General features: G+C 41.0%; 1 protein-coding gene across 2 annotated transcripts; it reads left to right on the top strand.

Moving 5' to 3' along the window:
• Positions 1–20,852: 20,852 nt before the first annotated feature.
• On the top strand, positions 20,853–68,936 carry LOC149251738 (Ribosomal L18p/L5e family protein). 2 transcript variants are annotated; one of them, XM_089459554.1, is made up of 3 exons: positions 20,853–21,143; positions 22,720–22,876; positions 68,254–68,936. In XM_089459554.1, exons 2-3 carry the CDS (start codon positions 22,769–22,771, stop codon positions 68,704–68,706), a joined length of 561 nt encoding a protein of 186 aa, XP_089315680.1. In that variant the 5' UTR covers positions 20,853–21,143; positions 22,720–22,768; the 3' UTR covers positions 68,707–68,936. The 2 variants fall into 2 exon arrangements, with proteins under 2 accessions (XP_089315680.1, XP_089315679.1); XM_089459553.1 differs by having other exon boundaries at positions 22,690–22,876.
• The last annotated feature ends 3,153 nt before the right edge of the window (positions 68,937–72,089 follow it).

Below are 72,089 nucleotides of genomic sequence, written 5' to 3'. Positions count from 1 at the left end.
TAAATCACCGACAAAAATTGTTTCCTGATGTTCATACACCTTCCCCTATCCTTAAAGTACCTTATCAAACACTTCCCATCCCTTAGATACGCCAAATTCCTCATTTTTGCACAAACCCTAGTTTCTAGCTACAACTTGGCAATTTTCTAGGTTTGGCCTGTGTTTTGCCCTTTTGGACCCCTTCCCCTTGCTCAATCTCTAAGATTCCATTTTCCCCTGCTTCCTAACATCCCTCCCCACTCCCAAAAATTTCCTCAAGAATTTAGAAGCCCCCTATCCCCTTCATTTCGCTTCATTTCGACAGAATTCCTTGTTTCACACATCGGGACAAGTCGCACTCAAATGATGTTTCAGAGCAATAAAAGATGAATTTTGGGAAACTGAGAGAGGTTTTTGTCCAAAACATGCCAGGGAAGAAAAACCTCATTCACTGTTTGCACAGGTGTCATGATTTGAGAAAAATGTCAAGAATACCGTTGCCTCAGGAGAATCAAAGACACCTCTGAAAGTGACCTTGGGAAAATCAAGTTTTCTCCTAGCTTGGTTGGCCAAATGATTTGCTTGATAGGTAAAATGATAACTAGACACAAATATCTTTCCAATGAGCTATCATGAGCTCAATTTGGGGTTGATGAAGGCATTCAAAAGTTGACTGCAACAGCACTCTTCTTTCAGGCAGCCTCATTTGGCACTTTTTGACTAGTCTTGGGAGATTTGATTTTTGATAGGTCAAATCAACTCCAAATTGAAAAATTCCACTTGGGTTGGAAAGTAGACTCAAATACCTTTCCAACGAGCCATCCTGCGCCTGATTCCGATGCCGGGAAGGCCTCCAAAAGCCTCCTGCAAAAGCGCGACCCGTTGAGAGGGGCGCGACCCGTCAAGAGGCTGCCTGCAGTGTATTTTTTCAACGTGCGCGACCTGTTGGGAGGTGCGCGACCCGTTGAGCCAGTCTGCTGCAAACTTCAAAAAATTTCCCTAATATTCTTCCAAATCACCAAATTTGCTCGAGGTAGGTGCTCTAAACATGGATTCATTGCTGTTATGAATGGTGGATGTCATGGGCATGCGTTTATGATCAAAATTTTGCAAGTGGAACTCTTTATATGGCTGCTATGTTCATGACCAAACTGTGCTAGGGTTTGTGTTGTTTCAAGTTACTTTTCCCTTTGGTTGGCTTCCCTTCCTTTCCCTATCACTTACACTCATATGTTCATCTCTCTTCCCATATTATTTTATAAATGAAATGCAAATCTTTCCCCATCCCTAATGACTAAAAATGTAAACCCTACCCCTTTCCCATAACATTCAGAGGATGGTGCCCATGTTGCAGAGGAAGACCCCGGCCCAGCAGTACAGGAGCCTTTGCCATTATGGTTTGATTCAGCTAGTAGTATTGCATCAGTTGACACAGCAGGGCATCTCATGGGAGGAGTTCATCTCCCGTGAGTTTTTCACAGTGCCACCTCAGCCACATCAGGAGACCATTCATGAGGAGGGTGGACCATCTCAGCAGCCTGATGCTCCCGTCACCCGACATGTCAGCTCCACTCCTTTGGTCACCTATCAGAAATGCCCAAGGGCCTTATTTGCAGCAGCTAGGCGAGTACTATCTCCACAGCAGGTGGAAGGGGTCTCGCTTTCTTCACCAGCACAGGTACAACAGAGGGGCAAAGAGCCCATGATTCATGAGGATCCGGTGATTGATCTTGAGGCCAGCTCTCCTAGCCAAGAGGCAAAGGAGATCATTCAGCATCTCAGGGCCGAGAATGATGTTTTGCAGAGGAGACTTGAGGGTGCCCAATGGACCATCACCTACCTAGAGCAGCGGAACAAACAGCTAGAGGAGGAGAAAGTTCTTGATGAGCTATGGAGGATTCGTAGTGACCGAGTCCTAAACCGAAGGAGGCCCGGTGATCCTTTGCCTGCTGATCGTGAGTCTATGCTCATCCAGGTCAATGCCCACTTGGAGAGGCTGTTGGCTAAGGCCAACCAAGAGAAAAAGCTGCTGAGAAACATGAAAAATCACTATTGGGCAAGGATGCATGTTTGCAAAGCTAAAATGAAAGTTTTTCAAAGGAGGTTGACCGAGGCACTAAAACGGAGAAAAAGGCCGAATCCACTCCGTATCTTGGCTGAGGCATCCCTCAAGGATCATGGCACTCACTAGCATCATCTACAGCACAAATCCCAAAAATTTTGGAGAATTTTGGGTAATTTTGGTATTTTTGGGAAATTTACAGGTTTTGGCTTCTCAACGGGTCTCACCCCCGGTGAGACCCTTTGTCATCGTAGCTCTGTTTTGCAAAAACTAAACATTTTTGGATTTGTCATGCAAAGTTACACATGCCTATGGTTGGACTTGAGTTTTTATGGAGTTTTGGGCCTCCAAAAGGTCAAAATACAGCCAAATTTTGACTTTCTGCCCCTTTTTTGAGCTGCAGAAGTAGTCTTGGGAGAATTGACTTTTGACTAGGCAAATGACCTCCAAATCCAAAAATTCTGGTTGGGTTGGAAAGTAGACTCAGAGACCTTTCTAACGAGCTATCCTGCACCTCATTCTAACACCGGGAAGGCCTCCAAATAGGGATCCAAAGTGCGCGACCCGTTGAGGAAGATGTGCGCGACCTGTTGAGGGAACTTTGCCAGATTTGACCAGTTCAGCCCAGAAAACGCAGTTTAGCTCCAGTTTGACTTTCTGAGGTGGATGGTGATCCTCTTGACTGTACTTGTGGCACTTTTTGGATATTTTTACTCTTGTTTAACTCCTCTAGAAGATTCTTGCATGTAAAGGGTAAAAATTGAATGTATTAACTGGTTTCCAAGTTTATAGAGGCAAGTTGTTTTGACTGCCTATTTTGTAGTGCTTAGTTTAGAAGTGGTTCAAACAGCTCCTAGGATAGTGAGCTCGACCCATGGAGGTAGGGAAAGAGGTTAGATCATCTATATTATGTACTTTCTTGCTCATTTTCATGGTTGGACTCTTGAGGGAGAAGCTATCATTGTATTATCACTTGTATCTCTGCAATTTTTGGCTAAGGAAGACCAGGGTTTTGCAGTCATCTTTGGGATTCTTGTGGACTCAGGTGTTGATGGTGTGTTTCTTCATGTTATTGTAAGCTTTGTTATGTGATTCATTTCCTTTCTATACTGCTGCATATTAAACAAATGAAGTGATAAAGTCAGAATTCATGCTTGCCATGCTCTACTTTTAAATTTGTTTAGTTTCTATGTTTTCTGCTGTCTAAAGAGAATTCAAATCCATTGTTTGCTCTCTTTAGCCTTCTTATCTTTCTTCCTAATCATCTACTTCAGCTAAAGACATCAATACAGGCTCCTACCTTGCCCCAAAGACCCCCCTGCAGAAACTGTGTCCAATCCCCGCACCCTAAATTGCAGTTCCTCAAATTGCCACCAAAAACCCAAAAAACCCCCAAATCAACCTTCAAATCAGTTTACTAGCCTAATATCAGTGTTACCTTGATTGGTCATCTCTTCCTATTGAAAATTTACCGAGATTGACTGGAGAGATCCTTCTCCTGCCCCGTAGGGCTAGCTACGAGGCTGAATGGTTTGATGTAGCTTTGAGATTTGCCTTTTTAGCCTGAGGTGAAATTTCAAGCGCTAACACAATCCATTTATAGGCTGCACCAAGGGAACTCCATCAAGATCTACTAACTCGTAGGCCCCTTTTGCAAGGACTCGCTTGACAATGTATGGACCTAACCACATGGGTTGAAACTTCCCTGGACCTAATTACTAGACTCCTGGTCACATAATAGGATAAGGTCTCCTTATGAGAAGACACAAGGCTTGACACTCTTATCATACTGCGCCTTAATGCGTCTTTTATGAGCTTCGTTAGCTATAGTAGCACCGTGCCAGGTTTAAACTAAATGAGCCATATGTAAAAGATGCTCCTCCTTTATGGAAGTGGTAGGAAGAAGTTCAGTAGCTAGTTTCAATTATGGAATCTCACTTTCAATGGGGAGGATAACTTCCAGACCATATACCAACTGAAAGGGTGTGAATTTGGTAGCCGTCTTGACTGAGGTTTGGCATGCCCACAAAGCAACATAAATGGGCATATGCCAGTCCCATTTGTGGACCCCTACCATGCATTGAACCATCGTCTTAAAAATTTTGTTGATGTCCTCAACTTGTCCATTAGCATGAGGATAGTAGGGAGTGGAACTTTCATAGGAAAGTCCTAGCTTAGCAGTTAGTTCGGTCATCATATGATTCCGGAAATGTTTTCTGTGATCCGTAACTATTGCTTGTGGAACACCAAACCATGCGATGATGTGGTTGAAAAATAAGTATGCAAGCAGTTTACTGGTGTTGTTAAATGTAGGCATCATCTCGGCCCACTTAGTAAAGTAATCAACAATGACAATAATATAGCCATTCCCCATGGTCGAGTGAGGGTTACATGTCATGAAGTCAATACCCCATTTTACAAAGGGACCAATAGCGATAACGGGATACAACGAAGCGGGCGAAGCACGGGTCTTACGATCATATATCTAGCATGCATGACACTTCTGGACAGCGAGAATGTAATATCGAAAGATGGTAGGACAGAAGTGACCAACACGTAATTTTTTTTGGGCGATATCATAACCAGATAAATGTTCGTTGCATGCCTGGAGTGGCATTCATTTAAGACTTTATCAACCTCCTCAAGTGTGAGACACCTTCTTAATATCGTATCGATACTGTTAGCACTCTATAATTTTCTGAGGTTGCAGAAGAAAATCACAAAGGTAACCACAAACCACTTTGGAAGCTGGGATCTAGCCCTGTCAACTTTAGAGATGGCTCTTTCTGTGAGATTTAACTTTGTTGTATTGAGATATTAGGCTAGTTATGAGGGTTGGGAGTTTGATTTATGAATTGGTTTGATTGGAATAGCAAGAGAAGAGCCATTGGGCAATGGAATCTACAAACTTAACAAGGATCTGTCTCAAATTTTCAAAGGAGTTTCACACAGAAAGGTAGTTGAATTAATTGGATCCTTTATATTAAAATGAAATGAAGTGGAGGAAAAGATATAAGTTCAATTGAAGTTAAAGAGAAATAAATAATTCCTTAACATGATATCATAGGAAAACACTGAAATTATCTACAGCCAGAATTAGAGTGTATTTTTCAACAAATTATGTTCATCAACTTTCTGTGAGATAATTCAATTTTAAGAAAACATAAACATGGAAACAAAGGAGTAACACATAGACGATGAGAGGAGCACTTCACCAAATAGTCCAACACATGAATCCTGTGAAGAATGTCCTTTTTATTACTAATAAGTCCACTAAGGCTTGAAAAACATACATTAGCTTTCTTCTATATAAAAACCAACCACTATTACTTCAAATGATGAAGTATTTATAAGTTTATTACAAAATATGTTGATTTAAAATATTAAGATTTGTTACGAATATCTATACAAATATCTTGAAACAAAATTCAAGAATTTATTACAAAAAGTATAAAAATAGACTAAATTGTTTAAAAAATATCAGTCGCCTGAGTGTTGATGTTGTTTCTAGGAGTTCTGGTAGTGACTAGGCCTTTAAATGAGCAATGTTGTTTGTCTTGCTGGAATATGTGTCTCGTTGTCCCATTATTCCACTACGTTCAATTTGATGACTGTTGTGTTGAATATGCGATGTTGTTTATCTTGTTGTCCTTTGTTCTTTTGTTGTTGTCTTTTCTGCTAAAAACACGTGGAAAGCATCCTCGTTGTCCTTTGTCCTTTGCTGCCTTTGTTGTTTCAGTTTTAACAATTTGCCCTTTTTATTAAATTTAATTGTTGTTGTTTATTAAATAATCATGGTAATACGGGACTTAATTTTAATCGGGGAAGAGGCAATAATCTTCAGTAAATACATAAACGCAACAAAGGGGGTCGATTCTTTCGAATTGTGAATGGATGCATGTGGAGGGACCACGTGGCTGCTGAGGGCTGGAGGTAAACATATATACTCTCGGAATAGTGGACATCCATGGCTAGGTTAGCACATTGTGAATGGAGGTCTGGAGCTAACGTGGAGGTGGGGTTGGGATCAGGCGGGTGGAGGTACGTGGCAAACTAGCAGTGGAGAAGGAGGATCACGGACGTGGCGGGTGAACGTTGGCGCGGGAGTAGGTGGTCACTGGGACAAGGGTTGGTGGTTTTCGGAGGGGGGTAGGAACAGTTAACGGTATGCGGGGGTTGGGGGGGTGCAAAATGATAAGGGAAGGACACGTAGCGGTGAGAAACCACTTTTCGAACCCCCACCCCCCCCCCCCTCATCGTTAACGAGAAACATGGAAGGGGGGCCAAAAATGCCTTAGAGCCATCGTATATAAAGGTGATCGCGATCGGGGGGTTGCATTTGTGCGAGGTTTAACATGGGTGGACCCGACATACTTTTAATTACAATGTATAACATATCGCATCTGGCGGGGGCACACGGGAGTGGAACGATAGACCCAAACCCGAAATCCCTTTCAGATCCAATGCATAACTTATCGCATTTGCCTAACCTTTGCCTGATTGCAATCACATTATGGAGGGGACAAGCGGAGTTTGTTGACTTACCATGTGAAACATGCGATTACGATCGCTCGCTCACAATCAACGAAGGGAAGAGTTCTGGGGGCGCGACGGTATTGAAACTTGCGACATGGCGACACATGGCCTGCGGGCCCAGTTTATGCTTTGGAGGTGGTGGGTTATATATAATAAAAAGAATGGGGCATGGTTTGTGATATTAAAATATACAAAAGGGAACACGACTAGAGTTTGGTAATTAGAGTAAAGAAATGGAAATGTGGCTAGAGTTAATGGATTAAAATAAAGAAATGGGATGCGGCTATAATTTAGGATTCATTATAAATAGAGGGAAATGCGGCTATAATTTGGGACTCATTATAAATAGAGTTGTGAATGAATAGAGAAGAAATAGTCCCCTAGCCTTTATCTTCTTTTGAAGTGCAAGCTTCATTCTGGCCTATCTTTCAATCTAGGAGTCAGATTTGGGCGTAGGATATACCATTGGAAAGCTTCTTCTGAGAACTTTCTGATGAAAATACCTGTAGTCTGATTTGATCCAAACATTGTCATGCAAAAAATCTCCTCAAATCTTAGTACTTGGTGTCACTTTGGAAATAATTTGCAAGATGAAATATTATTTACAACATATCAAACATAATAATGATCAACTATAATCAAGCAATCCTATAAAAATTATAGGACCCTAATAGATACCACGATGGTAAAGGGTGTTTCTGATAATAATGTAATTTCAGGTTTGGTAACAAATACATTGTTTCTCTAAGCAAGAGGTATTAGACCGAAAAGTCTGGGTCAGGAGATAAGTCAAGAAGTCTCCATACCACAGGTTAGATGACGAGATCATAAACAACGACTTTTCGGGAACAGAATATTCAGATGTAGATTCTGAATCAGAGAAAGGGAGATCGCACATTAGTTCCACAAAAACTAGGGATTTCTTTGACTTGGATTTGATGAGCTCCAGGTTGAATTATTGTAAAATAAAAATCCATTTTGAGTACTTTCCCCCCAATAATTGACGTGAGAAAATTTATGTCATAGGGTTGCAATAAGAAACGACCGTAGTCATCTGAAGCAGGATGTAATGCCGAAATCTTTGGACGGCTTGAACGACCACCAAAGCCAACTTTTCTTTGTGGGAATATCAGATCTCAATATCATTGAGATTCTGACTCAGATAGTAAATGGGATGTTCAGTCCCTAAATCATCTTCTTAGACAAATACCATTGCTATAGTAGAAATGGCAGCAACAAGATACATAAAATAATCACGCTAATTGTCAGGGGGTATAGAAGAGATGCCCAAATCAGTACATCCTTCAGGGCATCAAACGATTTCTAAGTTGTGCCATCCCAATGGAAGGGAACCCCTTTTTCAATAAGCGAGTGAATCCTTTGGTCAATTTAGTGTAGTTAGGGATGAACCTTCGTAGGAAGTTTAGCTTTCCCTTGAAGTCGTTGAAGCTGAACTAATGAAGAAGGTGCAAGCAAATCAACAATTGTCTGTACTTTCAATAGATCTATACGAATTCCTTGTTTCAAAATAATGAAACCTAACACTCAACCAGAACTGACACAAAACACACATTTGTGTGGGTCAAGGAAAATATTATAATATCTACAATGAAGGAAAATAGTCGGAAGATGCATCGGGTGATCAGTTCGATGTTTTGAGTCAACAAGGAGGTCATCCAAATATGGTTGAAAAATGTGTTTAATATCATGAAAAGCATAATCCATGGCATGTTGAAACGTGGCCCCAAAATTCTTCAAACCAAACAAGAGTTTCCAATAAGAGAAAGTGCCCCAGAGACAAATAAAAGCAGTTTTAGGTTGGTCTGCCGAGAGAATGTTGATTTGATTATAACCCAAAAATCCATCCATAAATGAATAAATTTTGCAACCAGTGCAGTCATTAACAATCCAGTCAATAAATGGGGTGGGATAATTGTCATTCAGACATGCACAATTCACATCCTGGTAATTGACGCACACTTGAATGGTGCCTTGTTTCTCCATGACAGCGACTACATTTGACACCTAATCAGTTAAAGGAATGAGGTATATAAAACCAACTCAAAGAAGCTTTTCAACTTCAACCTTAATATTAGTAGCCTTCTTGGGATGGACTGGACAGAGGTGCTGCCATACTAGTTTGGCATCAAGATACATCTTAATTTCATGTACAATTATATTTGGGTCGATACCTGGTATCTCATCGTATGTCGAGGAAAAGATATCTCGAAACTCATGAAAAAGGGCTCGATATGTCTCAATCTTGGATGGGGAACAAGTTGCTCCAATGTGTAGATTTTCGACAACACATGGCTTGATGGAAATGTCAAGAGGTATTGTTTCTTCGATATTCGAAAGTTTCTTTTACGAATTGACCTCATGAATGGACACAAAATTCATAAAAAGTTCAACAAAATTGGGTGAGTATACATCACTGAGGTTATCCTCAATGGAATTAGGTAAGGAGGGACAATGATGATGTTCATCCCACGACGCATCATCTGACATCATGATTTCCATGATGCTTTCATCGATAGGGAATACACATGAGAAAGGATCGGAAGACGTACCATAATCTAGCGATTTGTCTACCCAATTAAGTGAATTAAAAGAGGAAACCACACAAGCCGAATAAATGGCTTCATAATCTAGCTCAATAGGGCTTAATGGCATTTAGTCGTGAAAAATTTGGATGTCAGTTTCGTCTGGTAGAATCCATGGATCAATCAGGATAGTAGAATATGATATCATGTTGATATAGGCTACCAAAGATGCGTTGTCGGGAAGGGGAGGAGGAGGGAGAAAAAAAGGTCCCTATAAGCGAAGAATCCTTCAACAATCCAATCCCTGACATGTTGATATGACTATAGGGTTTCCCCCATAAGAGGGAAACTTGCAGTAACATGTGAATCAGAGGCGAAAAAGGTGAGTTGGTATATGGCTACAATCTCACCTTTATGAGGAAAGGCGATCATGCAGAAGTAAGTCGAAATGAAAACAACCATGGCATAAACCCACCTACGTCCTAATAGAATATTGTAATCGAGAGGTCCACAATAACTTTGACTTCTATGGACATAGTTTTGCCCTCTAATTCAACTTGTCGGGAGTTCAAAATCCCACGAGGTTTATATGTTCTCCTGATAGCTGAAAGTAAAGCCCTCTTTTGGGCGGGGTAGTTTTTCCAACACCTCGAGAGTAAACATAGCTGATGGAGACTGAGCCAAGTCTTCAACGAAGTTATAATTTTGAGTGGATCTTGTACGAGGGTTGAAAGCTAACTTATGAATAACTCCTTTTGGAGGTTTAATAGTCAATTCGGTAGGAATCGACGACGGAGTGGTATCTAACGAGGATGGTGCCAAACTGGCAGGTTGATTAGTAGCCTGACCATTCAGTAGATTCACATTACCATAATCCTTGTTCCGAGTAGCTACCAAAACATCAGATATTGGCTTTGAAGAGGAAAGCATCAAAACCATGTTAGAGGAAGATGGGTCTTAAGCAACCATATGAGTCTCTTGATTAGGAAATGGGTCAGTCAACACTGCATGAGAAGTGGAGGACTTAAGAAATTGATTCACTTCAGCACGGTGAGGACAATCACGTGTAAAGTGCTCCTCGTTGCAAATCAAGCAAGGATATCGAGGCTTCCATTTCTCATCAAAAGATTGATTTGTTTGTTTATCCCGCGGAGAGGGATATTTCTTTTTATTACTATTTTCCTTTCTTCTTGCTTCCAAGTTGATGTTGAGACTTACCTTTATCAGATGAAACAACATTTATCCCAGAAGCAGAAGCCGCAGGAGGGTGGGATTAAGGGTTTTGAGCATATACAGGAAGAGAAATACTAGATGGTTTACTTGTCGTGTGCATGATGGTAGAACCAATAATGTCATAAGCAGCATGGGATTATTTACCCAGCAAAAGAGGAGGAACAATATTCGAAGGTCTCAGAGCATTTGGTATCTTATCGTAGAGCATGCTAGATTAGGTATAAACCAAGTCTAAATATTGCACACAAGCAATTACTTGCTATTCAGTCATGACTCCAACTTTGTCCACATCTTCTGTTATAGGTGCTAACAGAGATTTGGTGAACCATTCCTTAAGAAATTGATCGAGAACATAAGCTTTGACCAACCGGCGACAACGCCTCCATTCATGAATGTGATCTAAAATGTGAGTGGAATTTGGTTGTTTGAAGTTGGTTAACAATTATGTTCCAGTTTTGTATCTGATGGGCAAATGGAAATGTGTGAGGAAGGTTGTGGCTAAGGTACTGAAACCATGGAATGAAGCTGTGGGTAATTCGATATAACATTTAGCAGCCACACCTGTAAGCGTTATTTGGAAAAGACGAAGTCGAATATAATCATCATTAAGGGAGTTTGATGAACACCACAAATGATACGTCATGACATGCCTCGACGGGTCTTCTCCCAGATTCCCATTAAATTTGGGGATGTCAGAAGGCAATTTAGTAGGAATAATTGGCCATTAAGGTGAATGAGCGATGGGGTCATTAGTGAGCCAAGTCAAATCTGGCAACTTGAGAGTGACCACAAAAGGCAACTACTGATTAAAGTATGGTAGAGGATGTCCTAGATTTGAAGGAATAGTCTGGGCAACAAGTACTTGCATTCCTGAATAAGGAGGGTTCAGATAATAAGGAACCTAGTTACTAGAAAAAGGAGGGTCTTGATGGCCAAAATACAAATGATCTTGTTGACTAGCCCTAGGATAGCCACGAATTTGCTGGCCTTAAAAAGGCACCTAAGGAATACCCTTATAAGGTCTATACTGTTTCCTGATGAGAATTTGCATTGTACCATTATAAAGAGGATTCGATTGATGTTGTTCCATACTATACACAGTCTGCCCTACTAGAATTTGATGAATACCTTGTGCAAGCAATTGAGATTGTAAAGGAACTTGTAAAGGCTGAGTAAGTGGAACTTGAGAGGTACCAAATACGAAAGGAACAGGTTGAGATGCAATCGCATCCTATACAAGTTGAGTTACATGAATTTGAGCTTGTTGAGGTACAAATTGAGGAATACGAATTTGAGATGATGGTACAGGTTAAGAAACAAGCGATGAACCTAACATCAAACCAGGTTGAACGGGAAAATTAGGCTGCCAAACACTATCATCTATCCAATTTGAGGTATACCAACAACAGCCCCCTACCAAAAGAGGAGGGGATGATGGAGGCAAATGCCCTCCATGTGGAGGGGACCCAACATAAGGATAGTTATGTTGTTGGATAAAGTCGTACCCACTAACATACGGGCCAACCTGTTGTTCAATTATTAGTGTAGGAGGAGGAGAAGGAGCAGTCTGAGCAACACTCATAAGAGTAGCCCTGGATGGAATCCCTGAAGTGGATGACATGGGGGATGTCCATAAATTGGAAGATGCACCAGAGAAGGTACCAGATAAAGACTAATAACCATGCGGGACAGATGAGCCACCATACAGATGTTCCCCTCTAGTGATGTTTAAAGCACAGATGTGGAATCGACATTTGAAGTCTCAAACATAGTGGTAGATGCAAGCTGAGAAACCATATGGGTTCTAGTCATGGTTAATAATCCCAATGTGGATTGTCGCGTGAAATTTGCGAGTAATTAAAAAAAACCAAGTAAAGGAGTTTGTTCAAGAGGTGGAGGAGGAAGAAGAGGATGGGTTGGATAAAGAAAAAGTCCCTCCAAATGAGTAGAAGGACGAGGCTCTTCTTGTGGAATCTCCTCGATACTCATAATTCCAGGTGGAAGCGGATCACCGTCGGGGCCGCAATATAGAGTAGGTGGATTTGTTTGAGACAACGGAAAAGAATATGGAACACCTGAGTAATAGGCAACAATGAATGAGGCTCCTTAGGTTCAATGACCTCAGGAAATAAAGTTTCTGACTCAGGAAGGTCAGATTGTATAACCTCAGGGAACAAAGTCTCAGGTAATTTGGTATCAGTTGTGTTAGTTTCACCAACAAGAGTAGATGTAATCTCGGGTTTGGTACTCAAGGGGACAAATGATTCTGGCTTATCGGATTTAGGAGGAGGACCAGAAGTAGTTCTCGAGTTTCCCAATTTGGGAGTTTACGTTCTTTTATGCTTATAATGATGACCAGGAGTAACCTGTGGTGGAAGAGGAGGCTTATTGTGCATTCTATGCGAACGATAGAGTGGGGGATCTTATTGTTCCATGTTGGATAGTAAATTTTATTAACACAAAAATAAATAAATAAATAAAGGGTAATCTAGGCGTAAAGGATTACCAAGAAACCGTGAACTGCAATATACACCTTGGAAAACCAAGGACTTAACGTACGACATCCAATCTCTGTGAATGCTTTATTTGGTGTATCACGATTTACAAAGTGATAGACTTGGTTACCTATGGATGGATAACAACCTATTGGGAGCTCCCAAAATATACGTGACAATACGTGGGAGTGCAGTCCGTAGTAGTGTTATCCAATGCATAATCATTCGATGAGAGCGTTCCCATATACTTTACGTGCGTGGAGCGCCACCAATATACTCGAAGTTACTTGGTGTATGGTCCTATACACTCACATATGTGGAATGAGATTTCACCCCCAGGATGCAACACTGGCAAACAATGACAACTCCTACGTTTAATGATGCCGGAACACGTCTCTAGCCTAGACCTCTATGTGTTTGTGTTAATGTTACAAATGCTCCTTAGGTTGATTCAGTAAATTTTAAGTTGATCTTGAATTAAGTTTCAGTTTTATGGCTCACCACGAATTCACTTGAATTCCCTAAAATGCAAATCTAACATGAGGAAATGGAATCTTTCTCTTCAATGAAAATCTAGCTAGGGAAGGGAAGAAACAAACAATATGTAGCAAACAAGTTGCTCAATGCAATTCCCTTTTCATGCATCTGTTCCTAAATCAATATGGATGCAAAACCCTAAATTTTCACCACACTTAATTTTCAAAATGAAGAAAACTAAGATATAAATGTTTAATCACTGATTCAGATGCACTTTTCAGAATGAGGACTAGAACAACAATTCATCCAGGTGATCAATGATCAAACGAAACATGTTTGCAAGCGAACTAATGATAAGAACAAAGAAAAATCAAAACCAATTCTTACCAAGGCAGACAACCACACATGAAAACCAAATGGAGGCTCTAGAGAGACCACAAGACACTTAAGACCCAGGGAAGGTCAGTTGGAAGTAGGTTGATCAAATCAATACTGATCAAACAAGGTAAGTTTTGTGCAAGAACATGGGTTATCGCAAGTGCAGAGGAGGCACTAGTGCTCTACAACATAGGCATAGGGAGGGTCCAGGTGAGGTGCAACACAGGCACAGAGAAAGCCCAGGTGAGGTGCAATGCTCTGTCAACAGACCAGAGGGTGTGTTGATCCTGGGAAAGAGGATTTTGACACAACAATTGCAAACAAGACTTAATGCAATCACTTCCTAGGTCTGTTCTTGGCTGGTTAGGACAATAAAGGTATATGATAGAGGTAAATCAACACAATGGACAAAGAAACCACCAAGGGAATACATTGTTCCCCCAATGTAGTCACCAATTTGTTATACGAGATTTATGACTGCGGGCAGAAATATCTCCCCTAGGTTTGGTGGCTAACCTAGAACAACAAAATGACAAAGGACCCAATGTTTTCCTTAAAGTAAGTAGATGAGGGGAAGAAACCTGCTTGGAATCTAATATATGTTTCGCTCCTTCTTTGGCTTGAATGTTCCAATGCTAGCTCCAACTGTCAAAATTATAACCTGCACAACCAGACAACACAAGCTAAGAAACTACGAGATCTATGTAGCATCATTTATCTACTTCATTCAATAGATCGACATGGTATTGAAATATATGAAATAACGACATCACATCTAGGAAAACAAAAGAAATCTTTGTATTGATATAAATGGAGTGAGTTACAACCATAAATGGGTGTCAATATTGTAGAAGAGATCCTCCAAGTTGTTGAATTGTCCTTCATTTGTCATAAAGCATACCTCCAATCACCCTAAATACATGAAAGGAATAAATCTCTTCACAACAACATAAGAGTAGAATCACTCTCCAAAAGCCAACCTCTTGCATATGGAAGGTTGTAAATATATAAAGGAGTGAGGTAGGTTGGGAGTTCTTATCCTCTTACCAATCTTGGGATTGAGATCCACTCTTGATGGGAGGATGAGATCTAAGGATAAGGGATGGAAACTTCAAGGTAGGATAATACATGATTCGAGAGTTTTATCTAAGGTAAATGGTTACAATAGATCCTAGAAGCTCCTGGAAATGGAGGTTTCGAGATTCTCTCTCTTTTTCCTGAATTTCTAAAACCAACGCAAGTGCAAGGAAGGAAACATGTAGGTGATCAATGCAGGCCATAGTGGAGTAACCTGTAGGTGAACATTGTCCAACAAGAGGCGAGGGTGCGTTGGTCCTAAAATTGGCTCAGATGATGCAATTCAGGGCAAAAACTGTGGGGAATAAGTGAGTCATGCATAGGGCTATGCACAATGATGACGTAAAGGGGGAATAGGATGTGAATGATCCCATTAGGAGAATGATTGATCAGATGAGAAAAAATAGCCTATAACACCTACTTCAAAAGTCATCAGTTCCTTCTTTAAATCGATTATGGCATAGTTCTCAAAAGCCCAGTTTATCCCGAGCAACACTGTGTAGGGGTCCTTGTCCCCCATGATGTCTATCACTTCAAAGTCTGCATGGGTTTTCACCCTTACTATATCAACTTACACTTCTTCCAGTCATCCAATCGGGAGGATACAATACTGATTCACCATACGCAGTTGGATTGGTGAAAACGTCAACTACGGTTTTCCCAAGGCTTCGTATGTCTGTCTTAGCAAAATGTTGACATCTGAGCCTAGATCCAACATGATGTCCTTAATCAGGGACTCTACAATCTGAGTGTCAATCTAGAACTCTCTTCCCGTTCTCTTCTTATTCCTCCATACCCTCATATAGTGTATTTCAGATAGGTTAGCAGAGATGACTCCACCCTCAACCGCCCCATATGAGATAGCAACTTTCAAACTTTTTTTCAACTTCCCCAACATCTGGTCGTTGTTCACAATTTGCAGAAATAATCTGAACCATTCTTTAATGGGTTGGGGGTCGAACTGTGGTAGGTTTGGGCTCTTAACTTTAAGGGATCCTGGCTGCTCCTTTTGTGGCCCTCCACCTCCTGTCAAATTGTTGAAAACTTATGTGGCTTCCTTGTAATATTGCTTCTGTTGTTTATGGTCATATGAGCACTTTGGGGAGGCTAGTCTTATGATCTTGGGTTGTTTCGTGGCTCCTATGTCAGCTCTAATAATTTTGCCTCCATGTGTGACTATGTTGATATTTGAGAGGGGTCCCGCCTCTAGCAACCTTGGCTCCACGTTAATAAAATTTGCTCCCATTTGACGGTTGCGCTCTTCCCATCTTGCAATCAACTCTAAATAGTCTTCTGTTGCGTGCGTGTTGACCCTGAACTGAGAGCACCATGGTCTCCTTGGTAGTGTGAAATCTCAATCCACATGCCCTTCTTGATCACAATTGTAACAACAGACTGGGCCTTTGCCTCTTGTACTTCTTCCCGTTGTTCCTCCTCCTCCTCGCCCTTGAGGAGTCTTGTTGATTCAGAAGGTCGATCGGTCTAACTGATCAACTAGAGCATCCAGTGCCCTACACTGATCAATATGGTGAGTTTTTGAAGCACATAATTCACAGTAATTGTTATTTGGAACGTTGGAGTATTTTTGCAGTATCGAGCACAAACAAGGGGGATGCCCATATCCCCTGCATACCTCATAGTACTTTGGTTGCACTGAACTTTATTGATTTGGGAACACTTGAAATTGGTTGCACCCTGTGTATAACCCTTGCGACCATATTTGCGCAACTCCAGTTGCAGGTGTAGATATAGGTGGTCCTACTGGTGTAGATGTATTATTTGTGCCCCACAACCTTGGGCATTCTGTAGCAACATGACCTTCCACTTAGGAGGTTGTACACCATATGTTTGGTCGCGTCGGGCATGCTGGCTGCAGATCCTTCAACTTTTCTGTCATATTTGCAATTTGATGTTGTAGACCTAAAATGGACAAATCATGAGGTGTTTCTCTCTCCCGATACTCATGTGGGTATCCTGCCATAACTTCAATCCGAGTTGCTTGCTCCAGAGCATCCTGTAGCGTATTGATTTTTTGTTGCGTCAATGGCATACGAGTGAGAGGCAATAATGTTATGATAAACCAATCATGTTGATGATTCAGATCTATCGGGTTGCTTAGTTTACCAATTGCATCCTTAAATCTCTGCATTAGCTCCCATGCGGTCTCTCCTTCCCACTGTTTCATTTCCCATAGTTCTGACAACCCTTGTTGATTGGTTCGGGGAAGCTTAAATTCTTGCACAAATTCTCTTTTAACATCTAGTTCAATTCTGGTGTAACTATGACCACTTTATGAACTATCTCAAGGCCCTTTCTTTGAGGGTGGTTTGGAATTCAATTAACTTCACATCATCCGATGTCTGACGGGCCCTCCAGATGGCTTCACATAGATACTAATGTTGCTCGATATCGTCATTCCCTTTACCAAAGAACTCAGTATATCTAGTGGAATGATCCCACCATTTTTTACTAAGCCTGTGATAGAAGTACAAATCCCCGCAACCCAAGGTGTGATGATCTTTACAAACTCGTACCACTACTACTAGTTCCAGTACTACTCACACTAGCTTTGTAATTAGCATCCACACTATGAACTCTTACAGTTTTGATTAACTTAGATAGGAATTTGTTAGGATTATGATAGAGTACCAGGGGAAGGTTGGGGGAGACACTACCTGAGCTTTGGGGAGGCATATCGTCGATTCCTTTGGATGCATAATCTTCATAAAATAGTCTCCTTATAGCAAAGTGCATGTCATCATCCAGGCTTTCCTCTGAGCCTAGGTGGCCCATTCCATCCAACATTTCCATTTCTACTAGCGAGGGTGGGTCCCTGTCACCTTCAGGACCCACAACTGTTGTGGTTGTCTCTGCCCTTTCCACTGGAATTTCTTCTTCTCCTAGATCTCTTAACACCACTCTTGCTTGGTGCAAACTCTTATGTTGCCTTTTAATCACCTGTATAGCCCTTTCCCACCATTTCTCAACTATCCGCGCTCTCCTTTGCACTCTTCATCTGCATACATCCTTGTAACATTATCATAGTTCCCCGCTTAGTAACATCCCTCCCTTTAGGTCCTTCCCCTAGTAATAGGTGTTTAAGTTGCCATGCTTGGGTTTTGGAACACCAACAAGCCCTCTTCCACCATTAGAACCTTAATCCACAGAGTAACCTCCTTCAGTAACTTCCCTCCCAACCCCGATCTGAACACGAATTCAGCTTTCGAAAAAGACTGATGACTTTCTGCTGCAAACTCAACAATGTATCCCTCTAGTGTGGTCTGTACCCAGAAATCTGCAACTCTCATTAGATCAGTGTCAAGACAATGTAGCTCGATAAGGTCTGCTTGAGTCCAAGCACGATAAGATGGATTTTGTCCACTGGGCTTTCCTCTCATTTGCAATCTCCGCAACCAGTTGTAAAGTTCTTTTGGAAACTTGCACCAGAAGATCTCGTATTGATCACTAGCTGGTTCCGAGTATAGGATTTCTTCCTTCAACTTCCCGATACTTCATCGGCAGAGTTGAGCTTGCTACAAAAAAAACTAGTCCACTTGCTCATTCCACCATTTTTGTAGTTCTTTCTTAAAGATCCTCGATACCATATTCCATTTTTTTTGTTTGTTGAAATTTTAGGGTCCCGACAATGAAACCATTTGTTGGCACAAAAATAACAATAGGGTTGAGACGCCGGGTTTAGGAACAGGGGCCAAAAAAGCTCCGCTGTAGTCTAGCACAACGCCGCCATTTTCACCTTACCCAGAATGGGTAAGGAGTCTCACCCGAGGCTTGTCGTGACCTTAGTTAGATTGGGATTAGAATCTAGTATCGAGAAGAATCATATCAGAGAACCAAGAGGCAAAGAACACTGGGTCACTCTACACAGAAGTCTGATTGCAACAGATCGTACATGCTCATAAAAGAGATACTACTTAAATATATGCATACATAATTTTTTTGAAGAACCAGGTTAACATACAACTACCACACAATTGTCCCAATAGTTGTCTTCAGCATTAGTCTGAGTAGCAATATCATTACGTCATGCTCAAGGCCTCTTTTCCAAGATACATAAACTCTAGACAGAATAATACATAAGCATATGAAGTAACAGGTACAGAGCGACTCTCCTAGCCCCATAACAACAACCATTCAATGTTCTCCTTTATGCCTTTTCACTTGTTCTTCCTTCTCTTTGTGCACCAACCTAGATTACCAGTTCCTTTTCGGGATGTCCACCTTCTCCCTTGCTCAACTATTTCCATTCCTTGATTGTCTTTGTTCTTTCCTCGCTTGGCTGTGTCTGCTCCTTCCCGCTGTCCCTCCGCAACTGCCAGTCTTCCATGAGTTCCTTCCTTTTCCCGATTGTTACTCCTGCAACTCTCCAATGACAATTTTCACCACTTGTCGTCAGCCTTCTGACTCATTGCCAAAACTTCTTAATTTCTCCAACGAAGGCCCCAACAAGATGAGAATTGACTAATCCATTCTCAAACCAAACAACAAGAAAGAACAAGGCTTGGGGAGGGGGTGGAATGAATCGCACTAGACCATACTTCTCAAACTCAATCTCGCAGAGTCTTACAACCTCACATAACAAAAGATAAACATGCACAATAGACAACCCTAACTTATACCTCTGCAACATAAACACCTAGACCTAGACTATAAGACAATATCCAACAAAAAAATACCTTGATCCCAAAATGACTGATGGCCAACTATGAGCAGACACATGCACTGAGCCTCCAAACCTTCCCCCACCAGGCTTCAATAAAGGCCCCAAACTACCCAAGGGACTCAAAATCTTAGAGTTCCTCCCTAAGAGAGATCATGTCGAGTCTCATTTCCATCCTAAAGCATATCCCACGATATTTTATTTTCTTTGAGGTGACTTACCAAGCATAACTCCCTCCTGTAATCATCATCACATATCAGTTGCATTAACACCATAATCCAACCACCAATGAACTTGACATGACCTATGCAAATCCTAAAGAAGGGCTTTGGATTATCCAACCATAACTTTCCATCAATTCCCATCAAATCTAACCCATATTGTCCAATAAATTCTATATTATATCTCAAGCCTTCCCTAGAACTTCCCATGATCAAAGGCACTTGAATTTAATTCATCTTATGCTTGGATGATTGATCATATGGTCTTTCCATATGCGAGAAACATCTATTTATTAAAGAGCTCAAGTGGGACTTGTGGCTTCTCCCAGCCCCATGTTGGGAGAGCCACAACTCTAATGATGATTGGATCATGGATGGAAAGGTTAGGGCAATGGGGCATATCCCCTTGCCCCTCTCCAAAACAAATCTCCTTTGTTCAAATTAACACATACATTTGCCATATGATCAACTACCGAGTTATTTATTCTTAGAATATGGAAACATCACTTCACAAGAATTTTATTGTAAAGACCTTGAATTCTATAAAAGATGTTCCTCAATCTCCAATTCAAGGAGAAAGATCTAAAATAAAGATAATATATCAATGAAATAAAGTTCCTTAATATAAATAGTTCTTCAACTTTTAAATTTACTAGTTGAAATAATCCTTGGCATAAAGCATAAGCTTCTACAAAATTATTTGAGACAATGCCTAATCCTCAAACAAACTAATATTCCTATTTGTTCTCAAGGTGATAATCACCCGTACTTCCTAAACAAAAAAAATTATCTTTTAATAAAATATAATACAAATAATTATAATATAATAAAATATACTTAAAATTAACTTTTTTTTATATTTTTTTATAATAAACTACCCTGAAATATCAATTAATTAATACTCATCTATAACAAATAAAAATATATATATCACAACTTCAACTTCAAATGGTGAAACGAACATTGATCATTGTTTTCAATATTAATATGCATATTTGCATTCATCAACATTAAAGTTTAAAACAATAAACCTCCTAAAGTCCTTTAATAAACAGCAAAACTCCAAGTTGTCCATGAATGTTGATCATTGTTTTCAATATTAATATGCATATGTGCATTCATCAACATTAAAGTTTAAAACAATAAACCTCCTAAAGTCCTTTAATAAACAGCAAAACACCAAGTTGTCCATGAATGCCCAGTTCTTCACGATCCCTATCACAGAAACAGGTCTGGTTTATCTGCCAGATCAGATGACATGGAATTAAATAGAATATGAATGTGATTGAAAGAGAATATGTCAGTACGCCTGGTAGGCCGTTGCATGTAAGTTCAAATGGGAGAGCCTGCATGATCGAAACTTGCCAGTAATAAGCACTGCAATACAATCTTCTGCCCGAACAGGACCTTAATCTGTGATATTAACCTCAAAACTTATACGGACTCGAAGAAGTTGTTCACAAGGTGAGTTTACTATTTTTGGTTTATTTTGGTCCTTTCAAACTAAAGAAATCATGGTACCATCCTAAATATTTGAAACCTCTCAAACTACTCATGTATGCCCTAGAGTATGACGATATCTCCGTTGCGAATTCGTTCCGCTCAGAGGATATATTTTCTTGCATGAAATCTTTTACCTCAAGCTGGAAAATTGTTCTTTAGTTTGGGAACGAATTTTGTCTTACGTTTTATTTATAATAAAATTTAAATGTTAGGGTTTTTGCAGTCGAAGTCAGTTAGCTGCACTGCTGCATCACACCTCGGTGGTATTATGGGAACGTGATTTAACATATTACAGTTTCACATAAAATATGTGAAGATTTGCTTTGTTAGATGGGAAATAAGAGATACAGATATTTAAGTTACAAATGTTTTCGCAGTTTCTTGAGTTTGAATTGGTTTTGAGAATTTACCGCGTCAATAGTATTTGATTCGACGTTCCGTGGTGATATTTCCACCCATCTTTAGGGGAAAATAAAAAGTGCATTAGGGCCGTTTGGCACCACTAAACTCAACTAACCTGACTAGATTTTTACAGCCTGATAAACTGCATCTCAACATATGTCAACAATTTTGTCTTAAAATATTTTGGTACGATGTTTCACTTTCACTGACTTGTTAACGGTCCTTGCAAGTTGAACCTTACCGAGGGAGTTAGAATTTTAGCTCGATGCTTACAAACAAAGATAAACTAAACCGGTGAGACACATATTGAGAAATAATGATGTAACTACATCGGAATCTTGGCCACTTCTATTTGCACCTTTGATAAGTTGCATATGCAAGGCAGAAAAGTAGGGTACCGTTACATACAAACATCCAAACAGTTTAGCCGAGATTGTTGTTGTATCACCAAAGCAGCTTAGTTAAATGTCTGGTTGGTCAGTGGCAAACATAATTATCAGGAATCGGGATCAAATGTTTAATTCGTGCTTCACTGAGGTTGAATATCATCGGACATTTCACATCTTCATCAGACAGTTTTCTCCAGAAATCGCTTCTACACCTAAGCGATATTTTCAAGATTTCATCAAGTCAAACTTGGTTTCACTGAGTTTGACTTGGGTGCTGCCCTCCTTGTCCAACTTTTTGTTTCCGAGGGGTTCTTTTATTTATTTTCTGTGTCGTTTGTTTCATTAATATTATGATTTTAAGGGTAGAATCTTATGACTAATAAGTAGCTTATAACTCTTTGTTGACATTTCTTTATGTGCTTACCATCCATGAATTGCCTATATGTTTGGTAAGATTAGTTGTGATATAGTTTAACTGGTTTCCAGACTTTCTGATTGCTGCCCTCCCAGTCCAACCTTTTGTTTCGGATGTGTTCTTTTATTATGTTCTGAGTTGCTTGTTTCATTAATATTGCGATTTACGGGTATACGTTTATGACTAATAAGTCCCTTAGAATCACAACCATGCAGGTGGGTTTAGCAAAGTTATATCATTATATGCTTGTTACTTAGCATTGATTAGAAATCCTTGTGAACACTGATTAGCATGTTTTCAGGTGTGTCTACAATGATATGTTGAGGCTCAGAGCATAGGAGAAAAACGACTTTGCTGTCAACGTTTACCGGAGTGTAAAAATGTTCAAGCGGTTACTCAGAGATATATGGAATAAAGGGGAGCATAAATTAAGCAGAGATCATTTAGACGACTTTTCTGTCCTTGCAAGAGAGTTCCACAATGGAAAGGTTTGAATTTTTCTTGTGATTTGAAGTACATGTCCATGGTGCCAAAATTGGAACTAAGTTTTGATTTAACTATCTTTCGAAACTGTAAACTTCAAAGTGGTCAATGGAGATAGAAGTCCTATGAAATACATGAATGACCATATCACTTTTTTCTAGGTTTCTCTATACTACCATGCATTCTCGGTCAAGGAAAGAATAGTGATGTAGTTAGTCCAAATTGAAATCATGCATAAACAAAAAGAGGAATAGATATAAACCTTGAGCTGTTGTATGCTACTTGGTGTTAATTTTCCAGTGATCTATGCTTAACACAATCACTTATATCAGTTCTTCTTCGATTAGCAATCAATTTATCCAGTATAATTCAATCTTCCAGCAACAATAAGCAATTGTAGATAGAACAGTAAACCAACGCACAATAGAAGATAACCAAGAACAATAGAGACACAGTGTTGGTCAAAGATCAAGGAAAACCCCCACAAGTGGGAAAACCCTTTCAAAATTCTTCTTCTATTAGATTGTCATCAAATGTTCAGCAAAGAGATACAATGTTCAAGTACATCCACAATGAGTCAAAGGGTCAAGCACTTGACTAACCAAGTCAACTATCAATATCCAATTAAAGATGAGCCCAAAAAGTCAACTCTGGTCAACAAGTCAAATCTGCAAATTCTGTCAAAGTCAACAGCAGCAGTGGCAGCCCTAATCAGTCAATGGTCAAATCACCTCCAAAGCCCCTTGGTCAGCAGTCAGAAAATGCAGCCTCCTTTGGTAGTCAAAGTCAACCAAAAACAGTCCCAAAATAATGCCTGCAAATATGGTCAAAGTCAAACTTTGACCTGTGAAAACCCTAGCCTTGAAATCTGAAGTCATCGCAGGTCAAAATGCCCAGATAAACTCGGTTAAATCAGCAGTCAACTCAGCCTCCCAAATAATTCAAAATTCAGTCAACCCAAGTCAAATCTCCAAGTCAATCCAAGTTAAAGGCTGGACAAACAGATCCCAAACAGAAGTCAACACTGGTCAACAGATTCCCTTCTCTCTCCTTAGCACATGTGGCCTTAGACCTGCAATTTCATAGCTATATGAACCAATCGTATCAAGAGATGTGATGTGTGTTGATGTCCTCCAAGTGTTGTGATATGATTATATTTATATGTGGTTGATAAGGTGGCTTTTCCTTGCCCAGGTCGACTTGTAATTTTGTGCACATGTGGGTTTTATATTAAAAATAATATTTTCCTTGACCAAATTAAATTCTTCCAGGGGCTACTAGGGGCTTCTCTGGATGAGGAAGGCTTCCCAATGGAGGAAATTTCTCCATGAGCTGCCAAATTTCAACACTCCCTCTCAGCTAGGGAGGAATTACCAATTGCATCATGAATCTCATCTCAAATATTCTGTCATCATCATCACTGTATCATGTCATATCTTGTCTCTGCTCATCCCTGCTCATCCAATGAACACTCTCGAATCTAAAGAAGAAGAATCTTTATAAGGGAGATAAATCTGCCACCCTATATCTCAGGACAATAGGAGAGATATGGCTTATCATTAGTGGTAAGGATCACGCACACCTATCCCCTGACAATAAGAGAGATACAACTTACTGCAAAGGGTAAGGATCACAAACACCTATTGTCCATTGATCTTCCCACCTTGACCCTTGAGAATCAAATGGTAGAACACCTGCATCCCATCACTTGAGAGAGATACCACTTGCCATAAAAGGTAAGGATCACCCACACTAAAGTCACCTCACCCGTTGGCCAGATGGGTGGCAATCCCTACAAGCCCAACTTGAGGGTAGGAAGCATACTAGGGTATCCTTTGCTCATCCTTGCTCATCCACTGAACACTCTCAAATCTAAAGAAGAAGAATCATCATAAGGGAGATAAATTTGCCACCCTATATCCAAGGACAATAGGAGAGATATGGCTTACCATTAGCATTAAGGATCACGCACACCTATTGCCTGACAATAAGAGAGATAGAACTTACCGCAAAGGGTAAGGATACAAACACCTATTGTCCATTGATCTTCCCACCTTGACCCTCGAGAATCAAATGGTAGAACACTTGCATCCCATCACTTGAGAGAGATACCACTTGCCATAAAAGGTAAGGATCACCCACACCAAAGTCACCTCATCCACTGGCCAGATGGGTGGCAATCCCTACAATTCCAACTTGAGGGTAGGATGCATATTGGGGTATACTCTGTCATATCCAAACACTGATAGGGGGAGATACAACTTATCATAAATGATAAAGCTCACACACACCCTATAGTGACAATAGGAGAGATACAACTTACAACAGGGGGTAAGGATCACACACACCTATTGTCCAGAGGTCCCTCAACCCCAGGAGCTCTACGACTCAATTCCTCTCTGTGTGAGCTCAAACAGGGGGGAAGAGCATAGCTAAGTGTCCTCGATCAACAGTGACCCTTACTCGGGAGGGTCACATCCATTAGTCCAAGCTAATCTTTGAAGACCAAGAACTTCCCTTTCAACAAAGCCTTGGTGGGAATATCTGCTATCTACTCATCAGTCGAAATGTGATGGAGTCTTATGACTCCTCTTTGTGCCATATCTCGGATGTAATGGTATCCAATCTCAATGTGCTTGTACTTGTCATGGAACACGAGATTCTTTGCTAGTTTGATCCCACTCTTGTTGTCGCAATATATTACTGTTGTATCCGGAACCTGCTAAAATAACTCTCCAAAGAGCTTTCTCAACCATACTGCCTTATAGCTAGCCATGCTAGCAACAATATACTCAACCTTAGTTGTGCTAAGGGCAATTGACTTCTGCTTCTTTCTCATCCAAGATATCATATCAAATCCAAGGCTAAAACAACACCCTAATGTGCTCTTCCTATCAATAACATTTCCGACCCAGTCAACATCAGTGTAACCATGAAGTCTCACATCTCTGACAGTATAACTTAGCCCAAGATTAATCGTCCCATGTAAATATCTCAGCACATGCTTAGCAGTGACCCAGTGTGCATGTAGAGGCTCGGTCATAATTGACTCAGAGTGTTAACTGCAAAACATATGCCCTGTCAAGTGTTCAGAAGGAACTTTAATGCCCCAATCAATTGTCGATACTCAAAAGGATTTGCGAAGTCAGGTCCTGCAGCTTCTACACATAGCTTCTTGAAGTTCATCTCCATTGGTGTGGCCATGCACTTGCATTCTACCATTCCAAATATTTCAACAGTTTCACTACATATTTCCCTTGTGAAAGCAAAATCTCACTAAGCCTTTGCCACACCTCTAAACGCAGGAAGTAGTGCATCAATCCGAGATCTTTCATTTCAAATTCAGAGGCCAACTCCCTCTTACATTTGAGAATCAGAGGTTCACCACCTTTCAAGAATAAGTCATCAACATATAATACCAAAATAAGGGGCATACCTTGGACAATTTTGAAGTAGAGGTTTGGGTCGGCATTGCTTCTTCAACCTGCACACGAGTCTTCCTGTCTTGTACTTGAAATCCTTGTGGTTGCTCAACATATACTTAATCCTGGAGTATGCCATGTAAAAATGTACTCTTCACATCCATTAGTGAAGAGTTCATCCCTAGCTAGTAGCTAGAGCCACAATCGATCTAATGGTAGTGTAGCGAGCAATTGGTGCAAAAATTTCATCATTATCTTCTCCCTCTTTCTGGGAAAAATCTCTAGCCACGAACCTCGCCTTATATTTCTTGATACTTCCATTTGCTCCATGTTTGATCTTGTACAACCATTTAGAAGTCACAACAGATTTTCCTTTGGGCCATAACATCCTTCCAAACCTGCTCTTTCATTGCTTCTTCAAAGGTGGGAGGTTCAACCTGTATGATGGTGCTCATAGCCACAACATAACACTGATATTCACATGGCTTCTTACTCTTTCTATAGGTTTCTTTGGCAACGACATGTCTTTTGGCATCCTGTAAGGTATCATGAAGCCAAAGTGGTCTCTTCCTGGCAGGAAGATCAGATGGAGGAGGATCCAAGGGGTCCATAGGTTCCATGGGATCATCATGCTTGCAGCTGTCCTATTTGCTTGCTCCACCAAGCTTCATTGCTATCCCCTTGTCATCATGCTTGCAGCTTTCCTATTTGATCATGTACAACTATACTGCTGTCCCACTGTAACACCTACAACACACATTTCCATGCTGTCACCTACAACACACTTAGATTTCTGCTGCAGATCTTGGCTATGCTTGACGACAGATTAGGACTTCCCTTTGATAACGTATAGGAGCTCCTCTTGACTGTAGATTAGGCCTCCTCTCCTAGCTGCGTATAGGTCTCCTCATTTGCTGTGGATCTGGCCTCTCTTTACTGCGGATTTAGGCCTCCTTTAACTGCGGCCAGACCTCTCCCTTAATGGCTGCTAGAGCTCTCCTTCATCTGTAGCTAAGTCTCCATTTAGATCTGCGGCTAGGGCACATTTAACTCAGTTGTAACCCTACCTTAGATCTGCGGCTAGGGCATACTTAAGGCCTCCTTATGACAGCGGATTAGGGCAGCGTATAAGGGCTCCTTTGGACAACGTATGAGGGCAGGTTAGGGCAGCGAATGGGAGCCTCCTTATTGCTGTTAGGGTATCCCTTTTGCTGCGTCTAAGGGCTGTCTTAAACCCTTCTAGAATAGCGTATAGATTAGGGCATGATAGGACTGTGTTAGGTTGTGCTAGATCTCCCTTTCCTCCTGCATCTAGGGCTTCTTCATTAGGGCAGTGTAGAGCCTAGGGCACTCCCTCTAGATAGCGTAGAACCTTTCTCCATTAGGGCAGCATTATCCCTTAGGATCTCCCCTCTCACCAAAACCCAAAGACAAGTAGAGAGGAAGAGATCCCAAGGTAGTGTGTCCAAATGACTTTCAAGGCACCTTTATTTATACTAAAACGTTGAGCACATGTGGGGTTTATTTGGTTGATCACCGACCTTGACGAATTGTCCCATAACACAAATAAATTCATATCTCCATGAATACTTATCGGAATCGGATGATCTTTAGATCAATCCTACACCTCTCGATGAGAGGGATCCAAGAAAAATATCCGTTGCCATTAGTAAGATGATCCACATGGAGTTTGGCCCTAGTTGCCAATTTTAACACTCCCTCTCAACTAGGGAGAATTCCATCCGCTGATCCATATGTTCGACTGTACTATCTTTGCCATCAGTGCCCTGCACTACTCTGCTCTGCGCTACTCTGCTGAACCATGAAGAAGAAGAATTGATCGAGAATGTCTCATACCATTCTCTACTGACTTGAAGTCAGTTTTATTGATCCTAGATCAATATCACAAGAGAGTGTCTCAAACCACTCATGCTGATCCCAAATCAATATCACAAGAGAGTGTCTCAAACCACTCATGCTGATCCCAGATCAATGGAGGTCATCCTAACATAGTGAGTACGGTAGATACAACAATGCGTCCATCGATAGTACTATTATGGTCCCTAACCCCATTTCCTTGCTCATTGATCAGATGAGAGGTACTTCCCATGAATCCCAGACTGCATGGGTAGGATGCCTCGACAGGAGAACTAATCATCCTGTCCCAAAGGCGCCTCAGGGTATCACAAGGGAAGGCTGAGCCATTCACCCTATACACAACACAACATTAGGGGAGGGTGAGTCGCCCTATGGTCGTGTGTTGCTCCAATAAGTACTCCAAGCCCCCCAAAGCTCCTAGAGCTCAATGCATGCAACATGCAGGACCCTTATAAGAAGGTCTTTCAATGACTCCAAGTCTTTCGAGAAAGTCATAGATTTGACCTTTCACCGGGGCTTTGACAAAATGTCTGCGACCTGTAGATCAGTCTCGATGTGATGGAGCCTCCTCACTCATCAACGTACCATATCCCAGACAAGGTAGTATCTAATGTCTATCTGCTGGAGCAATCATCGAATACGGGATTCCTCAACAATCGAACCCCCCCTTGTTCTCACAGAGGATCACAGTGGTATTCGTCATGTGTACAAACAACTCACTGAAGAGATTCCCCAACCAGGCAGCTTCATACGAGATCATACTCGTAGCTACGTATTTGGTCTCGGCATTGCTTATAGCAACCGACTTCTGCTTCCTGCTCATCCATGATATCGAAGCAGAACCCAAAGAGAACCAGCACTGAGAAGTGCTCTAGTGATCCTCCACACTCCCTGCCCAATCAACATTCGAATAATCATGCAACTTCATATTTCCGGCAGTGTATTTCAATCCATGAGATATTGTGCCCTGAAGATATCTCAGAGGATTCCTGACACCAATGCAGTGAGGCTCAACTATATATGAGCTCATCATGCTAACTACAAAACATATGTCCGGACGGAAGTTCACCAAGAACATCAATGCGAATGAGTTTATGAAACTTAGAGGCATTTCCCAAATCAGGTCCGGCATCACTACCATATAACTTCTGAAAGTTAAGATCCTTGAGGTAGTCATGGCCTTGTAGTTTATCATTCCACATTTGGAATCCAACTCCCTCTTACTTCTGTAAATGAGAGGGTCTACACCTTTCAGAAATAGGTCATCCTCAGAGGGTGCCAGTATGAGAGGTCTATCATCCATAACCTTCAAACAAAGGTTTGGATTGGCTTCCCTCTTAATGAGTCTCAACTTCGTCTGATAGCTATCCTCTCATATCAAACCCGAGGTGTTTTGCTTCAAGCCATAGAGGGCTTTCTTCCACCTGCACACATGAGATTCTCGATCATGAATCTCAAACCCCTCGGGTTGTTCCAAACTTGTGGACCTGCTACATGAGGGGAATGGTCCCCTTGTAAGATTTTCCTTTGGTACATCTTAGACATGTACCTTCATGCTTTTCTTGAATTCAGGTATCCAAGTCACCATCTGAATCACATCGGGTAGAGCCCCATAAGTAGACCTCCGGTGCTATAGATGAGATCTGTCAACTGACATGGTCCCCAATGGACCATCCTGCAACTTGATACAAATTGCCAACCCTGAACTCAAAAATAAAAGCATCTTTGAAAATTATATTTCCAAACATGTACCTTTCCATCGATGAATGCCACCCTGTAACCTTTGACTTTCAATGTCGAAGTGGACACCAGGTTCTTCTTGCAATTAGGTACATAAAAGAGATTCTGTAAATGAATCGAGTTACCCTCATTCAATTGAGGGGTAACATTCCCTACACACTTTTTGGGATAGGTGGCATCGGCTCCAAGTATAATCCCATGATTGTTTCTATCTCTATCAAATTAGAGAGAGCGCCCCTCTATCTGATGGAGTGCGTTGAAGCACTACAATCAATAAGCCAGATTCCCAAAGAATTTGAAGGAGAGGGCCAATACAAGATAATGCTTCTTTATCTTATCAGAAACAACATTTGGTTCTTCATACCTGGGGTTCTTTGCTTTCTCTAAAGAGTCGGTTGTTACCTGTCATTCCTCTGATCATTGAAGATGTCCCTAGAATGATTGTTATCATCATAAAGTGATGTGTCCTTGCCATTCAGACACTCCTTCGCATAATGGCCGAACAAGTCATCTACCTTTCCTTCCACCCTTAGATCCGGTGAAGTGATCTTTAGGTAGGCCATCATAAGCTTTCGCTGCGCCATTCTGATAATGTTCTCTGCTTCGATTTCACCCTTAGTGAATTTGAAGAGGGATGAGGAATCCATTGATCCTTTTGTCATTTCACAACTATCTTCGGTGATTGCTCTTTCACTCTAGCTTGGGCATTGTCTTCACCTCACCTCTGATACCATGTTAAGTTTAGGTATGTTCTATGCTTAGAGCAATTTAATTCAATTTTCACAGTTAGCTCAATATCTTTTCCAGATTAGTAATCACATCAGCGTTAAAGTAAACTGCAGATAGAACATAAACATAAATCGCAAAAGACAAGCCAAGACAAGAGGACACAAGATGTGGCGCTAGCCAGGGACAAACCCCAATGCGGGGAAACCTTGAATCAATTCTTCTTATATGTTCTTCAATAGTTCAACAAAGAGATAGAGAGAGAGATAGAACATTTACAACAGAAGTCAACACTTTGACTTGTCTAGATAAGAGCATAGATCATCTCTAAGAAGATGATACATGAGATCAGTGGAAGACAAGCTGCTTCAACTGATTCTCCAGGGTGACTCCTTCACCTATCATTGTGCTGCATCTCGTCATCATGCTACACCTCACCGTGCTGCACCATGCTACACTATTGTCCCAGTGTTTGGCACTGTTGTACCTTGTGCCACTGCTGCACCACGCTGTCACCCATGTGCTTGTTGCACCATTGCTGCTTTGTGTACTTGCTGCACCAAGTACTATACTATTGTCCCAATGTACTTGCAACACTATGCTTGTTGCTGTCCATGCTTACAACAATGGACTTTGACGTCCTCTAGAAGCAAAAATAGGAGGTTGCCTCTATCCTCTGCTATTGCTTATGCTAGATGATGTCACCTCTCCCTGCTCCTGCTCCACCTCCTATTCCTACTCTTTCTCCTCCTCCTCCTTTATCTCTATCTCCTCTGCGGTTGATACCTCCTCTGATGCCTTCAAATCTAACTAGTTAGGGACTGATTCCATGACATGCCTCTTGGTTTCAACCCTCTATGCAACAATGGTGTCAGTATGATCCAATGAGATGGCTTTCATGTCAGGGGTTTTCTGAAGTTGTCTCGCCCACAATCGAAGATTGTAGTAGATGTAGACCATGTTATTATGGTGCTAGGTCTCCAACCTGTAATTAGAAAATTTAAATATAAATGATACAAAATTATAATTTATAATGAATTCAAAAATTTAATTTGAATTTTTGTAACCTATTGCGCTTCTTGGTGTGTATTTTGTCAAATACACTCTAGGTGTGCTCACATTCGAAGGAGATACATGTTTGGATGGGCACTGGAATGGAAATCTTTTGGAGATGGGGTACTCTGCCACCATAGCTTGTACACTAAGCATCTACAAGTTAAAATAAATAAGAGAAAAAAATTCTGAACTTGAAGCAAATTATGAAGAGACAATGAAATTTGAAACAAACTGAAGCTTACCTCGCCTTTTGGTCTTCCTATCCTTAACAACTATTCTAAAGCCAAATGTGCCCCCTGCCATCCTATATATATCCATTTCGTTAGAAATATATTCACGTTCTACCTCAGATGACAACATCTTTTCAATATAGGTGAATAATCCATCCATCACCTCGTCATTGAATCTGAAACCACAGGAGTAAAAAAATGCGGGGCTGAGGTAGATCCTTGCAGCATGAATGGGCCTATAGAGGGTATTGTTCCATCACTCGTCAATCACTCTCCATAACAACTGTTGTTTCTCAAATCCCTCATCCCCCCTATTCCCATAATAGGTACAGATAACTTCTTTGGCCCTATCCCTGGCCTCAGACAAGTAGCCCATTGCAAGCTTCCATCAACCAATCGAAGAACCCTTACCAAAGGTTTGGAAATGGCACACACCTCCTCCACTCTAGCCCAAAATCTCTCCTGATAAGAAACATGCTCTTCACATCCCACATAAAATTCAATAGAGACTGAAGAGATATGAAACTGGTGACAAACCTTGTAATGGCAAGATGTGTTAGAAAATCAGAAAGGCAGAAAGATTTTCTTATGTTGATAGTTACTTGTGATATTCTTATGTTCATCTTTTATCTTTGTTTCATCAAGCAATTATCAAAAGCAAAAAATGAAGATCAGGGACACTAGATGTAAGCGGACAACCAGGGCTAAAACCCCTATATAGGGGAAAACCCAGTCAATAACTCTTCCTTCAATTATTCAAATTAAGATGGACCAAGACCCTAGACTCCACCAAGTCAGCCTTCTAAGATGATATAGTATTCTCTTCTTATCCAACAATTCCATCCCAACAACAATCCAGAAATTCGACTTCCCAGTTGCATAATTTTGACCCCCAACAGCAGAATTTTGGCCTTCCAATTACTGCAGAATTTCGGCTCCTTTCCAGCAACTACACAGCTTCACACGTGTGGAAAAAGAAAGAAAATTTCGACTTCTTGTGCTTGAGAAAAACCTCCTTCTTCGCTATCCTTTTTCTTCTTCTTCCTTGGAATTCACACTTTTTCTTAGCCCAAAAACTGCATATCGAACTTGTTGTGTGTAGTGTCAAATGAGGTCGAGTTGTTGCCTTTATATAATGATTTTGCTACCCAATTTAGGCCGACTTGGTGGAGGAGGCCTAAAAGACCTAAAATATAATAAAATAAATTTCTTCTTTAACAAATAAATCCCAGGAAGTGTTCTTTACATTATGACATGGACAAGGACACTTGACATAAACCCTAGCCTGCGATGGAGGCTTTGACCTAAAAATAATTGACCCAAGCATGAAACCCATGCTTTAATAAGTCAATTTATTTAATAATAAAATTTCAATTTTTTTTTTTTTTTTTTTTTGGGCTGTGGTTCACGGACACCTTGGTCAACGGGTGGTCGCTACGTCCACGGAAAAATCTGGGCTGATCGACCCCGAAGGGAATCTAGCCCTGCGGCCCACTAGCAAGGCCTAACCCCAAGGGCTTCGGGTAGAATGGACCCTGTGACCTCCCGAATGGCGAGGCACTGATTTTGACCAACTGAGCTAACCCTTGGGGCTAATAAAATTTCAATTTATTTAATAATAAAATTTCTTTTTCTTTCTTTTGATAAATATATTACATCATGACTCAAGTACAATTATGAAGACCGACACTAGTTACATTCTTCAACACTCCCTCTTAACTAGGGAGGTATTCATAATTAGATATCTATAAAGGTACATAGAAGATCTCCAAAATGAACTACAAAGAGTTCTGACACATTCAATGCCTCAGAGTAGATACCTGACCAGGGTTATCTATCCGAGTGGGACTAAGATGGACTCAAGCTTTTAGCCAGTCTAGGTACGATTAGGCTTACTTGCTAACCATCAACCCAAGAATCTAGGTGCATATCCAAGGTCAGAGCTCCATGACCAATGCCACCCTCCCTCTTCCGGATCTAGACATCAACACATAGGCCGACCAAATGTCCTCCCAAACATCCGCCATTATATGCTTCAACCCTCCCTATCAAACTAGATATATCCATTTGACCAAGCATGCTTCCAGAGTGTTCTTTTTATGGAGAGATTTACTTGTACAAACACAAACCCTAATCAACAATAAACTTTCAAATATACATACAAGTAAACACAAACCTTCGGGCCCCGGGGTCCTTATTCATTCAGACGCTGCTTATATTAAGTTAACCATATGCAAATTGTCGAAATTCTTTAGTAACACCAAATATATTGCAGATCTATTCATTCTCTGATTTCTTCTACAAGGTATCCATCATAATATGCCCTCCCTCTTAATTGGGGAAATGCACCCTTTTCTTCAAACCATGCTCCCTCTTAACTTAGAGAGATTAACTACTTTCATCTTGTATAACATCAGAGAACCTTTTTTATCTTCATACCTTCTTATAGTATTAAGGTCATCTTCCTTCATCATGCTTATATGAACATCTTCATCATTTTGAAGATTGTGTACGTGCAAAATCCTTCAATAGCAAGTACAAATATACAAAAGCATGAAATTAACTACACCAAAAATGGAAACATTAAAATATTTAAACTTTAGACATCTGATACCTAAACCTAGTTAGCGAGAGAAACATACTTCAACCTTCTGTTAGGATTATTGTCATAAACCCTAGATCATATTATTAAGACTTAAAGTAACCTCAATCAAGACATTAGGTTCTTACTCTAGCAAACCCTATATTCCACCTTTGTGACACAAAGCCTTTGGATATTAGCAATTTAGTCAAATTACAATTCTACTATGCATGTGAGATTCTACTATGGCTTGTTGCAAACCCTAGATATCAAAACTGAAACATCTTAATAATATCATTAAGTCCTAGAATATCTATCTTTATAAGGGTTTTGTTACAAACCCTAGATCTCACAAACTAAGACATGAGTAACAATAAATAGGTCAGCATACTCGCATATACATATCTAGGATCTTGCACAACAATATTTGCTAGGTTAACCCAAGACACAAACATTAATATATTAAAGTTAGACATATAACAATTTTGACAAGACTAGGGTTTCGATCAAACAAACGAATACACACCTAAGGTTTCATCCCTGGAATCTTACTATATACATCACAAGGGTTTGCTCATAAACCCTAATTTACCAAACCCTAAAGGTTTAGGATTACAATACATTAACAACAAACCCTAAATAACTAGGGTTTCTATTATAACCATACCAAAACTCCAAATATAAAAAAATAGGATTTCTAGACTTCCATCATTAACCCTAATTAGACTAGGGTTTCATAATCAATATTGACACACCCTTAGGTTAGGGTTTAATAGAGAACCTTTTAGGGTTCCATAAGAATGATAATGTAATGAGGGTAGATTTAATCTAATGATTAATCACCCTAACAAGAATTTCTTACGATTCAAAACCTTAGGCATAACGATGTTACTAATGTAGAGCAAAATTTAAAAGAAAAATGATCATACCTTTTATACAAAGAGAACTTTGTAACAAAGCTTATTGGCCAAGACATACCTTGAGTTGTTTCTTAACAAACCTTGTAGGACATCAATGCTTGAAGGGCATCTTTTGTACTATAACTTCTTCCATGCTTCAAGGCTATTCTTTGAAGTCTCCTCCATAACCCTAGAGCAATTAGCAAGCTTTTCTAGCTAAGGAAAAATATAAAGAGAAAGGTTATTAGCATAAAATACCGACATATATAGATATGAGAGTGAAATCAAATATAAAAGAGGAGACAAGGAATAAAATACTTATCTTTTGGTAAAATGGTGAAGACTCCCTCTTAATCTAGTCTTTGAGGGATACCTACAAATGATCCAAAATTCAAAATGTTCTAACAAGACATGTTAGACCTGTTGTCACCTGAAGTGTACACCAAGGGCCACAATGGTCAAGGCAGGGGCTGTCACTCTGATCCGTGTCCACTCCATTCTAGCTATCTCCTAGGCAAGCTAAGGGGGGTAGTTCCTAAAGGGTGAAAGGGTGGATGATGAAGGGAAACTTGTTGGGAACCAACAAGTTCTAGGAGATGCACTTAGAATTATCTTAATAGCTTGACTTAAATTAGATGCAAGTGTGATTATTAAATGAGCACAATGGATCTTAACAGAATGAAGCAATGCTTAGGCTATTCAATTAGATTATACTATTTAGATTTAGAGCTATGAGACCAGTGCATTTAATAACAATGCTCAAGACAAAATATACTTGCACAATGGATGGACTTATCAAGTTGCAAGATATAAGTGCTGCTAAGGACAGTTAGCTTGATAATTAGAATCATGAGAAAAAAGGGAAATTGCAACAATTTCAACCACAAGCGGTCTATAGATAAGCAATACAATAAACACAAGATAATCTGCAATTAATGGAATTATGCTCACAGTTCTGATTACCAATGGATGAAATGCAAAGAAGTTAAGATGAAGATACAAAAAAGATGAGACCCAATTACAGTTTTGTGCTCCAAGTGCTTTAAAACTAAGAGCATACAATTAGATTTTCATTTAGCCAAATTCATAAACTTGCTTAAGAGACACTCAATGATATTCAATCCTTGATTAAGTACCAGCGTGAGTGAATTTGTTCAAGTGCAAAATTAGAAAAGCTGAGAGTCACGATAAACCACAAGTGTTAGTACTCTTAGCATGTGAAGGACTTCTCCAAATGTTAAACAATTTAAACAATGCCAATGGAAGCACTTATGATACTTATGTTCCAATGCTATCAATGAGCAGTAAACCAATCTTTATGATAGCAGAAAATGAATTATGACAGCAGTAAGTTTATCAATGACAAATGTGACCAGAACAGTCCTAAACTATTGAATTGTAGTGCAAATAGTGAGATTATTTTTTATGAATGCAAGCATGCAAAAGATGAGGGAGGCAGCCAAGGGAAGCCTAAAAGGCAGCCCTGTTGGATCCCTTGATTAACGTAATCTTTCACCGATAATGCTAAGTATACAGTTATCTTCCAGATTTCAAGATGCTTATGACAGTTGTGAGATCAACCCAAAAATTAGATGCCTAAATTATGCAATGAAGCGTTAATTCTTTTAGATGATCTGCTAAATAATTTTACGCCAATTCCTTGAAGGATGTTGCACTGTTATATTATATCAGACCCTGAAATACTTCTCCAAACATCATGACAGTCATCCAAAATTCATGAAGTGAGGCAAACCCAATTTGTAAACAATAATGCAATAGAGCAAGGACTGAATGCAAAATGCCAATTGATGCTATGATGCATCCATATAAAAATCGCCAACGAGAAGTTCAGAACAGAAAACAAAAACCCTCCCTTACCAATGTAAAGCAAAGACTACTTCTGCAACTCTTGAGATGCTTTGTTAACTAATGGACTGGGTAATGACTTGATGCAGTGAGAAAAGGTGAGAGGCAAACCCCAGAGGCTTGAAACCTAGCTGATGACTTGAGGACCTGCTTTGTGTGCCTGCAAATGAATTGATTCCTTCACAAACCTTGCAAACGAATTTGTAGCGCTCAGAAATCTGTCAGTTTAGGGTAATCCTGAAAAGGAGGGGCTACAAGGCTAGATAGGCTAGCGGCAGCCAAAGAAGAGGCTGGAGGCTTGACAGCAGGGGGCTGAAGGCTTCCCTAAGGCCACGATAAGGGAGAAAATGCCCTGTAGGGCTTGCGGCAGAGGGCTGGCCGAGAGGAGATTGCGGGCAGTGGGAGGCAGGGGCAGAGAAATAGGAGGCTGCCGTGAGGTAGTGGAGGAGAAAGAAGGGACCAGCAAAGGAATAAAGGCTGCTGTGAGGCAGAGGAAGGGAAAAAGAGGGGCACAGAAAGAGGGATAAACCTGTGGCAGGCCTGAGACAGGGCAGACGAAAAAGGAGGAAGCTAAGAGCACTCTGTGGCCAGAGCTTTTAGCCCCAAAACCCTTAGGGATGGCTTCAAATCAGATTTTTATTGGGCTCTGAGCAATTTATGATGATTCTGCAGTGGAAATAGATAAGATTTGTACAGTTTACAGCCACAAAAAATTGCAAATAATTCTCAAATGGTCCAACCCTTGGAGAAAAGCCTTATTGCAGTGAAGAGTGGCCCCAAAAGGCTAGCGGCCTCCTTGATGAGGCTGAACGTTCTTGATCTAGCACCTGGGTATGCTGGATTGAGGCCCAAGGAATGCCTAGGTACCTCAAAACCCCCTGTGGCCCTTCTCCTCTAGGAAATGCTGGCCAAAATAAATGTGAAACCCTTAAAACTCTAATCATTTAAGTGAGAGACTTCAGATTTGCGAGGTGGCTCTTCTCTTATTTAGATCGATGAGGTTTTTACTTGCAAAATAGCTCAATATACAAAATTCTAACACCTACTTCCTAGATGTAGACAACCCACATTAGTATTATACAAAAATATGTACAGGAAAGATAAGGGTTATCAAAATTTGTTTACAAATTAATTACAATATTCACAATAATTTATGGCTTTTATAAACATATCTATTCATTTAATGCACAATAGATTAAAATAGATGAGCGAAGTAAATTTAATAGGTGGTGAGCAATGGTCAATATCTCTGCAAAACGATTAGAGCGGGCTGGAGACGATTCGTGCGCACAGCAGCAGCCCTGGTATAGTACTCCCTTCAACGCCATGGCCCTGGGAGGGGGCCCTGAGGTCCCTCCTCCTTCGCCTCCTCCACCAGAGATCCTTGCGTTCAGGAAGCTGATTGGCGACAGTAGTAAACGCCCAACAAGGGAAACTCAGCGAAAGTTTGTAAAGAAACTCGACAGCATCCCCACAGTCGCCCTGCCCATTGAAGATTCTTGCAGATCTGCTTTGAACTTAGCTGAAAGAGGGCTCATCGGTCAATTTACAGGGCTATGGCCTTCCCCCAAGGCTATCGAGGTGTGGGTACAGAGGAACTGGCGACCACTAGTAAAGGAAGGCATTGGAAGCTTCCTAGTTGGTAAGGGCTTTTTTGTCTTTGTTTTTGATTCAGTAGAAGACAGAAATCTCATCTTTAGGAATGGACCATATTTCATGGGACCTCAGGGTTTATATCTAAACTCATGGTCACCAGACTTCGATCCGACACAAGATGTGCCGTCAGCAGTTCCAGTGTGGGTGCGCCTCCCTCATCTTCCACTGCACTGCTGGAACTCGAAGTCACTAGAAACGATTGGTAACACCCTGGGAAAATACATAGACAGAGCAGAGAGAAGGGATCAATATTCATGTGCAAGAATATGCGTCGAAGTCGACTTGGAAATAGGGTTACCTGAAGCCATAAAGTTAACAATAGCAGACTGGTCTTATATCCAAGAGTTAGACTATGAGCAACTACCATTCAAATGCAGAAATTGCCATGAATATGGGCATTTCGCAAGATACTGCAAAAAAAAGGAGGAGGAAGATCTAGAGAAGTCAAAAGGAGAAAAATGGATCTAGGTGTAGAAAGCAGTCCAGGCCAAGGTGAGTAGCAGGAATCAAGGGAAAGAGGTACCGATGGAGTCCGGAACTTCCTTAACAGGAATGGTTCAAACAAAAGGAAGAGGAGAACAGCCAAAGACAACGGCCTCAATAAACCCATTCGAAACCCTCAGCACTTCAATCGAAATTCCAGAAACAGAGACAGAGGAGATTGAACGACAAGTCCCCTCACTTGAAGTAGAAAAGAAGAACATAGAAGTAACCCAACTTGACTCCCCAGTAGGAACCTCCTCCTCACCCACATATGCAGAAATGACAAGGAAAAAACCCCCAGAAACCTCTGGGTCATCGGAAGACAAGACATTCGAGAGACCCTCTAAAAGAGTTGGAAGGAATCTCATAAGGAAGCCAGGGAAGAAGAGGCAGAGAGGCAAAACATGCAAGGCAGCCAATCCACCATTGAAATGTCTATCAGGATAAACACCAGATTAAGGCCCTCTAAGGGGGGATCAGCTCACTCCAATTCCGTTAAATAATGAAACTAGTCTCTTGGAATTACAGAGGCTTGGGGAACCCTTCGAAAGCTGAAGCAGTCAAAGATCTTCTGAAAATAGAAACTCCCGAGATCCTCATGCTCCAAGAGACTAAGATTGAAGGGGAAACCCTTCTTGAGATCAACAAATTAAAATGGGGAAAAATGCAGGAAAGGCCATTAGTGCAAGAGGTACCTCTGGTGGCCTAGCAACATTGTGGTCGGAGGACAAGTATCAACTAGAAAGCTCCTTTGAGACCCAACATTGGATATTCACTGAACTTCGGCACCTCTCTAGTAAGCTCTCCATCTCGCTCTTCAACCTTTATGTTCCAGTCCACCTTACAGAGAAGAAAGAATGCTGGCAGACCTTGTCTGATTTCTTAGACATTTACTCCCCTCAGAATATAATAGTGGCTAGAGATCTCAACCTCGTCATTGATCCAAAAGAAAAGAGAGGTGGCAATAGTGGTAGGGACCAAATGCTTCCATTAGTAGAGGAGCTGATACTTCATTGGGATCTTCTTGACTTCAAACTGAAGAAAGGTCTTTACACCTGGACAAACAATAGAGCTGGGGCAGAACACATCTCTGCTCGCCTAGATCGCTTCCTAGCGCAGAGCTCTTTGTTGCTAGGAAAAAGACTGATCTCCTCGAAAATTCTCCCAAAGTTGGCCTCAGATCACAAACCTATTCTCTTACAGTTGGAAGAGGAAGAAAATTTGGGCCCTATCCCCTTTAGATTCAACCCGCTTTGGTCAGGGAAAGAAGGGTTCATGGAAACTGTTCTGGAGGCATGGTCCATACCTGTGACAGGATCTCCCAGCTTCATGTGGGAGCAGAAACTAAAAATAACCAAGAGAGCCCTGAAAAAATGGATTAAAGAACCCTCAAATTCTCCTACCAGCAACAGAAAGGAGACAATTCAGTTTTTATCAGATCTGCAAATGGATTTGGAAAGTAAGGAGATCTCTGCTTCAGATTTAGAAAAAGAACAAGCTGCCCAAATCAAATCATTTCGCGCTTTCCGCCATGAAGAAGAGACTTGGAGGCTTAAGTCTCGTAGCCTGTGGCTTAAAGCTGGAGATCGAAATACCTCTTTCTTCCATAGGCAATATAGAGCCCGACTATCTCGAAACCATATCTCTGAAATCACTTGCTCAGATGGGACTGTGCTCAAAGGACAAGAACAGCTAAAAAAGGCAGCAAAAGATCATTTCCAGAATCTGTATAAAAAGGGAATGGGGGTGAAGAAGTCACCTCTGAATTTCTCTCCCACATTTCATCTTTGGTAAGCAAGGAGGACAACACTAGTCTTATGAAACCTTTCTCCGAGGAAGAAATCTGTAAAGTAATATGGTCCATGGAACCAGACAAGGCACCAGGGCCTGACAGATTCTCAATTCATTTTTACAGAATCTGCTGAGAAATAATAAAAACTGATCTTCTGAGGATGATAAAAGCTTTTCATCAAAAAGCCAAAGTGGGAGGCAGTACTAACTCTACCTTGCATTAATTCCAAAAGAAGTGAATCCGGGCACTGTTGACAAGTTTAGGCCAATCTCGCTCTGCAATGCATCATACAAAATCCTGACAAAACTGCTGGCAATCAGAATCAAGCCACTACTTGGGAAACTCATTTCTCCCACCCAAGGTGGCTTTGTCAAAGGGAGACATATATTGGACAATGTAATACAGGTTCAAGAAGTCATACATTCTAGTTATCTTCGGTAGGAGCAAGCTATGCTCAGAAAGTTAGACATGGCAAACGCATTCAACCGGGTAAATCTTTCTTTCCTATACAAAGTCCTCCTTTCCTTTGGTTTCAGCTCTAACTTTGTCAATTTGATTAAAGCTTGTACTGAAAAGCCATGGATAGCTCCTTTAGTTAATGGCAGGCCAGGAAACTATTTCCAAGCCTTGAGGGGAATAGGGCAAGGCTGCCCCCTCTCCCCTTCCTTGTTCATTTTGATGGCAGACTTGCTAAGTAAAAAACTGACAGCTGAAAAGAAAGCAGGGACAGCTCCAGGAGTCAGGTTGATGAAAGGGCTAGAGCCTCTCAATCACGCACTATTTGCAGATGACACTCTTCTTTTGGGCGGAGCCTCCATCAAGATAGCCAAAGTTTACAGTGGAATTCTTCAAAAATTGTGCAGCATATCAGGAGCTCTTATAAATAAAAGGAAAAGTGTAATATATGGGTGGAATGTGGACCAACAACCAGTTCAGAGAATAGTCCTCTCCTTAGGCTTTTTGGGATTCGCTTCTTGGGATAAAATCAAATATCTCGGGTTACCAATAACCCTGGGCCCTAACAAATTATCGCTGTGGAAAGAGGTAATAAGCAAAATTAAGTCCAAGATTATAGCTTGGGGAGGTCAATGGCTCACCAATGCTGGCAAACTCATCCTTATAAAATTTGTATTGTCCTCCCTGCTTATTTATCAGGCTTCCTTTCTTCTGGCTCCAAAGAAGATCACGGAACAGATCTCCAGACTTATCAGGGATTTTCTGTGGAGAGGAGGAAGAGGAAACCAAAGAAAATTCCATCTAGTGAATTGGGATATAGTTAAACGCCCCATCTCTGAAGGAGGCCTGCAAATAAGAGACCTAGGCCTTGCCAATCTGGCTCTTGGAGGTAAAATACTTTGGACCCTCTTCTCAAACAGCAAACACCCTGTTAGTTAGGTCATAAAAAAAATATATCTAAAAGGCTCATCGCTAAGGAACATACAGATAGATAACAACATCAAAGGGACGTCGATATGGCATCTTTGCCGCCGTGGGATAGAGTTCTTCCAAAAGCACTTATATCGCATTCCTGGCAATGGAAAAAACATGATACACTGGCAAGACAACATAGTGGGATAGTCGCCTTTGAGCAAAAATGAAGCAATCAAAGAAATCAGGCACTGGCTCATTCAACAAGGAGTCCTCACCTTGGCAGATATCTCGACATGGGACGACTCCGAAAAATGGCGAACTTGGGAAATCCCTCGAGTTCTAGATCAAATGTGCAGTCAAAAGACCCTCCTGGAAGAAGCGTTAACGAGACTGGCACCGGTTCACATGCGTTTGATGGACAAATGGGGATGGGGAAAGACTGGAATCTACAACACAAGGCATGGATTTGCCTCTCTTCAACCACATCAAGCTTCGAGCCATACTGCATTTGTGTGGAAACAAGTCTGGGACCCTCTAGGTCTCCCCAAAATAAATTTCTTCACTTGGGTATTAATGCATGGGAAAGTGCTAACTGGTGACAATCTGACTAAAGAGGTATTCACGGGCCACATCGGTGTTCTCTTTGCTGCAAAGCCCAGGAAACCATGGAGCATATGTTTGTGGACTGCTCTTTTGCTCAAGAAGTCTGGGACTGCATCCTTCAAGGCCTCAATGTCTCTGCCCCATCGCAAGTCAAAGTAGCTAACCTTTTTAGCACCTGGAGAATGTGTTATCCCCACATGACCCAAAGAAAGACAGCATGGAACAGAATTTGGAAAGCAGTACCTAAATATGTCTGTTGGAAAATATGGCTCGCCTTTGAAGGTGGCATCAAAAGCAAAAGCATTACTCCTCGAGACTGTGGCCAATCGTCCCCTTAAAAACGATAACATGCTTCTCCCGGAAGAAAAAAAATGGATGGGAACTTACATATTTCGAGACAAGATAAACAACACCACTTGCCCCAGTAAACCTCTTGTATGGAGACTTCGAGAAACGTACGTAGATTTTCAAGCTTGGTGGAGGAAACAAGGTGAAACAACAATCTTTTTTGATGGTGCCTCCAAGGGCAATCCAGGGTCAGCAGGAGCAGGTAGAGTGATCTACTCCCCGGAGGGTATTCGTGAAGATAGCTTCAGCTGGGGACTTGGACAAAGAACCAACAACCAGGCAGAAATTCTTGGGTTGCTAAAACCCTGTCAGATAGCACGTGAAAAAGGCATTAAGGAAATACAAGTCTTCGGGGACTCAGAAATTTGGATAAAGATATTGAATTCGGAGGACCACTTCAGCAATCCGGCGCTCAACAAGACACTTCTAAGGCTGAGATATGTGCTCCAAGACTTCTCTTCCTATCTCCTTTTCCATATTCTACGTGGTTGAAATAAGGAAGCAGACGCAAAAGCAAACTTGACATGCCTCCTGCCACAAGGAACCTTAAGCAAGAATGATGAAGAACCTACATGGAACCCGATCCCGTAATCTAGAGTAAATCTACACCTATGTAAGGAAACGAAGAGCTGCAACTAAAAGGAATCCTGAATATTGTATTGATGGTTGTTTTGGTTTCAACCCAACCGGTTTTAAATAATTAATATAACTGTTATAGTTAAAAAAAAAAAAATATCTCTGCAAAACGAATCGTTAGATAAGCCTTGAAATTTAACAAAGTGGGTTCTTAAGCTTTCTTGTCTTGGGAGTTGGCTGGTCCAACTGAAGACTTCCCCTCATGCCCAAGATCTGAATCCTTGAAGTCTCTACACACTTAGGGCCAAGTTATTAGATCAATAGGGGCTAGATAGACACCATAATTCTCAAGATCTAGAGATACCAACTAGATCAATCAAGTTAGGATGCTTCTCTAAACCCAATGACTAATGCAAGATACTTGTGCAAATACTTAATCCAATCATGGGCTAATGAAATAATAATTTATAAAATGTTATTCAATAGAGCATTAAGAACATGATCCAAAAAATTACCATAAGAAGTAAAAGAGGAACATCACCATGAAAAAACCCCAAAGTCTTTTGTTTTATTGAGCAAAAAGTATTACAACTAGTAGAGCTTGACTTAGAGCTTATTTTTCAAATTTTCCATCCCATGATAAACAAATGGCTTCTAATTTATAGATAAATCCTCTAAGTGGAAAATAACGGCTAGTTGGCTTGATCTCTGTCAAAGTAATCTCAACCATTGATAAATGTTTGATCATTTTTTTAATCTCTACCGTCGAAAATCTTTATGTTTTGAGGAATTTTCGAATTTTTCATTTAACCCATTTTTTATTAGCTCAAAAATAATTATTTTGAGCTAATTTCCTCAAAAAATTGACTTTGACTTAACCATCAAGCCCTGAGGGTCCAATTTTTCTTGAAATTTCCAATATTCCCTTGGTGGGGAACATTATGAGAATTAATTTTTTTAAGACCCACAAATTTTTCCATTTGGAGAATTTAGTTTCTCTAGGAATTTAATTTTGACTCTAATTAATTAAATTTATAGCTTAAGATTTTAATTTATTTTTGCCACAAAATTTAATTAATTGACATTTGAAGGGATTAATAATTTTTCCACATTAATCGTGATCGCGCTCCTGAGACCTAGCCGCCTCCTGTTGCTGGTTCTGGCCGCCGGCCAGCTTCGGCTCACTGGCTCTTTTCTGGAGGACTCAGCCTCTCACCTGCGTGCCTGACGAACATCTTTCGGATCTTTCTAATCTTGGGTGTCTGCCTGCGAGGCCTGCGGCTGCTGTGCCCCATCGCACAACCTTGCAGTGCCCTTCATGGAGCCCAGCGGGGGCTCTGCCCCCCCCCCCAATACCCTTCCACCGAAAGTCTCGGCGTTCAAAGCCATGGTAGCTGCCAAGTCAAAACGCCCACCCTCAGCTAGCCAGCAGAAATTCATCAAGAAGCTCGATTCCATCCCAACGGTTGCCCTACCTGAAGAAGAAATATGCAAAGACGCCATAAATCTAGCTGAGAAAGGGTTGATAGGCCAGTTTACGGGTCTCTGGCCTTCCCCCAAGTCGGTGGAGGACTGGACACAAAGAAACTGGTCTCCCTTGATCAAAGAAGGGGTTAAAAGCTACTTCGTAGGCAAAGGATTCTATGTGTTCGTCTTCGAGAGCTCGGATGATAGAAGCCTAATCTTCAGAAATGGCCCCTATTTTATGAGACAGCAGGGGTTATATCTAAACAAATGGTCCTCGGATTTCGACCCCTCTCAGGACATCCCCTCTGCAGTTCCTGTTTGGGTGCGACTTCCCCATCTGCCTTTACAATGCTGGAATCAAAAAACTCTACAGATTTGAGGCAATTACGAAAGTACATAGACCAAGCAGTAAGGAAAGATCGGTACTCATGCGCCCGAATCTGCGTAGAAGTCGATCTTGAGGAGGTTTGCCTGAAGCAATAAAGCTCTTGGTGGCCGGGTGGACCCACGTTCAGGAACTGGATTACGAACAGCTCCCCTTCAAGTGCAGATACTGTCATGAACATGGTCACTTTGCAAAGAACTGCAAGAAAAAGATCGAGGAGTAGGCAGACAAAACAAATGAGGACCAGTGGACTGTAGTCCAAAAAACCGCTCGACAAAAAAAAGGAAATGGCAAAGGCAGCTTGTCCGGAGCTCCAAGCAGTTTCAAGCCCAATCAAGTAAAGGAAGTAACCTCGAAAGGCACAGAAAAAACCCAGAGTATCCCTACTACCTCGACTCAGGAAAATCTGGAGCACACAACAGACCCATCCCCCATCAAAGAGTGGGAAGAAGCTCCACAGGTCGAGCCTATGCAATGAAGCCCCCCCAGTCCCTCATATGCTGATGTAACAAGGAAAAATCCAGAAGAAAGCTCAGGTTCTTTAGAGGACGAAACCTTTGAGCGACCTTCCAAAAGAGCAGGCAGGAAATCTCGCAAAGAGCTAAGGGAAGAGGAGGCCGAGCGACTCAAAGTCCAATGAAGCCAGGCCACCATACAAATGACCATGGGAAGAAACACTAGACCTAGGCCTTCCAAGGGAGGCCACACTCCCTCCCTCAAGTAAATGATGAAGCTCGCCTCTTGGAATTGCAGAGGATTGGGGAACGCATCCAAAGCCGAAGCAGTCATGGACCTTCTGAAAATAGAACCTTCAGATATCCTCATGCTCCAAGAGACGAAGATAGAAGGGGGTGCTCTTCTAGATATCAGCAAAACAAAATGGAAGAAAAGCGCAGGCAAAGCAGTTAGTTCAAGGGGATCCTCTGGAGGGTTGGCAACTCTCTGGACCGAAGACTTATTTTAGCTAAAAAAATCTCATGAAACCCAGCACTGGATCTTCACGGAGCTGTCACACTGTACAAGTAAGTTGTCCATCTCTTTGTTTAATCTATATGTTCCTGTCACATATTCCGAAAAACGAGATTGCTGGAACTCCCTCTCAGCTTTCCTAGAACAGCATAATCCAGACAATATTATCATAGCAGGTGACCTCAATATAGTTCTGAAAACCAAGGAGAAAAGGGGTGGCTCCAGCAGCAGAGATCCTATGCTGGCTTTTGTCGAAGAGCTCTCACAGCAATGGGATTTAATAGACTTCATTCCAGTGCGCGGCCTATTCACTTGGTCCAACAATAGATCTGGGCCGGATCACATTGCTGCCCGCCTGGATCGATTCCTGGTCCAAAGCTCTCTTATGATGAACAAAAAAATTATCAAGACCAAAATTCTGCCCAAGCTCACCTCAGATCACAAGCCGATCCAGCTTCTCCTAGAAGATGAAGAAAATCTTGGCCCTCTTCCTTTTCGCTTTAATCCTCTATGGATCGAGAGAGAAGGCTTCATCGACATTGTGAAAGAAGCTTGGGCCAAACCTATCTCTGGATCTTCAAGTTTTGTCTGGGAGCAAAAACTCAAGGCTACAAAGTATGCGTTGAAGGATTGGATAAGGAAACCAGCTCCCAATCCAACCAATACAAGAAAAGAAGTAGTGCACACTTTGGAGAACCTGCAAGATGATATGGAAAGTAATGAGATCACAGTAGTGCTGCTGGAGCAAGAAACAAAGGCCCAATGCTCAACCTATTGAGCCTTAAGAAAAGAAGAAGAATACTGGAGAATCAAATCCAGAAGTCTGTGGTTAAAAGCAGGGGATCGGAACACCTCCTTCTTCCACAGACAATATAGAGCTCGGTTGTCCAGGAACCACATCTCAGAAATAAAAACAGCAGATGGCCAAGTTAGAAAGGGCTTCACCCAAGTTAAAGAGGCTGCTGACAGTCATTTCAGGAGATTATATAGCGAGGAACCTCAGGACTGTGAGGAGGAGATAACAGATTTCCTCTCTAACATTCCCCAACTGATCAGACCTGAAGATAATGTCGCTCTCACCAACGAAGTCACTGAGGAGGAAATAATCAAAATCATTTGGTCCATGGAACCTGATAAGGCCCCTAACCCAGACGGCTTCACAATACACTTCTATAAAGTATGTTGGAATATCATCAAAGCTGATCTTCAAAAAATGATTAAAGGTTTCATGAGAAAAGCTAAGATTGGCGGAGGCACCAACTCCACTTATCTAGCCTTAATCCCCAAAGACTCTAATCCGGAAACTTTCACAAGATTCAGACCTATATCGCTATGCAATGCATCTTATAAGATTCTGGCTAAACTTCTTGCAAATAGGATCAAGCCTCTATTAAAAAGGCTGATCTCCAGTCCCCAGGGAGGATTTGTGGAAGGTAGGCATATCCTTGATAATGTTATTCAGGTCCAGGAGACAATCCACTCCAGCAAACAGAGAAATGAGAAAGGCATGGTGATAAAGTTAGATATGGCAAATGCGTTTGACAGAGTAAACCGCTCCTTCCTCATTAAAGTTCTCCTTACCTTTGGCTTCTCGCCCCACTTTGTCCATCTCATTAAAGCCTGTATTGAAAATCCCTGGATCGCCCCTCTAGTCAACGGACGCCCTTCCAATTTCTTTCAAGCCCAAAGAGGCATCAGGCAGGGATGCCCTCTCTCCCCCTTCCTGTACATTTCAATGGCTGACTCCCTTAGCATAAAACTCACTGCTGAAAGATCTGCTGGCACCCTTCCTGGACTCAAACCCTCCCTTGGTGTCGATCCCCTGAACCATGCACTTTTCGCAGACGATTCTCTTCTTCTTGGAGGCGCTTCTTCCAGAATCGCCAAAGTCTTCGACTCAGTTCTCAAAAGCTATTGTAGAGTCTCTGGAGCGCAGGTCAACAAAAACAAGAGCGAAATCTACACTTGGAATATTGATCACCAAGAACTAACATGTATTTCGTATGCCTTGGGGTTCAGAGGCCATACCCGATGGGATCGATTCAAATATCTAGGTCTTCCCATCACAAATGGGCCTAACAGGAGGTCACTCTGGTCAAACATCATCTGCAAAATTAAATCAAAAATAGCAGCATGGGGTGGCTTCTAGCTATCTAAAGGAGGCAAAGTCATTTTAATTAAGTCTCTTTTATCCGCGCTTCCAGTCTATCAGGCAGCATTCTTACTATCCCCCAGAAACGTTATGGATCATATCTCTAAGCTCTTAAGAGACTTCTTATGGCAAGGAGGGAAAGGCAATGAAAGGAAGATGCGTTTAGTCAATTGGGACTTGGTTAAAAGGCCAACAACAGAGGGTGGCCTTCAGATCCGCGATCCATCTCTTGTCAACCTTGCGCTTGGAGGCAAACTCCTGTGGAAATTGGTTAACGAACCCAAGCACCCGACCAACGCTATTCTGTTGTCTAAATACGCTCAGAATTCGTCTTTCAGCAATTTGCAACTCGAGCCTCCTGTCAACAGTTCGCAGGTATGGGCTCTCTGTTGCAAAAGCACTTCATTCTTTAAAAAATCTCTTTATAAAGTCCCGGGCAACGGCAAGCGAATCAACCTGTGGAAGGATCGAATTATGGGGCGCGATCCTTTGGAGGAGATCGAGGAAATAACAGAGCTCAGAGTATGGTTGATGAGCGCAGGCATCAATAGGCTACGCGATCTCTCTGTTTGGGATCACCGAGGAGATTGGGCCGGGTGGGATCTCCACGACGCCCCTGGTTGGTTATCTGCCCAAAAAAACCAGTTAATCGAACTGCTGGAAGAATCGACGCCTGAAAATCGGCATATAAAAGACAGTTGGGCTTGGGGTCAGACAGGTGTTTACTCCACTGTAGCTGGTTACAAAGCCCTTCAGGAATCAAGGAACAACAATCACAATCCAGCCTTTTGGAAGCGAGTATGGGACAATCTTGCCCTCCCAAAAGTAAATTTTTTCTTCTGGACATTGATCCATAACAAAATTTTAACTGGTGATAATCTGGAGAAGAGGAATATAGCTGGGCCTCACAGGTGCGCGCTATGTAGAAGCAACCAAGAAACAACCCAACATTTATTCTTGGATTGTCATTATGCTAAGGAAACGTGGGGCCTCATCCTATTGGGACTACAGATTCCCCCCTTACCCCAGTGTTCTGTAGCTGACCTTTTTGCCTCTTGGAACAAGCACTACCCGCAAAGCATTCCCATTAAATCCTTCTGGAACAAGGTTTGGACAACTATTCCAAAATTTGTCTGCTGGCAGATTTGGTTGGCCCGCAATGATCAGATCTTCAATGGACATCAACTCTCCCCTCTCCAGGTTGCAGCTAAAGCCAAAGCCTTCCTTTTGGAAGCAGCCCAACAACAGTTTTATAAAGAGGATCCTCTTCTCCTCCCTGAAGAAAGGAGATGGCTATGCCCCCTGGAGCCTTCTCCCCGAAAATCCCCTCTCATTCCCCAAACAACAAAATCCCAAATGGCGCAGAAGGAACTCCGAGGACACTTTCTCAAACTGGTGGAGATCCAAAAAGCTAACCACAATCTTCTTTGATGGGGCCTCCAAAGGAAATCCTGGGACTGTTGGTGCAGGAGGGATCATTTATTCCACAGATGGGACACTAAAACACTGTTTTTGCTGGAGTTTAGGCCAGAAATCCAACAACCAAGCAGAAATTTTTGGCCTTCTCAAAGCCTGCCAAATAGCAAGAGATCAGGGTGTAAAAGAGCTGCAAGTTTTTGGAGACTCCGAGATCCTAATAAAAAAATTAAATACGGAAGATCTTTTTAGCAATGCTGCTTTAAACAAAATCCTGGGCAGATTGAAAAGAGTGTTGCAAGAATTCAACACCTACAAGTTCTACCATATCCTCAGAATCTTGAACGGTGAAGCTGATCAAATGGCGAATAAAGGATGCTCTCTCCCGAAAGGGCAGCTGATTGTAAATGGCAACATCTCCTTCCAAATACCATGAAATCGATGTAATCCAAAATCTGAAGCAGAAGGAGGCTCTCTTTGTAATCGGGGCTGCCATGGCAAAGTCCCCTCTTATCTTTTTCACGTAAATAAAATTCATAACCGTTTCAGTTAAAAAAAAAAAATTTTTTTTCCACCCTCTAATATTTTAGCCATGGTGTCTAAGTATGAGGGACCATGCAATAAAATATTTTTTACATAAGATAATTACATTTCAACCCTCAAAGGGGGAACACCCATTCGTTATAGACCCTCAATTTATTACCCAATTCTGCGACTCAATATGATCTAGTAGACCAAGTGATTTGTAATAAAATAATTTAGCCAATTAGCTTAAATTATTCCCAAATCACTTTTACAAAAGACTCGACTAAAACACTAAGACTCACCTAAGACCTTGACGATAAATTCCACCCTAGCTTTGGGGTGAGGTTGGAGGGAAAAACTCTGTCGATCATTTGTGTTTAGAAACACAAATGAATCAGTGAGACAAAAAACCTCCTAGGATGAAATTCGTTGCCAAAATAATAGGCTTACCTAGGTTGTTACATACATATATGGTCTTACTAGCATCATTTACATTAAAATTTTTTAGAATGGGTTTACAACTCTGATAAACTGACGACTGATGATGATGAATCCAAGATATTTGACTGCGTGAACATAATGGAATCCTTTGAAAAGATGTGTACTGCTATAGGTAGTTGACACAGAGTGGTCAACAAGACCTATAAATTCTAGAAATCAAAACACGAAGGAAAATAATTTTAAAGATAAAGACTAAGAGAGAAATATGTGTGAGAGGGAGGACTTAGTAGTATAATTCTTTGACTTCCGATTCTTCTTCAGCCTTGTTCTTCTTAGATGGAGCTTCATTGGTGACATTTGCTTGATCCCTATCTCTCTTCTTATTTCTTGGATTCTCAGGACAATGACTTTTGTAATGACCCATCTTGTGACAATTGTAACTTTTGACCTTTGATATGTCCATTTTCTTCTTTGGTCCTTTGGACTTATTGAAGGTTCCCTTCTTCTTGTGATGAACAAAATAGGCATTTGAGGTGTTTTCTTCTTCATCCTCCTTGTTGTTTACTAACGATATTCTGTCTTCTTCTTGACTATATTTATTCCACATTTGTTCAAATGTTGGAGTATCCTTCCAACTATTAAGCCCTGATGCAAAGACACTCCAAAATTTTGGTAGTCCTACAAGGGCAATAATTACAAGCTCATTTTCTAGGAAAACTTCATCTATTGCTTGGAGTTCATCTCTAATTCTAGATATTCTTATAAAATATGATGCAACAATATCATCATTTGTTATCTTAACAGTTCTTAGTTCATTCTTGAGGCTTGCTATTTGACCAATGTTTTTGATTGTGAATAACTTGGAGAGAGCCTCATACATTTATTGAGCGAAATTTATGTTGGATACGTATGGAATTAGGTTGTCCTTAACTCCATCCACTATTAGGTTCATAGCCAATATTTCAATTTCCCTAAACTTTTCTTTCTCTGCATCACTTGATTCATCAATAGGCTTCTTAACTTTTCGCTTAACGAGATCCAAAATTTTGTTCTTTTCAAGAATGAGGTCTATCATTTTTTTCCAGGCCTTGTAATTGGAGGCTCCTTCTAATTTGTTTTCTCTTTTCATTGAGTTTGTCATAGTTCCTGTAGATAGTAGGCTTGTCTCTTTATATGATCCCTTTTCCTTGATGACCTTCCTTTGATCTTCCTTTCCTTTTTCTTCACATTTGCTCTGAAACCATATTAGAAAATCAGAAAGGCAGAAAATTTTTCTTATGTTGATAATTTCTTGTGATAATCTTATGTTCTTATTTTATCTTTGTTTCATCAAGCAATTATCAAAAGCAAAACATGAAGATCAGGGACACCAGATGTAGGCGGACAACCAGGGCTAAAACCCTTATATAGGGGAAAACCTAGTCAAGGACTCTTCCTTCAGTAATTCAAATTGAGATGGAAGAAGACCCTAGACAACAAACCTTCCTCCCCACCAAGTCAACCTTCTAAGATGATATAGTAGTCTCTTCTTGTTAAAATTGGCAACTAGGGCCAAACTCCATGTGGGTCATCTTATTTATGGCAGCTGATATTTTTCTTGGATCCCTCTCATCGAGAGGTGTAGGATTGATCTAAAGGTCATCCGATTCCGATAAGTATTCACGGAGTTATGAATTTATTTATGTTAATAGACAATTTTTCAAGGTCGGCCAACAACCAAATAAACCCCACATGTGCTCAACATTTTAGTATAAAAGGAGATGACTTGAGAGTCATTTCACACACACTTCACTCTTGATTTCTCTCCACTTGTTCTGGGTTTTAGTGGAAGAGAAATCTAAGAGAGGAAGCCCTAAAACGCAAAAGGTAAAGGAGCCCTAGTATGAAGCCCTAGACACAGTCTCTACAAGCCCTAACGCAGTCCTAAGAAGGAGGATCTATGCAACTGTGGAGGAGGTCTTAGCAGCCCTAGCCCATGACAGCATTCATTTGTGGAGGAAGAGAGCTTGTTGAAGGAGGATAATTCCTTGTGGTAGTCGCAACAAGAAGAGGCTGGGACAACGTGTAAAAGGAGGATTGTTTTGGGTCTATTTCAGGGGTTCGAAGTGTTGGAGAAGGGGCTGAGTTACCTTGCTGGAAGAGCCGCAACCATAGGACAGTGTTGAGGGAAATTTGGAGGAGTGCAGATCCATGGAAAGGCAACCGCAACCCTATAGAGCCTTGCTGTAGGGTGCCGCAAGAAATTACAGGCAGGCCGAAGGGTAGACAAGGGCTAAGGCAGCCCATAATTTAAGCAACCACCCTCGACCCCTCAAAGAAGGACAACCACATCTCTTGGGAGTGTTTTTGGGCACAAAAAGAAGGCTGGTTAAGCACTGTTGTGTGCCCTAACCATGCCTAGTTTGCTGCAACCACAAACCTCAGAACACTGAGCTATGGCATGCATCTTAGGTGCTTGGTGTGTGTGCATCTAAGGTTTGTAGCAAGCCACAGGCCTAGTCACTCCTAAACAGGTTAGCATGGAAGTGTTAGGGGCTGCCATATGCCCAAAACAACAGCATGAGGAGGCAACCATGTTCAAGGAATGTTTTGGGCATGATCATTGGGTTGCTATAGGTCAATGGGTCAACAAGCAATCATAAGAGCAGCCATGACTAACAATGGGCTAGCAAGCAATCATAAGTTCTAAACATTGGAACAACATGTGTGACAACAAGGTACAACAGTGCTAAACATTGGGATAAGCAGTGTGACAGCATGGTGCAACAATGGAAAATGGGACAACAAGGACAGTGCTTGGTGAAGCATGGTACATGGGACAACAAGCATTATGGTGCAACAATGAGATGCAACATGATGGGCACGGTGAGGTACAGGATGAGGCAGCACTGGTGGGCGCAGCAGTATGATAATGAGGTCCAGCATAGTGATGATGGGTGCAGCATGGTGCAGCACAGTGAGGTGCAACATGATGACGAGGTGCATCGCTATGATAGGTGATGGAGTCACATGGGAGAATCAGTTGAAGCAACCGTCTTCAACTGAGTTCAGCTACCTCATGTATCATCTACTTAGAGATGATCTATGCTCTTATTTAGATAAGTCAAAGTGTTGACTTTTGTTGTATATGTACTTTCTTTCTCTCTCTGCTGAACTATTGAAGAACATATAATAAGAATTGATCAAGGGTTTCCCCACATTGGGGTTTGTCCTTGACTAGCGCCACATCTTGTGTCTTCTTATCTTCTGCGATCTATGTTTATGTTCTATCTGCAATTTACTTTAATGTGATGTGATTGCTAATCTAGAGAAGATATTGAGCTAACTGTGAAAATTGAAATAAATTGCTCTAAGCATAGAACATACCTAAAATTAACATGGTACCAGAGCTGAGGTGAAGACAAAGCCCAAGCAAGAGTGAAAGAGCAATCACTGAAAACAGTTGGGAAAGGACAAAAGGATCAATGGATTCCTCATCCCTCTTCAAATTCACCAAGGGTGAAGTCGAAGCAGAGAATATTATCAGAATGGCGCAGCGAAAGCTTCTGATGGCCTACCTCAAGATCACTTCAATGGGAAGTCCAGGTCTACGGAAAGGTAGATGCCTTGTTTGTAATAAGTTCGACCATTACGCTGAGAAGTGTCCGGACTCTGAATGGCAAGGGCACATCACTTGATGATGATAACAAACATTCCAGGGACATCTTCAATGATCGAAGGAATGCAGGTCATCAAGGAAACAACTGACTCTTCAAAGAAAGCAAGGAACCCCAGGTATGAAGAATCAAATGTTGTTTCTGATAAGATAAAGAAGCGTTATCTTATATTGGCCCTCTCCTTCAAATTCTTTGGGAATCTGGCTTATTTATTGTAGTGCTTCAAGGCACTTCATCAGATAGAAGGGTGTTCTCTCTAATTTGATAGAGATGGAAACAATCGTGGGATTATACTTGGAGTCGATGCCACCTATCTCGGAAAGGGTGTAGGGAATGTTACCCCTCAATGGAATGAGGGTAACTCGATCCATTTACAAGAATCTCTTTTACATGATCGCAAGAAGAACCTGGTGTCCATTTCGGCAATGGAATCAAAGGTTACAGGATGGCATTCATCGATGGAAAGGTACGTGTTTGAAAATAGAATTTTCAAAGATGCTTTTACTCATGGGTTCAGGGTTGGCAATTTGTAACAAGTTGCAAGAAGTCCATTGGGGACCATGTTAGTTGACACATCTCATCTATAGCACCGAAGGTCTACTTATTGTGGGGCCCTACCTGATGTGAGTCAAATGGTGACAGGGATGCATAAATTCAAGAAGAGCGTGAAGGTATATGTCTGAGATGTACCGAAGGAAAATCTTACAAGGGGACCATTCCCCCTATGTAGCAGGTCCACAGGTTTGGAACAGCCCAAGGGGTTTGAGATTCATGATCGAGAATCTCATGTATGCAGGTGGAAGAAAGCCCTTTATGGCGTGAAATAAACACCCCGAGCTTAATATGAGAGGATTGATAGTTGTCTGATGAAGTTGAGATTCACTAGGAGTGAAGCCGATCCAAACCATTGCTTGAAGGTTGTGGATGATAGACCTCTCATACCGACACCTTCTGATGATGACCTCTTTCTGACAGGTGCAGACCCTCTCATTTGAAAAAGTAAGAGGGAGTTGGATTCCGGATTTGGAATAGTGAACTGCAAGCTCGCGACTACCTCGATGGATCTTAACTTTCAGAAGTTATGTGGTAAGGAAACTGAACTTGTTTTGGGAAAATGCCTCTGAGTTTCACAAACTCATACTAGCATTGATGTTATTGGTGAACTCCCGTTTGGATATATGTTTTGCAGTTAGCATGTTGGGCTCATATTTGGTTGAGCCTCACTGAATTGATGCCAAGAATCTTCCAAGATATCTTCAGGGCACAATCTCTCATGGATTGAGATACACTGCCGGAAATGTGAAGCTGAATGTTGATAGAGCAGGCAGTGTGGAGGATCTCAAGAGCACTTCTGAGTGCTGATTCTCTTTGGGTTTTACTCAATATCTTGGATGACCAGGAAGTAGAAGATGGTTGCTTTGAGCATCGCTGAGACCGAATACATAGCTACGAGTATGACCTCGTGTGAAGCTTCCTGGTTGCGGAAGCTCTTCAGTGAGCTGTTTGTACACATGATGGATACCACCGTGATCTTCTGTGTCAACTAGGGGGGATTCGATTGTTGAGGAATTCTGTATTCTATGATTTCTCCAGCATGTAGACATAAGATACTACCTTATCTATGATATGGTACATTGATGAGCGAGGAGGCTCCATCGCATTGAGACTGATGTACAAGTCGCAGACATTCTTTCGAAGCCTCGGGGAAAGGTCAAATTTGTGACTTTCCCGAACGACTTGGAGTCATTGAGAGACCCTCTTATGAGGGTCCTACATGATGCATGCATTGAGCTCCGGGGGGCTTGGGGTACTTCTTGGAGCAACAAGTGACCATAGGGCGACTCACCCTCCCCTAATGGTGTGCTGTGTACAGGGTGAATGGCTCAACCTTCCCCTGTGATACCCCGTGGCGACTTAGGGACAGGATGAGTGGTTCTCCTGTCGAGGCATCCTACCCATGCAGTCTGGGACTCGTGGGAAGTACCTTTCATCTGGCCAATGAGCAGGGAAATGGGGTTAGGGACCATAGTAGTATTATCAATGGATGCATCGTTGTATCTACCGTACTCCCTATGCTAGGATGACCTCCATTGATCTGGGATCAGTATGAGTGGTTTGAGACATTCTCTTGTGATATTGATTTGGGATCAATGAAACTGACTTCGGGTCAGCAAGAGTGATATAGCTCACTTTCTTTTGGTACTGACTTGGGATCAGTAAGACTGGTATGCCACACTCTCTTCATATGGGACTTCAGGTCAGTAGAGAATGGTATGAGACATTCTTGATCAATTCTTCTTCTTCATGGTTCAGCAGAGTAGAACTCAGAAGAGCAGAGCAGAGTTCAGCAGAGTAGAGCAGAGATGAACAGTGCAGGGCAGAGTTGGCAGAGATAGTATAGTTTGGCCGATGGATCAGCGGATGGAGTTCTCGCTGGTTGAGAGGGAGTGCTAAAATTGGCAACTAGGGCCAAACTCCATGTGGGTCATCTTATTTATGGCAGCTGATATTTTTCTTGGATCCCTCTCATCGAGAGGTGTAGGATTGATCTAAAGATCATCCGATTCCGATAAGTATTCAGGGAGTTATGATTTTTTTCGTGTTAATAGACAATTTAAGTATGGGGGATTTACGCAGTGCATTATATTAGATATCATTTTTGGGATTCAACTGCATTAAGTAAGTCATTCAAACGTATGACCATTTCCATGAGAGGTAGTCGTAACTGACTAATTTCTCATGATTTTTGAATAGTTCACTTAGCACTCATTGCATCGGGTGATGCTCACAGGGGTGAAGAAGTGGGATTGAAACTAGTGAAATGTGGAGAACAAATCACATAGCATCAATCATCACTTCCGGGGCTTGCACCCGGTAACCAGGACTTCCCAGGAGGTCACCCATCCCAGAACTCCTCTGGCTCAAGCGCGCTTAACTGTGGAGTTTTCCCCACAATCAAGCCCACTTAGCTTGCTACCCCATTTGCAAAACCTTAGCAAGTATTGTGCCTCATGAACCATTCAAGTAGAGATCCCTTGACTCTTTTTGAATTTAAGTATGGGGGATTTACGCAGTGCATTATATTAGATATCATTTTTGGGATTCAACTGCGTTAAGTAAGTCATTCAAACGTATGACCATTTCCATGAGAGGTAGTCGTAACTGACTAATTTCTCATGATTTTTGAATAGTTCACTTAGCACTCATTGCATCGGGTGATGCTCACAGGGGTGAAGAAGTGGGATTGAAACTAGTGAAATGTGGAGAACGAATCACATAGCATCAATCATCACTTCCGGGGCTTGCATCCGGTAACCAGGACTTCCCAGGAGGTCACCCATCCCAGAACTCCTCTGGCTCAAGCGCGCTTAACTGTGAAGTTTTCCCCACAATCAAGCCCACTTAGCTTGCTACCCCATTTGCAAAACCTTAGCAAGTATTGTGCCTCATGAACCATTCAAGTAGAGATCCCTTGACTCTTTTTGAATTTAAGTATGGGGGATTTACGCAGTGCATTATATTAGATATCATTTTTGGGATTCAACTGCGTTAAGTAAGTCATTCAAACGTATGACCATTTCCATGAGAGGTAGTCGTAACTGACTAATTTCTCATGATTTTTGAATAGTTCACTTAGCACTCATTGCATTGGGTGATGCTCACAGGGGTGAAGAAGTGGGATTGATGCTATGTGATTCGTTCTCCACATTTCACTAGTTTCAATCCCACTTCTTCACCCCTGTGAGCATCACCCGATGCAATGAGTGCTAAGTGAACTATTCAAAAATCATGAGAAATTAGTCAGTTACGACTACCTCTCATGGAAATGGTCATACGTTTGAATGACTTACTTAACGCAGTTGAATCCCAAAAATGATATCTAATAGACAATTCATCAAGGTCGGCCATCAACCAAATAAACCCCACATGTGCTCAACGTTTTAGCATAAAAGGAGATGACTTGAGAGTCATTTCACACACACTTCCCTCTTGATTTATCTCCACTTGTTCTGGGTTTTAGTGGAAGAGAAATCTAAGAGAGGAAGCCCTAAAACACAGAAGGTAAAGGAGCCCTAGTATGAAGCCCTAGACGCAGTGTCTACAAGCCCTAACATAGTCCTAAGAAGGATTCCCTAACACGGTCCTAAGAAGGAGGATCTACGCAGCTATGGAGGAGGTCTTAGCAACCCTAGCCTATGATAGCTCTACGCATTCATTTGTGGAGGAAGAGAGCTCGTTGAAGGAGGATAATTCCTTGTGGTAGTCGCAACAAGAAGAGGTTGGGACAACGTGTAAAAGGAGGACTATTTTGGGTCTATTTCAAGGGTCCGAAGTGCTGGATAAGGGGCCGAGTTCCCTTGCTGGAAGAGCTGCAACCATAGGACAGTTTTGAGGGCAATTTGGAGGGGTGCAGATCCATGGAAAGGTAGTTGCAACCCTACACAATGTTGCTGTAGGGTGCCGCAGTAAATTCCAGGCAGGCCGAAGGGTAGACAAGGGCTAGGGCAGCCCACAATTGAAGCAGCCACCCTCGACCCCTCAAAGAAGGACAACTGCATCTCTTGTGAGTGTTTTTGGGCACAAAAAGAAGGTTGGTTAAGCCCTGTTGTGTGCCCTAACAAGGCCTAGTTTCTGCAACCAAACAGACCTCAGAACAGTGAGCTGTAGCATGCATCTTAGGTGCTTGGTGTGTGTGCAGCGAAGGTCTATGGCAGGCCATAGGCCTAGTCACTCCTAAATAGGTCAACATGGAAGTGTTATGGGCTGCCATATGCCCAGAGCAACAACATGAGGAGGCAACCATGTTCAAGGAATGTTTTGGGCATGATCGTTGGGTTGCTGTAGGTCAATGGGAGAGCAAGAAATCATAGAAGCAACCATGACTAACAATGGGACAACAAGAAATCATAGGTGATAAACATTGGAACAACATGTGTGACAACAAGGTACAACAGTGCTAAACATTGGGATAAGTAATGTGACAACATGGTGTAGTGATGGCAAATGGGATAGCAAGGACAATGCTTGTTGAAGCATGGTACATGGGACAACAAGCATTATGGTGCAACAATGAGATGCATCATGATGGGCACAGTGAAGTACAGGATGAGGTAGCACTCATGGGCGCAGCAGTATGATAAAGAGGTCCAGCATAGTGATGATGGGTGCAGCATGGTGCATCACAATGAGGTGTAGCATGATGACGAGTTGCAACACTATGATAGGTGATGGAGTCACCAGGGAGAATCAGTTGAAGTCGCCGTCTTCAACTGAGTTCAACTATCTCATGTATCATCTACTTAGAGATGATCTATGCTTTTATTTAGATAAGTCAAGTTTTGACTTCTGTTGTATATGTACTTTCTCTCTCTCTCTCTTTGCTGAACTATTGAAGAACATATAAGAAGAATTGATCAAGGGTTTCCCCACATTGGGGTTTGTCCCTGGCTAGTGCCACATATTGTGTCCTCTTGTCTTGGCTTGTCTTCTGCGATCTATGTTTATGTTCTATCCGCAATTTACTTTAATGTTGATGTGATTGCTAATCTGGAAAAGATATTGAGCTAACTGTGAAAATTGAAATAAATTGCTCTAAGCATAGAACATACCTAAAATTAACACTTCTTATCCAGCAGCTCCAACCTAGCAACAATCCAGAAATTCGACTTCCTACTTGCAAAATTTCGATCCCCAGCAGTAGAATTTTGGCCTCCCAGTTACTGCAAAATTTCAGCCCCTTTCTAGCAACTGCACAACTTCACATGTGTGGAAAATGAGAGAGAATTTCAACTTCTTATGCTTGAGAAAGACCTCCTTCTTCGCTATCATTTTTCTTCTTCTTCCTTGGAATTCACATTTTTTCTTAGCCCAAAATCTGTAGATTGAACTTCTTGTGTGTGTGTGTGTCAAATGAGGTCGAGTTGCTACCTTTATATTAGTGATTCTGCTGCCTAGTTTAGGCCGACTTGTCCAGTTTTGAGGCCAAGTTGGTGGAGGAGGCCTAAAAGACCTAAAATAGAATAAAATAATTTTTTTCTTTAACAAATAAATCCCAAGAAGGGTTCTTTACATTATGACATGGACAAGGACACTTGACATAAACCGTAGAAGCCTACAATGGAGGCTTTGACCTAAAAATAATTGACCCAAGCATGAAACCCATGCTTTAATAAGTCAATTTTTTTAATAATAAAATTTCTTTTTCTTTCTTTTGATAGATATATTACATCATGACTCAAGTACAATTATGAAGACCGACACTAGTTACATTCTTCAATAGGATGCCCTTACTCTTTGTTATTGGTGAATCTCTCATCAAGCTAAGGTGTCCAAAACAAGTTCAGATACCTATCCATAAGCAACTTGCCAATAACAACATAATTTGCAGCGTTGTCTATTATGTCTTGGACAACATTAGAATAACCTACCTCCTGAATGAAGGTGTCCAACAACTCACATAATAAATTTGCATCTTTAATATGTGAAGATGCATTAACAAACTTCATAAACATTGTCCCGTTGGGACAACTAACCAAGAAGTTAAGAAGGGTCCTACCCTTCTGATCAGTGCAACCATCTGACGTCATAGTGCATCTAGTGTGTTCCCACGATGCCCTAAACACCTCCAATCTAGCAGTGCAATCAACTTTTTCATTTTGAAGAATAGGCCCTCTCAACTCCTCATAGAAAGGGATTTGTACCCCGGTCCAACAGTAGCATCCACATCAAACATAGGTTGGTAGAATGGATTGGTCTTGACAATCTTGAAAGGAACATCACTCCATAGAAGACACCTATTGACCAACTTGTTAGCCTCTTCCTTTTCCTTTTTTTAAGTGCTGATTTGATGCCAGTTTATGCATCAGGTGTGGTTCTAGGAATAAAAAAGGATGAGACAACTGAGGGGTTGGGAAATGTGGATGTGGAAGGTGATATTGAAGATGCACTATCACTTCACCCCACTCCTTCCCTTGCAATTTGACTTCTCACTGCTGGCTTGTTATCTTTGGCATAAAGGATGAGACAGCTGAGGGGTTGGGCAATGTGGATGTGGAAGGTGATATTGAAGATGCACTATCACTTCCCCCCACTCCTTCCCTTGCAATTTGACTTCTCACCGTTGGCTTGTTATCTTTGGCGTAAAGGATGAGACAACTGAGGGGTTGGGCAATGTGGATGTGGAAGGTGATATTGAAGATGCACTATCACTTCCACCCACTCCTTCCCTTGGAATTTGATTTCTCACCGTTGGCTTGTTATCTTTGGCGTCATCTTTATCTTGTAGTGATTTAATGGTCTTACGAATGATTTCTGGAGTTTTTGATGGGCAAAGTTCTATATTTTGTCTCAAAATTTGCCCCAAATGGAATTTCAATTGGTTGGTGACCCCTAACAAATGCTTCCGTTCAACTTGCAAGTCAAATATTGTCTATTAACCCCCCCTACCCCCACTCCTAAATATCAGGCTCACCATATTCCCACATAGGGTCCAAGTGCCTCGACATTTTGTTTGAGGTTGAACTTAGGGCACAAAAAGAGAATTTGAAAAACATTAAAAGCTATCCATTTAAAATTTTCATCAAAAAAAAAAAAATCCATATGCACGCATGTTTCCATGCTCAACAAGGCTGATAGATTCATGGAATGCATGGCTTGAAGGGTTGAATCAGTTGATTGGGTTAACAATTGAAAGAAAACACTCGACATTAAAAGCCTCATGGTTAGGGTTTTTCATTGGCATTAAAACACCCAACATTAAAACCCTCACAGGAAAATGCTCAGCACTGTGGGTTTTAATATATTGAATATTCATGGTTTGCAACTTTGTGTGGGTTGAGCACAAATAAATTCAACCCAACATTCATTTGAAACCTTGATCCCCTATTCAATCTACAAAAAAAATGAGAAATTTTGGCACGTACCTGAAAATCCGCAACTGTTGGAGATAAATCATTGAGCAATGGAGAAAAATACAGCAAATCTCCTCTTCGGTGCTTAAATTCTAGTCTCATCTCTTCAGAGGTCAAACAGGTGAGTTGGTGAGCTAACAATGCCAACTGATAAAAAAATAAACTAATTTTTTTGACTTAACGCTAGCCCGGATGAACCCCCACAAGTTTTTCAATCAACTCACGATTTTCTTGCAATTTTTACAATTTAATCTTGATTTTTTCAATTTTGAAAAACTTGCCAAAAACTCACTTGATAAAATTGTTTGGTTGAAAAATTCGCGATTTGGCGATTTTATCGGGATTTTTCCCAATTTTGGTAACACTGATACCTATCCATATATGGATAGTTGTTATAACTATCCACATATGTATATAGATTGACACATCTGGCACAATCCCTTAGTTTTCTCTACAAATGGCCTCAAGTCAAATAGTATATGACTTTTGCTCTACAAACGACCTCAAGTCAAATAGTAGATGACTAGTTTACTAAAAACAATATTGAAAAATGGGGTTAGCAATGCTGAATGCTTCACTAGCATATTTATCAGTTAGGGATCTTGTTGATTTGACGTCCAGCTATGAAATCGGGTTCATCCCCCTAGCCCATCGTGTCCCGAATCGGGCAAATCAGACATGATTTAGTCGGATTCGTGTCCTTCTGAACGTGTCCAGTCGTGTCCGATCAGGACACGATTGTGTCTGATTTGACACGAATCCCGATTTTCGAACTTACGTGCGATGTTAAAAGGCCAATTTGGCCATTCTAATTTCACATTCACCTTTCTTGTTGGTTGTGGGTGTGTGAGAAAAAAGAGCAAAGGGTGTGGGAGCATTTTCAAGGAGATTCAAGCAATAGGTAAGTGCATTTTCCTTCTAATTTTTTTGCATTTTAATTACAACAGTTTGCATATGCATTTCTTTTACAAATTTGTGCATTTTTTGTTTATTTTTTTACAGCATTCATGGCTCAATCAAGGGTAGCAAGGAAGGGGCAAAGGAAGGGGAAGAATGTCCCCATTGGAGATGCCCCTCCTGTCCCAATTTCATCAGGGTCTGCTGCAAGTGTTCCCTCTATTGCAAGTGGGGTTGCAACAACTTCAAATGTTGAGGAAAGACATCCTTCTCAAGATAACAAATATCCCTTGTGGAAATATTTCACAAGAGAGCAAGGGCCAAGCAGCAAGGTGAAGGGAGGAGGCAATGTGAATTGGAAATGCAGCTATTGCAACACTAATTTCACGAGCACATATTACCGTGTGAAAGCTCATTTGTTGGCTTTACCAAGTTGTGGAATTGCAGCTTGTACAAAGGTGCCTTTACCAAAGAGGAAAGAAATGGAAAGAGGCCAATGTTGGTATGGCAAATGTGACTGCAAAAAAAAAAAAAAAAACAAGAATGATGACCCCCTTCCATTCTTGAGGAAAAGCAGCAACAAATTCCCATTTGAGAGTTCTGGTGGGGGACAAGCAACAAAAAAAAAGACAATTGCACTTGGTCCAATGGACAAGATTTTTCAGAAAGAGAAACAGGAAGAGCTTGGTCTCACCATTGCCTTTTTTTTCCATCAAAACTTCATATCCTTTAATGTTGCACACTCACCTCTATTTATTGAGATGTGCTGAGCTCTAACTGAAGGGGCTCCATTAGGGTATGTGCCTCTTGGGTTAGAGAAGGTTAGAACCACATTGTTGGCGAAGGCAAAAAAAGAGGTGGAAAAAATGCTTGAGCCTATTAAATCAACATGGCCAACATTTGGGGTTAGCATTGTTTCTGATGGATGGAGAAGTCCAACACGACACCCACTCATCAATTTCATGGTGTCTTCCTTGAATGGTCCAGTTTTCTTGAAATCAGTGGATGCACTTGGACAATACAAGGATGCACAATATATGGGTGAGTTGTTTATTAAAGTTATTGAAGATGTAGGTGTTGATTCTTGTGTGCAAATCATTACAGATAATGCACTTGTTTGCAAGGCTTTTGGCATGATTGTGGAAGCTAAATATCCACAAGTGTTTTGGACATCTTGCATTGACCATTCATTGAACTTAGCACTTAAACCTATTGCTTCTGATGTGCTTTGGATTGGAAGCATTATTGAGGATGCACGGCATATTCTCAACTTTGTACAAAATCATACAAATGCGCTCAGTATCTACAAGGAGTACACCAATCTATCCTTGTTGAAGATTGCGGATACACCGTTTGCCTCTTCATTCATCATGTTGAAGAGGTTGAGGGAGGTCAAGATCACTCTTGGGGCCATGGTTATTTTAGAGTTTTGGTATTTTTGGAGAAAGACAGATCAAGGAGCCTCTAAAAGAGTGAAGGACGTAGTGTTAGATGATGTTTGGTGGGAGAGGGTAGATCTACTTATTCAGATCATGGACCCTATCATTTCTTTGCTTCGATTTGTAGATATAGACCAACCCATCCTAGGAGAGGTTTATGAGGGATAGGATTCCATGATTGAGTCTGTGAGGAGCATTGTTTTACAGAGTGAGTGCCCCGAGTATGAGACATCATCAGAGGCTGCCTTCACTACCATACAGGATATTCTTGTTAGTAGATGGGACAAGAATTGCACACCTTTACATTGTTTGGCTCGCTCATTGAACCCAAAATACTACATCCATGAGTGGCTGAATGGTGGACCTTCTCGCAGATTACCTCCTCACATGGATGGTGAAATCTCACAGGGGAGGAAAGATGCATTCATGCGGATTTTTTGGGATAGAGCATCCCTTGATGAGGTGGAGGATGCCTTTGCAAATTTTTCCACTGGCACTGGCCGATTTGCAGGATATGATGTGATTAGAGACAGGGGGGCTAAGAAGCCCCATTCTTGGTGGGCAACTCATGGGGCAACAAACCCTCTACAACAGTTAGCCATGAGGCTCCTCTCTCAGGTGACTTCATCCTCTTGTTGCGAGAGGAATTGGAGCACATATGGGAATTTGTATAGTGTTAAGAAGAGCAGGCTTGAGTAGTCCAGGGCAGAGACAATGGTGTCTGTGCACACCAACCTTCGTCTTATTTACAGGCAGAGGGATGAGTGGTGGAAGGGAAAGACAAACATGTGGGATGTCTTTCCTGATGATGTGGGTCTGGACAATATTGTTGAGTTGGCATTGGCCAACTTGGATCTCAATGATCCAGTGCTAGAGCCTGTCACATTTGATGACGATGATACCGTAGAGGGGTCATCCTCCACACCAGCAAATGCAGAGATGACTTTGGATACAAAGGAGGAGGATGCAACAGAGGAGAGCAGTGGTGACCATGATGATGAGTACAGTGATGCTGATTTTGATGACTCATGAGCTACCCACTGCCTTGAATACAAAGGAGGAGGATGCAACAGAGGAGAGCAGTGGTGACCATGATGATGAGTACAGTGATGCTGATTTTGATGACTCATGAGCTACCCACTGCCTTGAGGCTTGTAGACTTGTAGTTGTTTTGTATTTGCTATTTCTATTTTCCATTAGCATTGTACTGCCTATGTAACACATTTTGATTTTGATGACTTAATGAGAAAACTAAAGTATCTTGTCTTTCTCCTATTGGATCATTGATGAATTGAATATGTATTATGATTTATCATTGTCACAATTGTATTTGTATGCATAATGTTACTTTGCAAAACTTACATCTAGATGAAGATCTATGTTTGAATCAATGAATTTGTATCATGAATGAGAATTTGTGTAAGAAATATCTGACTTTTAATATATATATATAATAATAATATATAATGTATCCGATCGTGTCTTGTTCCGAGGGATCAACGTGTCCATGTCCGATAGTCAAATCCCTGTGTCCGTAGTGTCCCGTGTCCCCGTGTCAGGTGACTTAGACGTCCAGTGATAGGTAGTGTCTTTCACATGTGCACTTATATGCACCCAAATATGCACATATAGACATTTATCATTTATGTGTACGTCTAATATATGTTATGCATATTCCGAGTAGCCATTCCTATGTGCAGTGTGCAATCATGCAGATTCATGTACGCATATTATGTGGGCACACATAGTAGGCCTCTAGCCGAAGAAGATGAACTTTTGGGTGAGCACACCATTCGCTGTGGCCCTAAAAAATCAGTGTTGAAATTGGCAATAAAATGTCAATATTGTGATAAGGAGAAAAACTTCCTAGTCAGAAGTTTCTCACTTAGATATGAGTTTGTGGAATGATTCTAGACCTGCTTGTTTTTCATAATAGCAATTAGGTACAAGATGTGTATAGAGATGCTTTCAAGTTTCTTTGCATGTCATGTTCAATTGGGGGATAACCTTAAGTGATAAAACCAATTAACTTTGTATTGCTTGTTTATATATTTGTTTACTTTTCAACTGTTTTTCCTTCTAAAAAGAAATACTTTCAATAACAAATATACACATTTGAATTCATGACAATTTTCCCAGAGTTCATCAGTTTGTAGGATGTCTGTCTCTGCATCAGTAGGGTTTTCCCTTATCTGACAGGGCAGTCAAAGCTTAGTTAATTGGCTTATGCTGTTCCTTAGCTTGCAATGAGACTTATTGGAGCATGTCCTAGGTCACTGGGATTGTACTGTCTACTTATAAGATTAGGATGAGCTAGAGCATGCCCTTACTCGGATTCTAATGTGTTATACATAGCACTGTTGCAGGCCTCTCGCGCCATGAAAGGATTATTAATAATACCTAATAATTGTAAAGTTACATCCATTAGTCTGACTTGGTCAAAATCAAAGGAATATTTTTTATTTTTATTTTATTTTGCCGTGTTTTCATACTATAAAGCAGTCTGTTCAACTTTTACCCTCTTATTAGCATTGAGCAAGAAAAATTACTTTCAGAGGCATTTTCACGTGAAGAACAAGCTGGGCAGCTTATAAGTCATTAGAAATCATTTCTCCATAATGATTCTACAAAATGTTTATGCAGATAAAACTCCAGATTGTTGGTTTTTTTTTTCAAAGTAACAGCTCAATGGTTGAGGAGGATCAGCAAATCTGACTGTGCAAGCAGTTTAGAGTCTATATCTTCCTTTTTGTTAATTGGGCCAAAACTTTTTTTCACTTTGCATAAAGCATTGAAGTCATACAAGGTAATGAAGCATTTGACTTTTCTGAGAATATTTAGTCTTTGAACTTCTACTCATGAAGCGGGATGGCATTAAGTCTTTTCTGAATTTCACAGGAATTATGTGGACCTAGAAGCTTTTTTGGCGTGGAGGATTTTGTGGATGATGACAACACTAAACCATACACATATAGGAAGGAGAAAATATCAAAAAACCCACATAAGCATGTATCATTCAAGCAACGAACAATTGCCTATATGCAGCCCTTTACACTGGATGTCTTCATATCAAAGCGCTTTGTTAGTGCATCTATTACACACAGGGTCACGAGCAAGCAGGTGGCAGTTGCAGGTACAAATTCTAAAGACATAAAAGCTGCATTGAGGTCTAAGTCAGATATTCCTGCTTGTTTGGCAATTGGTCGAATCTTAGCTGAGCGATCAAGAGAGGCTGATGTATACACTGCAGTATATACTCCCAGAGAAAGAGACAAGTTTGAAGGAAAAATAAGAGCCGTGGTCCAATCTCTCATAGATAATGGCATTGATATCAAAGTATATTTAAATTAACTTAGGAATATCCATATTGCTACGTCTTAATTTAAGGCTCTGCTCAGCATCTTCTACTGAATATGTGTGCACCTGTTTATGTGTGGATATTCCAGAAGTTCTGTAAAAAACATTCAGAGCCATACATGTGACGGTTGTTATATCTTTGTGCCTATATTTTAAATATGTGGTGTTGTAACCCATTAATTTATTGCCTCTCTGGAACATTTATTGAAAGCTATGCATTTAAACATTGTGCTACTATTCACATTCACGAGGCAATTTGTTTTCATTTGCCCGTTATTGTTTGATAGAGGCAGTGCATCACAAGTAAATGATCCTTTTGCTACTTTCAGATTTTTTTGTTTTTGTTTGTTTATTTGTTGCTTTTATGTTGTTGTGCAATAAAGAGAGGACGTTATCAGTTTTCTAGTGGATCTACCATAGAATAATAAAGAACATTGATTGAAAGCTCTGCATTTAAGCAATCTGCTACCATTCGCATTCACGAGGTTAATTTATATTTGCCCGTTATGGTTTGGTAGAGGCAATGCATCACAGATAGATGATCCTTTTGGTACTCACAGAAATAAAAACATTTTTTTTGCCAATAAAATGATGATGGCATCAGTTTTCTAGTGGATTTACGTTGGAAAAATTAGTATAGAGTACTTTTTAATAAAGAGAAAATTTCTGTAGTACAATGAATTTTCAAATTAAAAGAGGGGAACGAACCAACCAAGATGTTTTAGCTACTATTGTATCCATAGGAAGGGTAATGTGGTGCGAGTTTGAATGTTTATGGTTCTAGGTATGCACATGTAGCTAGTGTTACAAGAGCTTTGGAGACACCAATTGTGGTGCCAAAATGAGTGAATTGGAGCTCTATCAGAGGGGCTAGTATCTTTGGTATATCATTTTGGAAGAAGGGATTATTGTAGATCTACAGGAATTTCAATCCATCGTTGATTTATCAAACCCTAGAATGTCTCTGAAGTGAGAGCATTCATTGAGGCTGTATGATAATATGGACAATTTGTGGAAAATTGTTACCAGATCACTCATCCAATGAGCTCTATACAAGGGAACAACACAAGTTTGAATGGATGAACATGTGCGAAGCAAGCTTCCAAGGATTGGATCAATGGTTAAATTGGACACCTATTTTCAGTTAAAAGACCTTGATAAAGAGTAATCAGTTTGCACTTATGCTTGCTTGGGAAGGCAAAAGTGGAGCATTTACACAATGTGAACATGCCCTTTGCCAGGAGTACAATCAATGCAATTACCCAATTGGTGATCCAGGGCTCATTGTAGTGCACATGCCCTAAACATGAGGTGACACTACTTGATGGATAGGAAGTTTGTTAAACACTTTTCATAACATTTTAAGGTGCCTATTTACCTTGCCACATCTGAATCCTAGACAAGAGGGCGGGTAGAGTTTGTGAGAGTGATTTGGAAGTAAGGCACGTGAAGGTAAAAGGACCCAAGGTTTTTGATGTCCTTAGCCATGGATTGTTATTCTTACGGAACACATGAACACTTGAAAGATGTGACTCATTGGACTTGCCTCAAATAAGAATATGTAGTTCATGGAAAAAAAAATAACTCTATAATAAAGGAATAGTCATCCCTTGATTCAATTTATTTGAGAAAGAACAGAAAGATAGGCCTTACAAAGAACATCTTGGTCATAAAAAGCCCAAAATATAGCTCTACGAAATAAGTCTAGTTGCTTGGTGTAGTAGCTTTTGCTATTCATATTGACCATACACCCATTCCTTTCAAATATGGATGGATGGGGTATTTTATTGTGCATTGGCCATACATGGTTCACCCTAGGATGATACTAAGTTCCTCCTATCTATCATAATGATGGCTCACAACGTGCTGTATTTACTTTTTTTGTCTCTTACTATGGTCCACATGTGGTTGTGGTTTTATATTTTGATGCCCAATGTGATAGTAAGGCTCCCCTTCCAACATTATCCACCTTGGTCACATGATTGGCTATGGTAGGTGTTTTGGCCAACCCATTTGGGTCACTTTTTTGCTACTCTGGATCTCTTTTGGGCCTTATAAAATATTCGGGACTTGGTTTTTTGTGGAGCCTTGCTTAAGTTCTCAGATATCCCCACTTTTCAGGACATGCTCTTTGAGGTCCTTGGTCAAACTTTACCCAAACTTGGTTGGTCTTGAGGAGGGGACCAAATTGGCACTTTATATGGCAATACCATATGTCTCTAGTGGCCGTTGATTGATTGTGGTAAAATTGGAAACTAGGGCCAAACTCCATGTGGGTCATCTTATTTATGGCAATTAATATTTTTCTTGGATTCCTCTCTTTGAGAGGTGTAGGGTTGATCTAAAGATCATCCGATTTCAACATGTATTTATGGAGATATGAATTTATTTATATTATTTTACAATTTGTCAAGGTCGGCCAGCAACCAAATAACCCGCAGCTCAACCTCAACGTTGCATTTAAATAGAGGAGGCCTCAAGAACACATCTCTTATGATCTCTCTCCACTCGTTTGGGTTTGGTGGAAAGAGAGGTCTTGAAGGAGACATAGACGCAGTCACAACCGAGCCCTAACTGCAGTCATGAAGGGAGACCTAGCCGTTGTCTTGAAGGAGCTCTAGCCACAGTTGAAAAGGAATCCCTAGCCGCAGTAAAAGGCAGCCCTAACCGCAAAAGGAGGCTTAGCCACAACAAGAGAGAGGCCTAAAGACGCAGTCAAGAGAGGCCAGATACGCAGCAAAAGGAAGACTCCTTACCACAGTAGAGGGAGGCCCTTATTCGCCATCAAGAAGAAGCCTATAGCCGTAGTCAAGGAAGGTTTAAAGCAACCGTCAAATGTTAGGATATTCCGACACATAGGAAATAGTTAAGTATAACTTGGTCTAGTGTAGAGTTAGGTAAAGTGTGTTTCTTTACTATGTACTTTTGTAACTTACAATCCAACGGTCACGATATGTTCTAGACATGAAGTGATTCGACGGTTCATTCTCTCCTCGGTATTACCGACACTTGATCCATGGCTCAACACTCGATTGGTCCATGATCTCTATTTAAAGAGCATGGAGGGTCATTTGTAGGGTAATCGTTCATGAGAGAAACTTATATAAATTTTCATTTTTTTATTAATAAATTGTTTGAAGTGGCCGCGTTGGCTCAGGTCGTGGACTGTTTCCCTCTTTGAGGGTTTTAACCACGTCAAGAATACTGGTGTATTGATCTGTGATTTGTTTGTGAGCGGTGTCCTTTGGTGTTTAGTCTGAGGAACTTACCCTAGAAATTCTTACATGGTACCGAAGCTATTTGAGGGCCGCAATCCTTTGGTGATCCAAATTTGACGCCGATACAATTGCATCTCATTGTCGTTTCCTAGATCTACT

The sequence above is a fragment of the Pinus tabuliformis genome, chromosome 7 (genome assembly GCF_031772625.1).
Source record: "Pinus tabuliformis cultivar Carrire ecotype Pingquan chromosome 7, CPIR1, whole genome shotgun sequence".
Lineage (NCBI taxonomy): Eukaryota > Viridiplantae > Streptophyta > Pinopsida > Pinales > Pinaceae > Pinus > Pinus tabuliformis.
The sequence above is the reverse complement of the archived record's forward strand: the minus strand, read 5'-3'. Positions and strand labels throughout refer to the sequence as shown.

Coding starts and splice junctions, on each gene's coding strand:
- LOC149251738 (XM_089459554.1), top strand. CDS start 22,769: ATGTTCAAGCGGTTACTCAGAGATATATGGAATAAAGGGGAGCATAAA. Junction 22,877..68,253: donor GAGAGTTCCACAATGGAAAG/GTTTGAATTTTT, acceptor TGAATTTCACAG/GAATTATGTGGACCTAGAAG.